This window comes from Hemiscyllium ocellatum, chromosome 18 (genome assembly GCF_020745735.1).
Source record: "Hemiscyllium ocellatum isolate sHemOce1 chromosome 18, sHemOce1.pat.X.cur, whole genome shotgun sequence".
Taxonomy (NCBI): domain Eukaryota; kingdom Metazoa; phylum Chordata; class Chondrichthyes; order Orectolobiformes; family Hemiscylliidae; genus Hemiscyllium; species Hemiscyllium ocellatum.
Window position 1 is genome coordinate 67,520,484 of NC_083418.1, and position 66,700 is coordinate 67,587,183.

Consider the following 66,700-nt stretch of genomic DNA (forward strand, 5'->3'; position numbering starts at 1 on the left):
CTTTTGTCTTATTATTAACACAAATCTGCAATATTCCATGCTTCTGTTTCAGCGAGAGACCACTCATTAAAACCAAACAAAAAAATGAGTTGTCACACCAAGTTTCAATCTTGGATCTAACCTGTCTAGTAATAGGTTGAAATCATAACTCAAGTTGTTATGGAGGTGTCTTTTTCTCGGGAAGAAAATTTAGAGTCAATCTACCTCAGCCACCTCCACAAGCCAAGCTGCGTTCTGTTAACTGAGCATTGAGAAGCAGTGACATTATCATCATTTTCACATCATCCAACAGTCATAAATCATGGTATACACTAAGAAATCAAAGGCAATAATGAGAGAGCAGATATGCACAGAAATAAAGAGGGAAATAATAAAGTGTGATCGAACGGGTAGAAAATATACACGGATCAGTGTAGCAGAAATTAAAACGAGAATAAGTATAATGGTAAAAATTAAAGCTTCTAGCTCTTTATCAATGGGCATGCAATATTTGCAACAAGGTGATGAGTTGGTAACACAAATTGAGATAAATGAATATGACTTGGTAACTATTACAGTGAATTGATGTTTCGGGCATAAACTCTTCATCAGGAATGTTTGCAAGGTGACCAGGTCTTGGAAATCAATATTAGGTGATGTTTGACATTTTGGAAAAATAGATTAAGAGTACAAAATCAGAAATCGCAGGGAAAACTAGGCAGGTCTAGAACCCTTCTTCGGAACTCTGATTTCTCTCTACAGATGCTGCCAGAACTGGTGAGCTTTTCCAGAAATTGTTTGTGATTTTGTTTTTGATGTTGTGCATCTTCAGTTCTTTGATTTTTTTTGTTTAGAATTAGAATTAGCTTTATTGTCACATACACTCAAATGAGTGCCATGAAAAGTTTGCAGTGTTGCCACTTATGGTGCCATCTTAGGTCCAAGACACCTAGGGACAGACAATTAAATATTTGGTACAAAATTGAAAGAATAATAAATAAAAGACTAGCAACAGAATAAAAAGGAAATAAAGTACTCAAAATAAAGTCCTTTTAGAAGGAAAAGGGAGGGAGAATAACTTTAATAAAGGAAGGTTTCAGTGCAGTGGTAAGTAGTGATATAGATGCAATAGATGTGATATGGAACCAGTTTGGCTGGAAATAAAGAATAGCAAAGTACAGAAGTCATGGGTGTGAGTTGTCTAAGGATCTTGAAGAGTTGTCTTACTGTGGGACAAAGTAAAAATCAGGAAATAATAGATATGTGAAGATAGTCATTACAAATTTTCATGAATGATTTTAACCTGCAAATTGGCCATAGAAATTAGATGGGCCAGGGTAACATGAAAGGTGAATTTGTAGTGTGCATTCAGGGATTGTTTCTTAGAGCAGTACATTGCAAACTTATCCAGGACAGGCTTTTTTGGAGCTAGTAATGCGTAATGAGGTGGGATTAATAAGAGATCTCACAGTTAAAGATCCTCTCGGGGATAGCGATCATAACATGGTTTCAGAACTTCCTTATCTCTCTGATTGTGCTTCTGCTTTGTAGTACCATGTATGTCATATATTTGATACATTCCTTCTTTCTTTCTTCCTAGGATTGAGATATTGTTAAATTGAAATACTTCTACAGCTGATGATATTTTAAAAAGTTGGCAATTGAAGCAAATCAACTCAATGATGTGGTAAAGGTAGTTGGCAATGAATGAAACCCTAGCCACTATCCCCTACATCAAAGACATCTCGGAAATGACTGCCAGACTAGTCAGACCCCTTAGCATCATGGTAGCCCACAAACCCACCAACACACTAAAACAGCAGCTAATGAACTTGAAAGACCCTGTACAGACAACAAGCAAAACAAATGTCATTTACAAAACATCGTGCAAGAACTGTAACAAACACTACATTGGACAAACAGGCAGAAAACTAGCCACCAGGCTCCATGAACATCCACTAGCCACAAAATGACATGACCCTCTCTCACTAGTATCCTTACATACAGATAACGAAGGACAACACTTCGATTGGGACAACACATCCATCCTAGGACAAGCCAAACAGACACACATGAGAATTTCTAGAAGCATGGCATTCCAACTGGAACTCTATCAACAAACACATCAAGTTAGACCCCATCTACCAACCCCTGAGAAAAAGAACAGGAAATGACATCACCACAGGAAATGACATCACAGGAAATAACATAACGAGCCCAAAGAAACCCAAACATATAAATAGAAAGCAGGAATCATCAACAGTGCTTCGCCTGGAGGCCCACCGAAGATGTTACCTAGTAGGATGATGTAACATCTGGAAATGAACCTTCCAGCTCAGCGAGCAAACCTACATCCAGAACCTCAACCTGAGTTACAAATCTTCTCAAAACTCAGTGGTTGGCAATATTGACTTGAAGTCTAAGGATAATGTCTAACTTCATAAACAGCATACTATTTGCTACATTTGTCAGATTTTCATCCAATGAAAAATTTGGTTGATTTCTCTTTGGACTGCTCTATTTAATTGTGTGGGGTGTAGACACAACTTGAGCTCACCGCTTGGCTTAGAAACTGTTACAAGCACTGAAGAGCACCTTGATGACTTTGTGTCAGGTGATATAACTCAACTAGTAACGCATTGTCAAACTATGATTGAACTTTCTTCATCAAAGACTGGTAGCCTCCTGGGTGTTTATAAACATATTGGCTTGGCATATTAACATAGGAACACAGAAAGTAGAAGGATTAGGCCATTCAGCTTGTTTCCATTTTTCACCCACATCCTTTGATCCCTTTAGCCCCAAGTTTTTTACTCAACACCTTCTTGAAATCATCTGATGTTCTGGACTTGGTTGCTTTCTGTGGTAACAAACTTCACAGGCTCACCACTCTCTGTGTGAAAATGTTTCTCCTCATCTCAGTCCTAAATGGATTATCCCATAGCCCTAAACTGTGACCTCTGGTTCTGCACTCCCACGCCACCAGGAACATCATTTCTGAATCAAACCTGTCTAGTCTTGTTAAAATTTTGCAGGCTTCTATAAGATCCTCCCCTTATTCTTCTGAACCCCAGCAAATATAACCCTAACCACTTCAACTTCTACTCATATGTCAGTCCCGTCCAACCAGGAATCAGTCTGGTAAACCTTTGTGCGCTCCCTCAATAGTGAAAACATCCTTCCTTCAATAAGATCTACAGGGATGGTGCAGGAAGGAGGGTTTTGGATTCTTGAATAATTGGGGCTGTTTCTGGGGGAGGTGGGACCTCTACAAGCAGGATGGTCTTCATCTGAACCAGAGGGGTACCAATATCCGGGGGGGGGGGGGGGGGGATTTCACTAAGGCAATTGGGGTGGGTATAAACTAATCCAGCAGGGGGATGGGAACTAAAATTGTAGTTCAAGTATAGAAAAGGTTGAGAGTAGGGAGGTCCAAAACCAAGTTTCAGGGACACAAGATTGCACTGGAAAGCAAGATGTTGGTTTGAAGTGTGTCTACTTCAACTCCAGGAGCATCCGGAATAAGGTGGGTGAACTTGCAGCACGGGTTGGTTCCTGGGACTTCGATGTTGTGGCCATTTCGGAGACATGGATAGAGCAGGAACAAGAATGGTTGTTGCAGGTTCTCACAATTTAGATGTTTCAGTAAGAACAGAGAAGATGGTAAAAGAGAGGGTGGTGTGGTCAAGGACAGTATTACAGTTGCAAAAAAGATGTTTGGGAACTCGTCAACTGAGGTAGTATGGGCTAAAGTTAGAAACCGGAAAGGAGAGGTCACCCTATTGGGAGTTTTCTATCGGCCTCCGAATAGTTCCAGAGATGTAGAGGAAATGATAGCAAAGATGATTCTCGATAGGAGTGAGAGAGGCAGGGTAGTTATCATGGGGGACTTCAATTTTCCAAATATTGACTGGGAACACTATAGTACGAGTACTATAGATGGGTCAGTTATTGTCCAGTGTGTGCAGGACGGCTTCCTGACACAGTATGTAGACAGGCCAACAAGGGGCGAAGCTACATTAGGTTTGGCACTGGGTAATGAGCCCGGCCAAGTGTTAGACTTAGAAGTAGGTGAGCACTTTTGTGATAGCGATCACAATTCTGTTATGTTTACTTTAGTGATAGAAAGGGATAGGTGTATACCATTGGGCAAGAGTTACAGCTGGGGGAAAGGCAATTATGATGCGATTAGGCAAGATTTAGGAAGCAACAGATGGGGAAGGAAACTGCAGGGGATAGGCACATTAGAAATGTGGGGCTTATTCAAGGAAAAGCTCCTGTGTGTCCTAGATAAATATGTACCTGTCAGGCAGGGAGGAAACTGTAGAGCGCAGGAGCCGTGGTTTACGAAGGAAGTAGAGTCTCTGGTCAAGAGGAAGAAGAAGGCTTATGTTAGGATGAGATGTGAAGGCTCAGTTAGGGCACTTAAGCGTTTCAAGGTAGCCAGGAAGGACCTAAAGAGAGAGCTTAGAAGAGCCAGGAGGAGACATGAGAAGTTGTTGGCGTATATGATCAGGTAAACCCTAAGGCTTTCTATAAGTATTTAAGGAATAAAAGAATGATGAGAGTAAGATTAGGGCCAATCAAGGATAGTAGTGGGAAGTTGTGTGTGGAGTCAGTGGAGATAGGGGAAGCACTAAATGAATATTTTTCAACAGTATTCACTCTAAAAAACGACAATGTTGTCGAGGAGATTACTGAGATACCGGCTATTAGACTAGGTGGGATTGAGGTTCACAAGGAAGAGGTATTAGAAATCCTGCAGAGTGTGAAAATAGATAAGTCCCCTGGGCCGGTTGGGATTTATCCTAGGATCCTCTGGGAAGCCAGGGAGGAGATTGCCGAGCCTTTGGCATTGATCTTTAAATCGTCATTGTCTACAGGAATAGTGCCAGAAGACTGGAGGATAGCAAATATGGTTCCCCTGTTCAAGAAGGGGAGTAGAGATAATCCTGGTAATTATAGACCAGTGAGCCTTACTTCAGTTGTTGGTAAAGTGTTGGAAAAGACTATAAGAGATAGGATTTATAATCATCTAGAAAAGAATAATTTGATTAGGGATAGTCAGCACGGTTTTGTGAAGGGTAGGTAGTGCCTCACAAACCCTATTGAGTTCTTTGAGAAGGTGACCAAACAGGTAGATGAGAGTAAACCGGTTGATGTGGTGTATATGGATTTCAGCAAGGCGTTCGATAAGGTTCCCCACAGTAGGCTATTGTACAAAATGCAGATGAATGGGATTGTGGGAGATATAGCAGTTTGGATCAGGAATTGGCTTACTGAAAGAAGACAGAGGGTGGTGGTTGATGGGCAATATTCATCCTGGAGTCCAGTTACCAATGGTGTACCGCAAGGGTCAGTGTTGGGTCCACTGCTGTTCGTCATTTTTATAAACGACCTGGATGAGAGCATAGAAGGGTGGGTTAGTAAATTTACAGACGACACTAAAGTTGGTGGAGTTGTGGATAGTGATGAAGGATATTGTAGGTTTCAGAGAGACATAGATAAGCTGTAGAGCTGGGCTGAGAGGTGGCAAATGGAGTTTAATGCAGATAAGTATGACTCTAAGTGTGTGGTGATTTACTTTGGTCGGAGTAACTGGAATGCAAAGTACTGGGCTAATAGTAAGATTCTTGGTAGTGTAGATGAGCAAGGAGATCTCAGTGTCCAGGTACACAGATTCTTGAAACCCAGGTTGACAGGGTTGTTAAGAAGGCATACAGTGTTTTAGCTTTTATTAATTGAGGGATCGAGTTCCAGAACCATGAGGTTATGCTACAACTGTACAAAACTCTAGTGCGGCCGCACTTGGAGTATTGTGTAGAGTTCTGGTCACCGCATTCTAAGAAAGATGTAGAAGCTTTGGAAAGGGTCCAGAGGAAATTTACTAGGATGTTGCCTGGTATGGAGGTAAGATCTTACGAGGAAAGGCTGAGGGACTTGAGGCTGTTTTCGTTGGAGAGAAGATTGAGAGGTGACTTAATAGAGACATATAAGATAATCAGAGGGTTAGATAGGGTGGACAGGGAGAGCCTTTTTCCAAGTATGGTGACGGCGAGCACGAGGGGGTATAGCTTTAAATTGAGGGGTGATAGATATAGGACAGATGTCAGAGGTAGTTTCTTTACCCGGAGAGTAGTAAGGGTAAGGGTATGGAATGCTTTGCGTGCAACAGTAGTAGATTCACCAACTTTAAGTAGATTTAAGTCGTCATTGGACAGGCAAATGAATGTACATGGAATAGTGTAGGTTAGATCGGCTTCAGATTGGAATGACAGGTTGGTGCAACATTGAGGGCCGAAGGGCCTGTACTGCGTTGTACTGTTCTATGTTCTATGTTAAGATCAAATCCGCACACAAAGCTCCAACTGTGGTCTCACCAAAGCCCTATATAATTGCAGCAAAACATCTCTGTTCCTGATTAATCCTCTTACTATGAAAGCTAGCATAGCAATTGCCTTCTTTACATGCCTACCTTCAGCAACTGGCATACGAAAACACCTAAATCTTATTACACATTCCCCTCTCTCAGTTTATAGCTATGCACATAATAATCTGACTTCCTATTTTTTCTACCAAAGTGGATCATCTCATATTTACCCACATTGTACTGCATCTGGTATGTATTTACCCATTTTGTACAAATCACGCTGATTTATCTCTTCATCCTCCTCCCAGCTCACTTTCCCAACCAGCTTTATCTCATTAGAAAATTTGGTGATACTAAGCTTTAATTTTACATACTAATCGCTTATGTGGGACTTTGCTAAATGCCTTCTAAAAGTTCAAATAAACCATTTATGCTGGCTCCCCTGCAGCAACTCCACTTAGAGTCATAGAGTCATAGAGATGTACAGCACAAAAACAGACCCTTCGATCCAACTCATCCACACCAACTAGATATCCCAATCCAATCTAATACCACCTGCCAGCACCCGGCCCATATTCCTTCTTATTCATATACCCATTCAGATGTCTTTTAAATGTTGCAATTGTACTAGCCTCCACCACTTCCTCTGGCAGCTCATTCCATACATGCACCACCATCTGAGTGAAAAAGTTGTCCCTTAGGTCCCTATTATATCTTTCCCTTCTCACCCTAAACCTATGCTCTCTATTTCTGGATTCCCCACCCCAGGGAAAAGAATTTGTCTATTTATCCTATTCTTGCCCCTCATGATTTTATAAACCTCTACAAGGTCACGCCTCAGCCTCCGACACTCCAGGGAAAATGGCCCTAGCCTATTCAACATCTCCCTATAGCTCAAATCCTCCAACCCTGGCAACGTCCTTGTAAATCTTTTCTGAACCCTTTCAAGTTTCACAACATCTTTCCAATAGGAAGGAGTCCAGAATTGCACTCTACGTTCCAACAATGGCCTAACCAATGTCCTGAACAGCCACAACATGACCTCCTAACTCCTGTACTCAATACTGTGACCAATAAAGTAAAGCATACCAACCACCTTCTTCGCTATTCTATTTACCTACAACTCCACTTTCGAGGAGCTATGAACCTGCACTCGAAGGTCTCTTTGTTCAGCAACACTCCCTAGGATCTTACCATTAAGTGTATAAGTCCTGCTAAAATTTGCTTTCCCAAAATGCATCACCTCACATTCACCTGAATTAAACTCCATCTGCCAATTCTCAGCCCATTGGCCCATCTGATCAAGATCCCATTGTAATCTGAGGTAACCTTCTTCGCTGTCCACTACACCTCCAATTTTGGTGTATTCTGCAAGCTTACTAGCTATTCCTCTTAAGATCACATCCAAATCATTTATATAGATGAAGAAAAGTAGTGGACCCAGCACTGATCTTGTGGCACTCCATTGGTCACAGGCCTCCAGTCTGAAAAACAACCCTCCACCACCAACCTCTGTCTTCTACCATTGACCCAGCTGAGACTAAGACCCGTGCACACAGTCTTAGAATTAGAGGGGGTCAATTCAGAACAGAAATGTGGAGACATTTCTTCAGCCAGAGAGTGGTGGGCCTGTGGAATTCATTGCCGCAGAGTGCAGTAGAGGCCGGGACGCTAAATGTCTTCAAGGCAGAGATTGATAGATTCTTGATGTCACGAGGAATTAAGGGCTATGGGGAGAATGCTGGTAAGTGGAGTTGAAATGCCCATCAGCCATGATTGAATGGCGGAGTGGACTCGATGGGCCGAATGGCCTTACTTCCACTCCGATGTCTTATAGTCTTATGGTATCCAAATGGCTAGCTCTCCCTGTATTCCATGAGATCTAACCTTGCTCACCAGTCTCCTATGGGGAACCTTCTCAAATGCCTTACTGAAGTCCATACAGATCGCATCTATCAATCCTCTTTGTTGCTTCTTCGAAAAACTCAGTCTAATTTGTGAGACGTGGTTTCCCATGCATAAAGCCACAATGACTACCCCAATCAATCCTTGCCTTTCCAAATATATGTACATCCTGTCTCTCAGGATTCCCTCCAAAAACTTGCCCACCACCGACGTCAGGCTCACTGGTCTATAGTTCCCCAGCTTGACATTACCACCTTACTTAAACAGTGGCATCACGTTAGCCATCCTCCAGTCTTCCGGCACCTCACCTGTGACTATCGATGATACAAATATCACAGTAAGAGGCCCAGCAATCACTTCCTTAGCTTCCCACAGAGTTCTAGGATACACCTGATCAGGTCCTGGGAACTTATCACTTTTATGCATTTCAAGACATCCATCACTTCCTCCTCTGTAATATGGGCATTTTGCAAGATGTCACCACCTGTTTCCCTTCAGTCTATATCTTCCATGTCCTTCTCCACATTAAATGCTGACACAAAATGCTTGTTTAGCATCTCCCCCATCTACTGCAGCTCTACACAAAGGCCACCTTGCTGATCTTTGAGGGGCCCTATTCTCTCCCAAGTTACCCTTTTGTCCTTAATATATTTGTAAAAAACCTTTTGGATTCTCTTTAACTCTATTTTCTAATGCTATCTCATGTCCTCTTTTTGCCCTCCTGATTTCCCTCTTAAGTATACTCCTACTTCCTTTATACTCTTCTACGGATTCACTCGATCTATCCTGTCTGTACCTTACTTCTTTTTCTTAATCAAAACCTCAATTTCTTTCATCATCCGGCATTCCCTACACCTACCAGCCTTTCCTTTCACCCTGACAGGAATATACTTTCTCTGGATTCTTATCATCTCATTTCTGAAGGCTTTCCATTTTCCAGCTGTCCCTTTACCTGCGAACATCTGCGCCCAATCAGCTTTTGAAAGTTCTTGCCTAGTACCATCAAAATTGGCCTCCCTCCAATTTAGAACTTCAACATTTTGTCACCTGCCTTGCCTAATTTCCCAAGAGTAGGCCAAGGTTTGTACCTTCTCTAGTAGGTACATCCATATACTGAATCAGAAAATTTTCTTGTACACACTTAACAAGTTCCTCTCCATCTAAACCCTTAACACTATGGCAGTCCCAGTCTATGTTTGGAAAGTTAAAATCCCCTACCATAACCACCCTGTTATTCTTACTGACAACTGAGATCTCATTACAAATTTGTTTCTCAATTTCCCTCTGACTATTAGGGGTTCTATAATACGATCCGAGTAGGGTGATCATCCCTTTCTTATTTCTCAGTTCCACCCAAATGACTTCCCTGGATGTATTTCTGGGAATATCCTCCCTCTGTACAGCTGTAATGCTATCCCTTATCAAAAACGCCACTCCCCCTCCTCTCTTGCCTCCCTTTCTGTCCTTTCTGTAGCATTTGTATTCTGGAACATTAACCTATCCATCCCTGAGCACATTTCTGTAATTGCTATGATATCCCAGTCCCATGTTCCTCACCATGCCCTGAGTTCATCTGCCTTCCGTTAGGCCTCTTGCATTGAAATAAATGCAGTTTAATTTATCAGACCTACCTTGTTCTCTGCTTTTTCCCTGCCTGCCCTGACTGTTTGACTTGTCTTTGTTCTCAACTGTAACAGTCTCAGACTGAAATCTTTCCTCACTATCTTCCTGGGTCCCACACCCCCACCTTACTAGTTTAAATCCTCCCAAGCAGCTCTAGCAAATTTCCCTGCCAGTATATTAGTCCCCTTCCAATTTAGGTGCAATCCGTCCTTCTTGTACAGGTCACTTCTACCCCAAAGGAGCTTCCAATGATCCAAAAATGTGAATCCTTCTCCCATAGACCAGCTCCTCAGCCATGCATTCATCTGTTCTATCCTCCTATTCCTGCCATCACTAGCTCGTAGCATCTGGAGTAATCCAGATATTACTAGTCTTGAGGACCACCTTTATAAATTCCTGCCTGACTCTCTGTAATCCCCCTTCAGAATCTCAATCTTTTTCCTTCCTATGTCATTAGTTCCAATGTGTACAATGACCTCCTGCTGGCCCCTTTCCCCTTTGAGAACATTCTGCACTCTCTCTAAGACATCCTTGATCCTGGTACCAGGGAAGCAATGCACCATTCTTATTTTTCGCTGCAGGCCACAGAAACGTCTTTGTTACATCCTGAAGAATTCCAGTAGATTTGTCAAACATTATTTCCATTTTGTAAATCCATGCTGACTCTGTTCAATCATGTTACCGTTTTCCAAGTACTCTGCTGCTAATGTTTGCAATGGACTCCAGCATTTTCCCCACTACTGACGTCAGGCTGACTGGTCTATAATTCCCAGTTTTCTTTCTACCTCTCTTTTTTTAAAGGTATTATGATTGAAAAAGGGATTTTTAAAATTACATTAAACCAAAAGCAATACAAATCAAAACAATACAAAATGAACAGAATTACACTCATATATATATATATATATATATATATATATATATACGTATAAATAAATAAATAAAACAGCTCAGCGTGACAAAACAATAACTCTCAATCATTCAGAGCGTTAACTTGCACGCATTCACATGTTCATTATCCTCCCTCTTAGGGTGTTAGATTAATTAAATATGATCATCGTGGCTATATAAAAGCCCTTACTAGCGTGGTAGATGAGTCTGTGTCCAGGTAATCCAAAAAGGGCTACCATGTCTTACATAAGTTTTCAGTTTTTTGGTGTAGCATACTTTTAAGAAAATCCAGAGGAATATGCTCCATGACTAACTTATGCCAACCCAACAGACCCAGGAGTGGAGTTTTCAAACACCCAACATCGTAAACGTTTCCTTGCGCAGAATGTAAAGGTATTGAAAGTTTTTTTTCCTATGAGCATCTAAAGGAAATACACTGGGCAGGCCCAGGAGAAGGGAGACCGGGTTCATCTCCAATTCTGTGTCCAAGATCCTCTCTATTTCATTTACCACAGTGCTCCAGTATGTCTGAAGCCTGTGGCAGGACCGAAGACAATGAATGAGAGTACTCAGATTCGTTTTGCATTTGGGACACGTTGAAGATACTCCCACTTTGAATTCTGAGAGGCAATCTGGGGCCAGTTGGACCCTGTGGAGAATCTTCAGCTGTAGGGCATGGGTCCTGTTACAAATTGAAATCTTTCTTGCATTTTCCCAAATATCCTCCATGTCTCAGAAGAGATCTCGACTCCCAGCTCTCTCTCCCAGACCCTGCAAAGTTGCTCGGTCTTGTCCGAGGAGCCAACCCTCAACAGGTGATAAAGAGTGCTGACAGAGAGTGTGTTCTTCGCACAAAGCACCCTCATCTCTGTGTCAGATCTATAAGGGTCGGTTAGAAGTGTAGTTCTTTTCTCGATGAAATCCTTGATTTGGAAAAAAGAAGAGGTGTCTGTTAGGTAGTTCGACCTTCTGAGTTAATTGATCAAATGACATCATTGTTTTCCCCTCAAATAAGATACCCAGGCAAGACACAGCCCTAACTGCACAGAGTTTGAACCCGGAATCCATTGTCCTTGGTTGGAAGCCCAGTATGTCAATGATGCTTTGGTTATGTTGCCCTCGGTCTGCCACATTGCCTCCGCCCCCCCATGCTTTAATGATATTAATAATTATTGGATTATGGCAATATTCCTTAACTGCCCACATTTTGTCCAAGAACAGCAGACTAATGAGGGGGTGCTTTGCCTGAGAAGTTTTGATGTCCAAATATATTGAAGCAGAGTCTCCACAAGCCCAATCACTCACATAATTAGTTGTTTTTAATATCCAGGAGGTCAACTCCCACCAGTCTGTGGGGCAATTGCAATTTGGTTAATTTGATAAGGGGCCGTTTAAAGTGCCAAATGAAAGACTCCTGAATGTTTGTCAAGTGAAGATTAAAGGAAGCATTCGCATTGGATATAATAGGTGAGGGAGAATATTCATCTTAATAAGGGCTATCCAGCCTAGCCAGGATATTGGAAGCACCTTCCATTTTTGGAGGTCTCGATTGATTTTGTCATATAAGTGAGTAACGTTAGCTTAGTTGACCCTGTAGCCCAAACAGATGCCAAATGAATTGATATATCGCATTAGGTGAGGTACCGAACCTGCTGGGTTTGACAGTAAGATAAGGACATCATCCACATACAATGTAATCTTGTGTGACTTTAGTCCCACTTCTGGGGCAGATAAGTTAGGGTCCCTACAAATGGCCACTGACACCAGCTCAATCACCAATGTAAAAAGCAATGGCGAGAGGGGACAGCCGTGTCGACTGCCCCTGAGAATATTGAATTTACTTGATCAAACACCATTGGTGAGAACCACACCAGAGGTTCACTAAAAAGGACCTTTACCCACTTGATAATGGCTTCACCTAAGCCAAACCGTTCTAGAGTATAGAAGAGGTACAGCCACTCACCCTGATCGAATGCCTCCTCTACATCTAGAGCAATCATCACAACCTGTACAGCTTGTTGATGGCACACTTGGATCATATTGAACAATCTCTGAACATTGTTGGAAGTTCTGCAGCCCGTGATAAAGCCTGTCTGGTCCTCTTTGATAATGGAAGGCAGCACAGTTTCCAACCTTAGTGCAAGGGTCTTAGATAGGATTTTGAAATCGACATTTAAAAGTGAGATGGGCCCATAGGAGGCACAGTCCTCTGGGGTCTTCCCTTTCTTAAGAATAAGAGAGATGTTAGCCTCTTTCTTAAGGATGATGGGATGCAGTCGTGAGTGAATGAGTAATTGTGCATGTTAGGCATCAGTCCTGACAGTATGTTTATAAATTCTTGATAAAATTCACTAGCAAGTCCGTTAGAACTGAGCACCTTTCCACTCTAAAGCTGTTTCGCAACCTCCTGCAGTTCCCACACTGATCACGGGGCATTAAAGAAAGACTCGTGCTCCGGAGTTACACCTGGAAGATCCAGGTTCATAAAAAAAGACTCCATCCTAACCTGCCCATCCTCACAGTATTCAGATTGGTATAATTCAGAGTAAAATCTCCAAAATGCTGCATTAAGCTTTTTGGAGTCACAGGTAATGGTTTCCATCCCTTCCCTGCTTGTGGTAATAGCTTGGGGAGCACTTTTTTTCCTGGCAGGATATGCTAAGTATCTGACTGCTTTATTGCCATTCTCAAACAGCCTTTGTTTTGCAAAAATAAGTTCCTTCTTGGTTATCTGTGTGAGCATGGAGTTCAGTGTAGACCGAAGCGTTGTGACCCTCTGCTTAGCCACCAAGGGTATATTAAAGTATGCCTTCTCGGCTGCCTTCAACCACATTTCTTACTGGCAGAGTAGGAAATAATTATCCCCCTGGCATAAGCTTTAGTGGTTACCCAGAGAATGGATGGGTTACTGGCTGAGTCTGAATTAATGGCTAGTAAAGCTCTGAATTCATTGGAAAAATACATAGTGAACTTACTATTCTTAAGAATGAAGCGATACATTTGCCAGTCTCCCGGACCTATTAAACTGCCCTTAGTCTTAACCAATAAATATACTGCTGCATTATCAGAGATAGTAACATTTCCAATTGTACAGGATGCCACAGAATCCAGGGGTGCTGTGGGGATTAGAAAGAAATCAATCCTGGTGTGGCACCTGTGCGGGTTAGAGAAGAATGTAAAATCTCTGCCCGTGGGATGCCTCCAGACATCCACCAGCCCTAGTTCTACACACAGATCCACAAACTGTTTAGATTGCAAAGAGGGTATTTGGGCATTCTGTCTACTGTGGGGTCCATAAGACAGTTAAAATCCCCTCCCCCACGATAATGTGTTACGATGTAAGGTTAATGAGTTTGGAATTTAAGAGGATAGGCCAGGGGACAGTAAACATTTAAAATACGGTATTCTTCTCCATATATCAAGGATTTGGGAATCATGAATCTCTCATACATGTCTTTACTACAATCCAGTAACTTAAATGGACATTCTTCCTCACAAGTACGGCCACTCCCCTACTCTTAGTGTTGAAAGATGACAAATAAACCCGATCAAACCCATTCTGTTGTAATTTGAAATGCTCCGTATCATCCAGGTGCATCTCCTGCCGTAGGGCAATATGCACCCTCTCCCATTTAAGACTTGAAAGTACCTCTTTCCTCTTGACTGGCGTGTGGCTCCCCTTGATGTTCCAGGTACACCATTTAAGCATGTCATTAACCATAACATTCGGTAATAACATTTGGACTCCAGAGAGAAAGACCTCGAATCATAAATCACTGAGACTCAATGAAAGTAAATCCACAGAACATAAAAATTATAAAGACCAAAATAACTACAATTACCAAACCTTCAAAATGTACAAAAACTATATATAACAGAAACCCAATACAAAACAAAATACAAAGTGCTAATGGCGCTGAAAATGGGATGTTACCGCCCCCCCCCCCACACACCCAATGGGGGTACCTAAACATCCAAAAACTGTGTCTTTTGCCCGATTGCCAATATGGCAACCAGGGCAGTGGAATACAAAAATCGGGCTTGAACTGCTATAAATAGGCATCTAGCCATCGTAAACACCTTCTAGCTACAGCTGCACCACAGACACAAGCAAAAAGAAAAAAAATGGCAGAGTTAACAAAGGAGTTAAAAGTGAGTACTCTGCCCATTCCCAGGTATAATTTAAGCTGGTTAGTACCAAAGAATAGAGAAAAAATGAAAAGAAAGAGAAGTTGAGTGACATGACTGTATCCATTAAATCGTCCAGTCTAATTTAACGTATCCACAAAATGTTTTGCTTTCTCTGGAGAGTTGAATGAATGTGTGGATCCATAGAAAGGAAACCGAAGCACAGCTAGGTACCTTAAGGAGTACTGGATTCAGAGCTCCCTTAAACTTTTCTTAATGTCATTATAAGATTTTTTTTCGGACCACCACTGCTGAGAAGTCTTAATAAAACATGATCCTGGAGCCCCTGTGAACTAAAGCCTTGGATATTTTGCCTGGGTTCTACAGGCTTCCATGATTCTTTATATATCCCCATAGCTGTGAAACTACATGAGGTCAGGGCGAGAGTGCTGGTCCACACCTGACTTTTGCGACATAACCTGGTGAGCTCTTTTAATTCCAAATTTTCACCCGCCCTGTTTCGACTTCTAATTTGAGGAATCACAGCAGCCAGTCCTCAAAAACTTTCGCTGGCTGACCATCCCTCCGGTAGACCAATGATACAAACATCTTTCCTCTTCCCCTATTCTTGAGATCATCAGCTTGATCAGAGAAGTTATGGATCTGCTTTTCAAGGGCTTGGATCCGATCTTTGGATGAATCAATCATGGTCTCTGCCCTTGTCGTTCGGCGTTCAACATCATCCACTCTCTTCTCAAGGTCTTCAAGCTGTTGATTATGTTTTTGAGTTATGGCAGACAGTGGGTCCAACTTACTGTTCAACTTTTCTTTGATCTTGCCTTTGAGCTTTTTGTGCATCTTTGCTAGCTCTGTGATAAGCGCCTGGTGAGTAATTGGGTCCATTGGACTGGTAAGGGTGTCCGCAGCTACGGCCATGGGCAAACTCAATGCCTCCAGCGAGTGCCGCACCTGTTGGGACTTAGTCAACTTTCTTCCTTTTTCTTGTCATCTCCACTTGACAAAAAAAGTGATTGATAAAGATTCCATGGCTATTTCAGTGGTTAGATTTAGCGAAATGGTTTGAGTAGGGTTGGTTCAAACACTGCTTTGCTTTTGCTGTGGTGCAGAGTCCAGCAAAGCAGTCTGTTCAGGTCGCCGCCATCTTGGATGCCCTTATTGTCCTACCTCTCTTTTTTTAAATAGATGGATTATGTAGCTATCCTTCAATCTTTTGAAACCGTTCAAGAGTCCACAGAATCTTGAAGATGGCTGCCAATGCATCCGATATTTCTCAGGCTACTTCCTTAGGTACTCTGGGATGTAGATTTAGGCTTTGGGGATTTATCAGCCATCAATCCCAACATTTCCCTACTAATTCTGATTTCTTCCAGTTTCTCCCTCTCATGAAACCCTGTGCTCCCCTATATTTCTGGTACGTTGTGTGTGTCCTCCCTTACGTGCACAGAATCAATGGGCATACTTAGATGGTCAGCCACTTATTTAGCCCCCATGAATTATTCTCAATCTAATTGTCAAGCATTTAGATTTGTCTTCACCAATCTATTTCTCTTCACATAACTATAGAAACGTTTAAAGTCAGTTTCTCATGTTCCCCGCACATGTGTGAGAGTGTGTTACTCTCACACTCTATTTTCATTTCCTTAATCTCTTTGTCCTCCTCTGCTGAATTGTAAACTGCTCCCAATCCTCAGGTCTGTTGTTATTTTCTGGCTAATTGTGTGCTTTATCCTTGGATTTAAGTATTCTGAAGTAATGAGATATGATGTTCTTCATGGACCTTGAAGAGGTCATAGAGTCATAGAGATGTACAGGGTGGAAACAGTCCATTCGGTCCAACTAGTCCATGCCAATCAGATATCCCAACCCAATCTAGTCCCATTTGCCAGCACTTGGCTTATATCCCTCCAAACCCCTTCTATTCACGTACCCATCCAGATGCCTTTTAAATGCTGTAATTGTACCACTTTCTCTGGCAGTTCATTCCATACACGCGCCACAATTTGCATGACAAAGTTATCCTTTAGGTCCCTTTTATATCTTTCCCCTCTCACCCTAACCATATGCCCTCTCGTTCTGGATTCCCCCAGGGAAAAGACTTTGTCTATTTATCCTATCCCCCACGCCCCTCATGATTTTATAAACCTCTATGCAGTCACCCCCTCAGCCTTTGACACTCCAGGGAAAACAGATAAAATGTTATCGTTTTGACATTATAAACACTCGTTCTTACAAATGCAATCCCATACAGAGGTGTAATTTTAAAGACCCAAAATACCAACATTTCCTGTATTTATGAATGGTCCCTTTTCGTGTCATGCATTGTGTTGCAACTTATGTACAAATCGACAAGCAAACAGACCCAGAACTGAACCCACTCACAACCTGGGGACTGCTTGTACATGCATTCCCACTTCACAGAGATGTTAATTGGTTCTTTAAGACATAAAGTCTCCTTGATCTCTTGGTAATCACAGAGGAACCTTGATTATCCAAACAACACAGGCCGGAGTATTTTGTTCTGTTAACACAAATAACACAGTTTAGCCCAGCATCGTGCAATCCTGTTCGGATAATCTGAAGTTCGGATCATCAAATGCCGAATAATCGAAGTTCCTCTGTATAGCAATTAACTGACCTCAGCTTTTAAGTTCTTAGCCCCTTAAACCTTGTAGTTTAATTCTTACTTTATAGGCATCTACGGGTTGAAATTAAGATTAAAAGTTAAACTGCTGCACCACTACTGACTTAAAATCTATCATGAAGCCTTTCCCTTCTGGTGCTAATATCCAGAATCTCTGTTTGCACCTAAGAAAATGCCTTTTCCCCTTGGTGCTCTTCATTTGCAATTTCTTGAATTTTCTGCTTTTCAAAGTATTTTCTTCTCAGGAATTTTCTCCTTACTGCTTTTGTGCTGATAATGTGCATTTAAATTTGCAAAAGCTCTTGACATGTCCAATCATGGCTACATTGGAAATTCTCAGGACCCCTGCTAAGCATTCATGATGTTTGTGGAATTGCTTTGTTCCACCATGTACAGTAAACATCCTAAAGTGGCTTTTGGTGGCAGTTTTCCAATCTCTGTATTTTTGCAGGCTTTTGGGAGGATAATGCTGCCCTCTTGTGGCCAAATCAGTCAAAGCCTCAGTATTTCCTCAAGATTACGGACCAGTACTGAGATCTGCGCTCACCCCGCATCACAGATTGGATCACTCACTCCAAAGTCAAATCCTGCTTTAACTGTAAAAAAAACCTGACCTTCTCATCACAGACCCTTACAACAATCTAATCATGAATCAGCTCATCTTGTAATGCCCCATATCCGCAATGGCTAGTTAATAAATGTCACAAAGGAAGATGGTTGTGGTTGTTGGAGATCAGTCAGTTCAGCTCCAGGCACCTCTACAGGAGTTTCTCACAGCAGTGTTCTATACTGAATCATCTTTAGCTGCTTCATCAATGACCTTCCCATCATCATAAGGTCAGAAATGGGGCTGACCACTGACGATTAAACAAAATTCAGCACCATTTGTGACTCCTCAGGAGCAGAAGCAGTCCATGTCTAAATGCAGCAAAATCCATGCCTGGACTTAAAACTGGCAAGTAACGTTCATGCCACATAAATACTAGGCAATGACCATCTTCAAGAAGAGACGATCTAACTATCACACATCGACGTTCAATGTAGTTACCATCAATGAATACCCCATTGTCAGCATCCTGTGTGTTACCATTGAAAGGAAACTGAATTAGGTTTGTGATATAAATACAGTGGCGACATGAACAGCTCAGAGAGTAGGAATCTTCACTCACCAAAGCTTATCCACCATCTAAAAGGCACAAGTCAGGAGTGTAATGGAATACTCCCCACTTTCCCAAATGAGTGCAGCTTCAACAACACTCAAGAAATGGTAAGGTCCTGGGGAGTGTTGCTGAATAAAGAGACCTTTTTTAAAAAAATATTATTTAATATTTATTTAATTTTACAATTACATTAAGGACAAAAGGGTAACTAGGGAGAGAATAGGGCCTCTCAAAGATCAGCAAGGCGGCCTTTGTGTGGAGCCACGGAAAATGGGTGAGATACTAAATGAGTATTTTGCATCAGTATCATAAGAGGTACAGTTAGTAAGTTTTCAGATGACACCAAAATTGGAGGTATAGTGGACAGCGAAGAGGGTTACCTCAGATTACAACAGGATTTGGACCAGATGGGCCAATGGGCTGAGAAGTGGCAGATGGAGTTTAATTCAGATAAATGCGAGGTGCTGAATTTTGGGAATGTAAATCTGAGCAGGACTTATTCACTTAATGGTAAGGTCCTAGTGAGTATTGCTGAACAGAGAGACCTTGGAGTGCAGGTTCATAGCTCCTTGAAAGTGGAGTCGCAGATAGATAGGATAATGAAGAAGGTGTTTGGTATGCTTTCCTTTATTGGTCACAGTATTGAGTGCAGAAGTTGGGAGGTCATGTTGCAGCTGTACAGGACATTGGTTAGACCACTGTTGGAATATTGCGTGCAATTTTGGTCTCCTTCTTATCGGAAAGATGTTATGAAGCTTGAAAGGCTTCAGAAAAGATTTTCAAGGATGTTGCCAGGGTTGGAGGATTTGAGCTATGGGGAGAGGCTGAACAGGCTAGGGCTGTTTTCCCTCGAGCGTCAGAGGCTGAGGGATGACTTTATAGAGGTTTACAAAACTATGAGGGGCATGGATAGAGTAAATAGACAAAGTCTTTTCCCTGGGGTCGGGGAGTCTAGAACTAGAATGCAGAATTTTAGGGTGAGGGGGGAAAGATATAAAAGAGACCTAAGGGGCAACTTTTTCACGCAGAGGGTGGTACATGTATGGAATGAGCTGCCAGAGGAAGTGGCGAAGGCTGGTACAATTGCAACATTTAAGAGGCATTTGGATGGGTATATGAACAGGAAGGGTTTGATTAGATTAGATTACTTACAGCGTGGAAACTGGCCCTTGGGCCCAACAAGTCCACACCGACCCTCCATAGCAACCTACCCACACCCATTCCCCTACATTTACCCCTTCACCTAACACTACAGGCAATTTAGCATGCCCAATTCACCTAACCTGCACATCTTTTGGACTGTGGGAGAAAACCGGAGGAAACCCACGCAGACATGGGGAGAATGTGCAAACTCCACAAATTGCCTGATGTGGGAATTGAACCCAGGTCTCTGGCACTGTGAGGCAGCAGTGCTAACCACTGTACCACTGTGCCGCCCATTGGGGGGAATATGGGCCAGGTGCTGGCAAGTGGGACTAGATTGGGTTGGAATATCTGGTCAGCATGGACGAGTTGGACCAAAGGGTCTGTTTCCATGCTGTACACCTCTATGACACTATGGCCTTGGAGTGCACGTTCATAGTTTCTTCAAAGTGGAGTCGCAGGTAGATAGGGTAGTGAAGAAAGCATTTTGTATGCTTTCCTTTATTGAGCAGAACATTGCGAGTAGAAGTTGGGAGATCATGTTGTTGCTGTACAGGTCATTAGTTAGGCCACTTTTGGAATATTGTGTGTAATTCTGGTCTCCTCACTATCGGAAGGGTGTTGTAAAACTTGAAAGAGTTCAGAAATGATTTACAAGGATATTGTCAGGGTTGGAGGACTTAAGTGATAGGGAGAGGCTGAATACTCTTGTGCTGTTTTCCCAGGAGCATCAGAGCCTCAGGGGCGACCTTATAGAGGTTTATAAAATCATGAGGGGCGTGGATAGGGTAAGTAGACAAAGTCTTATCCTGGGGTACAGGGGTCCAGAACTAGAGGTCATAGGTTTAGGGTGAGAGGGGAAAGATTTAAAAGAGACCTAAGGGGCAATGTTTTCAGACAGAGGATGGTACGTTAATGGAATGAGCTGCCAGAGGAAGTGGTGGAGACTGGTAGAATTACAACATTTAAAAGGCATCTGGATGAGTATATGAATAGGAAGGGTTTGGTGGGATATGGGCCAATTGCTGGCAAATAGGAACTAGATTAGGTTAGGATATCTGGTCTACATGGACGAGTTGGACCGAAGGATCTGTGTACATCTCTATGACTCTAATCCTGACATCATCCAGGACAAAGCAGCCAACTTGATTGGTCCAAGATCCATTCCCACCACTACCAGCACAATGTGTACTATCACGCATTGCAGAAATTCACCAGGACTCCTTGTGTATCTTCCAAACTCATGACCACCATCTTCTAGAAGGACAAAGACAGCAGACACATGAGAAAATTACCACCTGCAAATTCCAATCCAAGCCATTCGCTATCCTGTCGTGGAAATATATTGGAGTTGATAAAGCGTGGCGCTGGAAAAGACAGAGCAGGTCAGGTAGCATCCAAGGAGCAAGCAAGTTAATGTTTCAAGCAGGACCCTTCTTCAGGATGGAAACATATTGCCATACTTTCACTATCACTGGGTCAAAATTCTGGAACTCCTTCTCTCATAGTGTTGTGGGTCTACTCAATTCAATTCAGTTCAATTAAGTATATCTCTGACCTAAGAAAATATCCGATTTGTTTTTACCCCTAAAGTCTGCTGCTGATTCTTCTCTTCATAGATTTCAGCCTGTAGCTGTAACATCTCACTGATATGGAGTCCCTATTGCTGCCAACGTGCTTTGATTTGTTTTTACCCATACAACCCTTAGTTGATAGGTTCAAAGTTTGTGAGAAGATTTGTAGCTCGGGTGCTCGTTGTTGTGGTTCTGTGGGAATTTGTGTTGCAGACGTTTCATCCCCTGTCTAGGTGACATCCTCAGTGCTTGGGAGCCTCCTGTGAAGCGCTTCTGTGATCCTTCCTCCGGCATTTATAGTGGTTTGTCTCTGCCACTTCTGGTTGTCAGTTCCAGCTGTCTGTTGCAGTGGTCGGTATATTGGGTCCAGGTCGATGTGCTTATTGATTGAACCTGTGGATGAGTGCCATGCCTCTAGGAATTCCCTGGTTGTTCTCTGTTTGGCTTGTCCTATAATAGTAGCGTTGTCCCAGTCGAACTCATGTTGCTTGTCATCTGCATGTGTGGCTACTAAGGACAGCTGGTCGTGTCGTTTCGTGGCTGGTTGGTGTTCATGGATGCAGATCGTTAGCTGTCTTCCTGTTTGTCCTATGTAGTGTTTTGTGCAGTCCTTGCACGGGATTTTGTACACTACATAATAGATCTTCAAGCTAATGTTCCCATGAGGTTTGCAACCTCAGGTTCCACTTTGCACTGCTAAGAGACTGCTTCCTTAAATGTCTTGTCTCCAGTGCATCTTGGTCTCTGTCTTCTCTAAGATTCGCAATTTCTTATTCTTGGGAATTCCGGCAACTCTTCTGTTAGAATCATAGAATCCCTACATGTGGAAGTAAGTCCATACTGACCCTCCAAAGGGCATCCAACCCAGATCCACTCACTTACTCTCTCCGATCCCATAGCATAACCTACACATCCCTGGACACTACAGACAATTTAGCACAGCCAATCCACCTAACCTGCATACCTCTGTGGTCTGGGAGGAAACTGGAGCACCTAGAGTAAACCACGAAAACACGGGGACAGTGTGAAAACTCCACACAGAAATGGATAGACTCTTTAATTGAAACACTTATGCAACATCATAAAATGCTGGGTTCTGCTCCAGTAACTGTCCCCTAAATGTTCTACTATTTGACCATATTCATCCAACTCATTTCCAAGTGCCAGGTCTAGCAATCCCCTTACTGTTGCACTGGGAACATGTTGCTGCTGAACAGTTTTTGTTCAGAACTATCCTGGAAGTGGGTCACCTACACACCTACTATCACAGTCTACATCGGGATAATTAATGTTCCCACAATTAGATCTATATCGTTTTTGCTTCTCTCTGTAATTTTCTGGTAATTTACTTCCCATATCATTTCTGGGGGTCTTGGGCCTACACCAAGCATTGTAAATGGACCTTATTTGTTCTGTAACTTAAGCAAATCAATTCATGAAGTCAACTTTCACAATGTGTCACAATTTGGACTTTTGAAAACATGGTTCCCTAGATTTCCACCATTTGCAATGTTTTGCTTTCAAAGTTGAGACATTATGACGCATCTCTGGAGCAGGTGGGTCCAGAAACTAGGCCTCCTGGCCCAGTTTTTAATTTTTGACTTTTAATTAATTGTTTCTTCTGCTGAGAACGGGACGGTGCTAGCGCCAGAGGATCTGGAAGCTGGAGGTGACTGTGTCGCTGGAGGAATTGAGCTGAAAAATGTGTTGCTGGAAAAGTGCAGCAGGTCAGGCAGCATCCAAGGAGCAGGAGATTGGACATTTCAAGCATGAGCCCTTCTTCAGGAATGAAATCTATTTTGTCCCATGCCTGAAACATCCAATCTCCTGCTCCTTGGATGCTGCCTGACCTGCTGCACTTTTCCATTGCTCATCTCTGATCTCCAGCATCTGCAGTCCTCACTTTCTCCTCGCTGGAGGACTCCCGAGCGGTAGGTGGCGGTGTCTTGGGCGGAAGGAGGCGATGTCGAATGAGGACTCCCTAGTGGAAGGAGGCGATGAGGCTTGAGGACTCCCGGGCGCAAGGTGGCGATGTCGGTGGAGGAACTCCAGGGCGCAAGGCGGCGATGTCACTGGAGGAACTCCCGGGCGGAAGGTGGCGATGTCACTGGAGGAACTCCTGGGCGGAAGGTGGCGGTGTCGCCGGAGGAACTCCCGGGCGGAAGGTGGCGGTGTCGCCGGAGGAACTCCCGGGCGGAAGGTGGCGATGTTACTGGAGGAACTCCTGGACGGAAGGTGGCGGTGTCGCCGGAGGAACTCCCGGGCGGAAGGTGGCGGTGTCGCCGGAGGACTGTGAGGTTGTCGCGAGGTTTACCGCTTGATTGACAGGCGGCAGCGAAGAGTGTTGAGTGGCGGCCTTACGTTCTGATCAGTAACCGCGGTGTAGTCGGTGCCGGGGGCGGGGGGAGATTCAACAATGACCACGGTGGAGGAGTTGTACCGTAACTACGGCATCCTGGCGGACGCCACGGAGAATGTGGGCCAGGTGAGTGCGCGGGCGGCGGAAAACAGGCGGTGAATGCGCTTTGTTTAGGCCGGAGGCAGGGGCCAGGCCTGGGGAGAGGGGCCGGGGGAGAGGGGCCGGGGCCGGGGGAGAGGGGCCTGGGGAGAGGGGTCGGGGGAGAGGGGCCGGGGCCTGGGCCTGGGGAGAGGGGCCAGGCCGGGGAGAGGGGAGGGGGCTGGGGGTTGGGAGGTTCGGGCGGCAGGCTGTTGGCTCAGGCTTTTAGCCAGGTCCCACCCCCCCACCCGGTCAGCCCACTCCACGTCACGCATCCCCCGTCACTCTTCCCCCCCCCCCCCCGTCACACCCCCGCTCCTGGTCACCCCCACCCCGTCACTCATTCTCTTCTTCCTTCTCCCCCCCCCCCCCGTCCCGCTCCCCCCTTCTCCCCCCCGTCCCGCTCCCCCCGTCCCGCTCCCCCCTTCCCCCCTTCTCCCCCCGTCCCGCTCCCCCCTTCTCCCCCCCGTCCCGCTCCCCCCTTCTCCCCCCCGTCCCGCTCCCCCCGTCCCGCTCCCCCCGTCCCGCTCTCCCCCCTTCTCCCCCCCCCGTCCCGCTCTCCCCCTTCTCCCCCCCGTCCCGCTCTCCCCCTTCTCCCCCCCTTCCCCCCCTTCTCCCCCCGTCCCGCTCCCCCCTTCCCCCCCTTCTCCCCCCGTCCCGCTCCCCCCCGTCCCGCTCCCCCCCGTCCCGCTCCCCCTTCTCCCCCTCCCGTCCCGCTCCCCCTTCCCCCCCCCCCACCCGGTCTCCCCCCACCCCACCCCCGTCTCGTCTCCCCCCACCACCCCCCGTCTCGTCTCCCCACACCACCCCCCCGTCTCGTCTCCCCACACCCCCCCCCCGTCTCGTCTCCCCACACCACCCCCCCGTCTCGTCTCCCCCCACCACCCCCCCGTCTCGTCTCCCCCCACCACCCCCCCGTCTCGTCTCCCCCCACCACCACCCCCGTCTCGACTCGCCCCCCCCACCCCCTCGTCTCCTCTCCCACCCACCCCCCGTCTCCTCTCCCACCCACCCCCCGTCTCGTCTCCCCCCCGTCTCGTCTCCCCCCACCACCCCCCGTCTCGTCTCCCCACACCACCCCCCCGTCTCGTCTCCCCACACCACCCCCCCGTCTCGTCTCCCCCCACCACCCCCCCGTCTCGTCTCCCCCCACCACCCCCCCGTCTCGTCTCCCCCCACCACCACCCCCGTCTCGACTCGCCCCCCCCACCCCCTCGTCTCCTCTCCCACCCACCCCCCGTCTCCTCTCCCACCCACCCCCCGTCTCGTCTCCCCCCCGTCTCGTCTCCCCCCCCACCCCCCCGTCTCGTCCCCCCCCCCACCCCCCCGTCTCGTCTCCCCCCCCACCCCCCGTCTCGTCTCCCCCCCCACCCCCCCGTCTCGTCTCCCCCCCCACCCCCCCGTCTCGTCTCCCCCCCAACCCCCCCGTCTCGTCTCCCCCCCACCCCCCCGTCTCGTCTCCCCGTCTCCCCTCCCCCCATCTCCCCTCCCCCCGTCTCGCCCCGCCCCCCGTCTCGCCGCCCCCCTCCGTCTCCTCGCCCCCCCCCCCCTCTCTCCCCCCTCCCCGTCTCACGCACTCCCCCCTTCTGGCCTCCCCGTCTCGCCCCCTCTCCTCCCCTCCCCGTCTCGCCCCCTCTCCTCCCCTCCCCGTCTCCGCCCCCCTCCCCGTCTCCGCCCCCCCGTCTCGCCCCCCCCTCCCCGTCTCGTCTCCCCCCACCACCCCCCCGTCTCGTCTCCCCCCACCACCCCCCCCGTCTCGTCTCCCCCCACCACCCCCCCGCCTCGTCTCCCCCCACCACCACCCCCGTCTCGACTCGCCCCCCCCACCCCCCCGTCTCCTCTCCCCCCCACCCCCCGTCTCGTCTCCCCCCCCACCCCCCCCGTCTCGTCTCCCCCCCCCACCCCCCCGTCTCGTCTCGTCTCGTCTCGTCTCCCCCCCCCCCCCCCCGTCTCGTCTCCCCCCCCCCCCCCCGTCTCGTCTCGTCTCCCTTCACCCCGTCTCGTCTCCCCCCATCTCCCCTCCCCCTGTCTCGCCCCGCCCCCCGTCTCGCCGCCCCCCCCCGTCTCCTCGCCCCCCCCCCCCCGTCTCCTCGCCCCCCCCTTCTCTCCCCCCCCCCCGTCTCCTCGCCCCCCCCCCCCGTCTCCTCGCCCCCCCCTTCTCTCCCCCCTCCCCGTCTCACGCACCCCCCCCTTCTGGCCTCCCCGTCTCGCCCCCTCTCCTCCCCTCCCCGTCTCGCCCCCTCTCCTCCCCGTCTCGCCCCCCCCTCCCCGTCTCGCCCCCCCCCCGTCTCGCCCCCCCTCCCCGTCTCGCCCCCCCCCTCCCCGTCTCGCCCCCCCCCTCCCCGTCTCGCCCCCCCCTTCCCCGTCTCGCCCCCCCCTTCCCCGTCTCGCCCCCCCCTTCCCCGTCTCGCTCGCCCCCCCTTCCCCGTCTCGCCCCCCCTTCCCCGTCTCGCCCCCCCTTCTCCCCTCCCCGTCTCGCCCCCCCCTTCTCCCCTCCCCGTCTCGCCCCCCCCTTCTCCCCTCGCCGTCTCGCTCCTCCCCCCCCTCCCCTCCTCCCCCCCTCCCCTCCTCCCCCCCTCCCCTCCTCCCCCCCTCCCCTCCTCCCCCCCCTCCCCTCCTCCCCTTCCCGTCTCGCTCCCTCTTCTCCCGTCCCTTCCGTGTCACTCACTCACCCGCTCCCGTCTCGGTCATTTCCCCCCCACCCCCGTCTCGCTCCTCCCCCCAACTATCCTGACCCACCCCCACTTCCCTCTTGTCCCCTCCACTCTCCCCATGACCGTTCTGCCAACTGACCCCTAGTGTCCTACTTGAGCCTTTTCTCTGTCCCCTGCACCTGCCCCCACACCCTACCCTGTCAGACCTCCTGCCACCTACCCAATCTCAGTCACACTTCCTGTCCCACATTCCATCTCTCTTCTCGCGACTGCCATCGAGTCACATATTGGTGCAGAATGGAAATCGACCGTTCAATCCAACTTGTCCTTGCTGACCAAATATCCTAAATTAATTTAGTCCCTTTTTAAGCATTTGACCCCTATCCCCTTAAAGCTTTTCTATTCATCGACACATCCAGATGGTTCTTGCACCACCCTGTGTTGGGAAAGGCTTCCCCCTTAAGTCCATTTTAAATCTTTCCCCTCTCACCTTAAACCTGTTCCCTCTTGTTTTGGACTTCCTACCCTGGGGAACCTTGGTTATTCATCCTTTCCATGCCCTTCCTGATTTTTATCTACCTCTACAAGACCACTCTCTGTCCTGATGTTCCAGGGAAAGTAGCCCCAGCTTATTCAGCTTCTCCCTGTAGCTCAAGCTTTCCATTCCCTTTTTGGCCACTTTCATGTTTAACAGCAGCTTTCCTATTGTCAGAATTCATCACAGAATTCCAAAAGTGGCCTAACCATTGTCCTGTGCAGCCGCAACATGACCTCCCAACTCAATGCACTAATCGAGCATACCAAATGCCGCCTTCACTACCCTACCTACTTGCGACGCCACCTTCAAGGTACTATGTACCTGTACCCCAAGGTCTCTTTGTTCGGCAGCACTCCCCAGCACCCTTACATTAAGGTTATAAATCCTGCCTGATTTACCGTATCAAAATGCTATACCTCATATTTATCTTAAGTAAACTCCTGCTTCTCAGGCCATTTGATCAACATTGCACTTTGAGGTGATCATCTTCACTATCCACTACATCACTAATTTTGTTGTCATCTGTAAACTTACTAACAATGCCTCCTTTATTCATGTTCCCATTTTGTCATACAGCATGGAAACAGACCCTTCAGTCCAACAAGTCTGTGCCTAACATAATCCCAAACTAAGCTAGCACCACCTACCTGCTCCTGGCCCATATCTCTCCAAACATTTCCAAACCACGTATCGATCCAAATGTCTTTTAAACCTTGTACCACTTTCTCAGAATGTTCATTCCACACACACTACTCTTTGTCAAAAAACTTTGCCTCTTATGTCTTTGTTAAATCTCGCTGCTAGCGAAAAGTGAACAAACTTTAACTCTACCTATGTCTCTCATTATTTTGTAGACTTCTATCAGGTCACCCTCCCAACCTCCTACATTCCAGTGAAAAATGTCCAGGCCTATCCAGCCTTTCTTTATAACTCAAACCTTCCATACCCGGTAAATTTCTTCTGAACTCTCTCCAACTTGATAATATCCTTCCTATAACTGGACGACCAGAACTGGACACAGTATACCAGAAGAGGCCTCACCAATGCCCTGTACAACTTCAACATGACTTCCCAACTCCAATAGTCAAATGACTGAGCAATTAAGGCCAACATGCCAAATGCGTTTTTAACCACCCTGTCCATTTACATAAGTGACGAAAAGCAGTAGCCTCATTACTGTTCCATGAGACACACTGCTAGTTACAGCCTCCAGTCCAAAAAATAACCATCTCTGGTCCTCATCATCTTCCAACCCCACCTCGCTCTCTTCCCACCTTCCCCTCCACTCATCCTACTGCTCTTCCATAAGCCCGTTAGACATAGCTCTAGAAATTTGGCCATTCGACCCATTGAGTCGGTTCTACCATTCAATCATGGCTGATAAGTTTCTCAACCCCATTCTCCTGTAGCCCTTGATCCCCTTGATAATCAAGAATATCCATCTCAGTCTTAAGTACACTCAGTGACCTGGCCACCTCAGCCTTCTGTGGCAAAGAATTCCATAGATTGACCACTCTCTGGCTGAAGAAGTTTCTCTTCATCTCTGTCCCTTTACTCTAAGGCTGTATCCTTGGGTCCTAGTCTCTGTTGCTAATGGAAGTATCTTCCCAATGTCCGCTCTGTCCAGGCCGTTCAGTATTCTAAGTTTCAATTCGATTCCCCCCTCATTCTTCCAAACTCCATCGTGTATAGACGCAGAGTCCTCAAAATATCCTCATACATTAAGACTTTAATTCCTGAAATCATGCTTATGAACCTTCTCTGGGCCTGCTCCAGGGCCAGTACATCATTCCTGAGGTATAGGACCAGAATTGTTCACAATACTCTATGTATGGTCTGACCACATTCAGCCTTCACCCCTTGCTCATCCTTGTCCACTCCCCCTCTCTCCCAACCTCCCCATACTTATGCATGAAGATGTATAAGATACTCAGAGAGCAGTTTCCCTAAGTGGCCACCATCCAAGTTCATGGTTCCTCTTTATACTTGTATGTGTATGAGCTTGAGAATTAGAGGAAGACTAGGCAATTCAGCCCTTCAGCCTGCTCTGTCATTTGATAAAATTGTGGCTGAGCCTTTACCTATGTATTTCAGTACAAAACAACACCCATTTTTAGAGATTTCATAAGGCTTCAGGGAGGTCAACTTACACACTAGCATCCATGACAGGTGATTTCCATTGTGAAGCCAAGTCACAACCTGGATAAGAGCCAATCAGTTTCTATAGACGTTTTTGTCTCCCTTTAAGTAAATCATTCTATTTGCAGCTGCTTACTCTATTGTCATATCCCCTCAAGCTGGTTACTTCATCCATTTTTCAGTCTAATCTGGATGTATTCAGAGTCCCAGAGATTCCTAATTCTAAAGAAACGTTTTTCCCCTTGAATCTTGTTTTATTTTGTATCTATAGATTTTTTTTCTTGGATGTCTGAATGACTAGTTTATTTTCACCCACTAGGATTGGATGTGTATTATTTGCCTTAATATTGTGTGTTTAATATATTACGGTGCATAATCAGTGGTATTTTTATAAAGTGAGGACAGCAATACTTCTAGTTGCTCTCCAGCTGGAGATTAATGCCTATGTTTTGTCTCTACTAAATCTTTTTCCTTAATGTTTGTGCCAATTAATCTTGATTGGACCTATTTGAGGAAAAAAAGCATTATGGTAGGAATCTGAAATGCACTACGCAGGTAGGCAGTCGAGGCTGGAAATAGAACAAATATTTTAAAACATTTTAAAAATATTTTAATGAGCATGTGAAATATCATAACATACAAGGACATGAGAAAAGTTGAAAATTGGGGTTCGCGCACCTGTAGTGGTAATTGTTTTTGGTGCAGAGTCGACGCCTTTTCTATGCTGCGTGAGTCTATGACTAGAAACATGTTGCTTTGATCTGTATTGATCGATATTCTCGTAGCTTTAAATTTTGCTATTGTATGTCTGTATTTGTAATATTCAAACAAAATACAATTCAATATTTAGCATTTTTATTTCCCAATGGCAGGCAACATTGTAACAAAATCAAAAACAGAAATCACTGGAAAACTCCGAGCTGAAGAGTGACTGGATTTCTCTGATTTCTGTTCATAGATGCTGCTGTACCTGCTGAGTTTTACCAGCAATTTGTTTTGTTTCTGATTTCCAGCATTCACAGTTCTTTCCATTTAACATTGTAATTAATCTATGTTTGTCTTTGAAAGCCTCAATACTCTTTCTATATTGAGATATGAACAATAGCAACACAGTGCTTTATTCAATATGGAGGTGCAAATTTGTAAAAAATTTTGACAATTGTGACAAAATATTACAGAAAGATTTTATGTTCAGAAGTCTCATTTGATTTGAGATTTAATGTAATTGCTGTGGGTATTGCAGCAGTAACAATACTGGAGTTATTACACCTCTGAAACTGACAGCAATGTCTGGAATTTGTTCAAGTGTAAATGCAGAAGTTGCTGTCAGTGTTTCTAAGCTGTGTAAGATATATTGCTGGGTGGAAATCTTTGAGAATCATTGAATTTCAGACAATTTTATTCCATAATATTCTCTGCAAAAACCCTTGGCATTACGACAGCTGCTTAAATGGTTTGAACAATATACTCATTACTTGACTACTGCTGCTTCTGAAACCTGATTTTATACTTGTGGCATATCAATTTTGTCCATTAAGATTAAGTCCAATTTTAACTTTTACATTATAGCATTTCACTTTCCACTACAATCTCGTGTATGCCCAGTCAGATTTATTCTCATTAAAATTTAATTTAAGCAAAAGATAATTGGTTCATCTTACTTCCTGGTTTGCTGTCTGAGAGTGTAATTTAGTGTGGTTGCCTGTTTAGTGATGCTTGATTACATCGCGACTACTAGACAGATTAAATTACTTATAGTGTGGAAACAGGCCCTTCGGCCCAGCAAGTCCACACCGACCCTCCGAAGAGCAACCCACCCAGACCCATTCTCCTACGTCTAACACTATGGGTAATTTAGCATGGCCAGTTCACCTGACCTGCACATTTTTGGACTGTGGGAGGAAACCGGAGCACCTGGAGGAAACCCACGCAGACACGGAGAGAATCTGCAAGCTCCACACAGACAGTTTCTCTGGCACTGTGAAGCAGCAGTGTTAACCACTGTGCCACCATGCCGCCTGGTAGAACATTATTCCAACACTTCACTACCAAACACTTGGTAGATCTCTTGTCTTTATGCCATTTTCAAATTAAACCCAGAGAAATCCACAGTATAGGTGGTCGAAGCTATTAAGCTAGTTTTCTTTGAAGTCAGTAGCTGTTGCTTTGCTATTAATTTTGAAGCCTGGCCATTGTGAATGTGTTTTTATAACTGATTAAAAATGGATGCCTTACTTGTGTATACAATATGTATACAGACAAAGCACCAGTGTAAAAATGGTAGGCTTTTCTGACCTTTGCTTTCTGTATTTAGAATAGCCTGACCATATTTGATGCAATTTGTCAAATTAAACTTTTTTAAAAATTCTAATCTATGACCCGTCATTAAATCTCAAAAGCGCTGTGTACATCTTGTACATTCAATCACATATCTATATGATCTAGCAGTAGAATAATGTAATGTGCCCTGCATGTGTAATATTGCTTCCCCTTAGAAAAGAGCACTGTAATGTACTGTGAACAATAAATTAAAGATGCTATATTGATACAGCGAGTTTTGAGACGATTTGTAGCTCAGGTTGAGGTTCTGGATGTAGGTTTGTTCACTGAGCTGGAAGGTTCATTTTCAGACGTTTCATCTCCATAGCAGGTAACATCTTCAATGAGCCTCCGGACGAAGCACTGCTGATTATTCCTGCTTTCTATTTATATGTTTGGGTTTTTTGGGTTGGTGATGCCATTTCCTGTTCTTTTTCTCGGGTTGGGGGGGGGGGGTGTAAATCTGGTCCAAGTCAATGTGTTTGCTGATAGAGTTCTGGTTGGAATGCCATGTTTCTAGGAATTCTCGTGTGTGTCTCTGTTTGGCTTGTCCTAGGATGGATGTGTTGTCCCAGTCGAAGTGGTGTCCTTCCTTATCTGTATGTAAGGATACTAGTGAGAGAGGGTCATGTCATTTTGTGGCTAGTTGATGTTCATGCGTCCTGGTGGCTCGTTCTCTGCCTTTTTGTCCAATGTAATGTTTGTTACAGTCCTTGCACAGTATTTTGTTAATGACATTAGTTTTGCTTGTTGTCTGTATAGGTTCTTTCAAGTTCATTAGGTGCTGTTTTAGTGTGTTGGTCGGTTTGTGGGCTACCATGAGGCCAAAGGGTTTGAGTAGTCTGGTGGTCATTTCCGAGATGTCTTTGATTTAGGGGAAAGTGGCTAGGACACGTTTTGTCTGCTTGTTTGGATTTGTTGCTGAGAAGTCTGCAGACTGTGTTCATTGGGTATAGGTTGATTTTCGTCTGTGCTGCAGTGTGTGGTGGCTTGATGAAATAATGTTCTGATGCAGCTTCGTTTGTGGATGTTGGGATGATTGCTTGTATAGTTCAATATTTAGTCTTTATGTATTGTTTTCCTGTAGACGCTGGTTTGAAGATCCCCGTTGGCTGTTCGCTCTACTGTGACATTTAGGAATGGCAGTTTGTTGTAATTTTCCTCCTCTTTTAATGAATTTTATGCCAAGGGTATTATTAATGGTCGTCATCCCCCTCTTCTCTCTCTCTCTCTCTCTCTCTCTCTCTCTCTCTCTCTCCCCCCCCCCCCCCCCCGGCCTGAGAAAAAGAACAGGAAATGACATTGCCATAGGAAATGACATCAGCAACCCAATGAAACCCAAACATATAATTAGAACGCAGGAATCATCAGCAGTGTTTCGTCTGAAGGCTCACTGACTTTGTTACCTAGTATGATGACGAAACATCTGAAAATGAACCTGCCAGCTCAGCGAGCAAACCTACATCCATGTTGATAAGGATGACTTAGAAAAGTCAAACTTTGTTGAAATAGTGTTACGAGGCAGTGGTTTTAATGTGCTGGATGGTCTGATCAGATGTGTATCTTGTACATCTCCAGAGTTTGCTGTTCTGAGCCTTTAGTGTCTTAAAATGCCACACCTCCATCTTAATACGTGTATTTTGTTTTATGTGACATAAAACAGGGTAGTGTTGGTAATATGTGAAAATGTATCCATCTGCAATACAGAGAAGAGTTGTCTAGCTGCAAAGTGATCTTTAAAATGTGTACAATTTCTGAGTTACACCTTAAAACTGCAAGCTTTATTCACCTGCTAAGCTCTCTGCTCAGTCAGCCAGTTTTGAGTGATCGTAATCTGTATATTTGTAAAAGTTATGTTTTCTGACATCTCGGAGGAAGTTTGCTAAAAGCGAACACCAACCAGGTTGATAAACTGCAGTGTTTCCTATCATGTTCCAGTCATTATCAAAGATAATGTTTTCTGTGGGAAGCGCTCAGGAATCCACTATTGTCTGTCTGTATTGAAATGTGTGTTGTATTGATATGGAAACTGTCGTCCTCATAAAAAGTCCTGTGAATTGTGTAGTTAATCTTGAATCTGTTGTCTTAAAGTTTCGTGAGGGTTATGCAGATATGGGGATGTGGAGTGCAGATGGGGAAAAAAAATGTATTCAGACTTCAATCAAAGCAGCCACAATCTTATTGAATGGCAAACACCTCTGATTCCTAATGTTCTTATCTTTAATTATTTTTGTTGAATTAATATGATTTTTCCCATTACTCATTTTCTGATGCTAAAATTTAGAACTGAAAAGTAATTAAATACAAACTTGAGTCTTTAACCAGCAATAAAAGATGACATCACAGGTCCTTTTTATAATGCTAAATCATCTGGAAAATCTACCAATAAAAGAATATGTGAACCAATGAAGAGCTCATAACATTGCTGGATGGGTGCAGTGGAGTGAATGGAGAGAACCATGCACTGTTTAGAACGCAAGTATTTTATTCATTCAGGGGATGTGGGAATCCCTGGCAGGTTGAGCATTTATTGACTATCAGTAGTTACTCCTGAGAAGGTGATGGTCACAATCTAAATTGTGCTTCTGATAAGATTTCTTTTGAAGTTACCTATTTCAAAAAGTGTTATAAAACCTAGCTTCTGAAAGTTCACAATTCCACATAGGGTGCATCTCAATCTCTGCAACAAGTGATCTCTATTAAACTGAATGATCTGAATATTTTGTGAGGCTTCTATCAAAGTATGGCAAAATGTATTTTTATTTTGCAGTACAAAGATGCATATCAGGGCATTCTTGATGGTGTGAAGAGTGGTGCCAAAGAGAAAAGATTGGCAGCGCAGTTTATTCCCAAGTTCTTCAAACATTTTCCTGAGTTGGCAGATAGTGCTATCAATGCCCAGTTGGATCTCTGTGAGGATGAAGATCTTTCCGTAAGGCTTATGTTCCTTTTCTATTTCAATCTGAATTTGTTAATTTTGATTGGGTGGGCATGACAAGGTGGAAAAAAGAGGATACGACTGTATTCTTTTCTTTCTGATTTTCCGTTTGGCATAAGTTTGGTTTCATTAATTTTGTTCAATTAACTTTCAAAAAGCAATACATTAGAAATTGTGTACTCAGTGCTGAAGAATTAATGCTGAAATTTTGAAGAATTGTCATAAGACAATATTAGATTGTCTAATACATATGATTAAGTAAATTTTGCATCATTGCAAATATGTAAAATCTAAGAGGGTGGAATTTTGTATTTAGATTCGTCGTCAAGCCATTAAAGAACTTCCTCAGTTTGCAACAGGTGAAAACCTACCAAGAGTTGCAGATATATTAACACAGCTTTTACAAACTGGTATGTGTTTTGTTTTTGATGTAGAGCTTTAGTTCACCTTGTACTGTTGTGAAAATTTCATTAAATATGTTACTTCTTACAAGATTGATAACAATGCTTTATATTGTATGAATGATGTTTGTACATTTTGTGATTTGATCTTTCTGCTTGTGAAGTTGAACAAAGCAGATGGAAAATGGTTAACTAGTCACCATTATTTCTTTGGGAAGAATTTTCTTTTTAACTGAATCCATATCAGTCTGAATTTGCATAACTTACATACGAGATATGGCAGTTTTTCCAGATTAAAGTTTATATTGTGGTTCTCCATGGGTCAATGTTGGCATCCTTTCTCTCCCTGAATTATATTAATATTATTGTACAAGGCGCAATTTGAAAATTTGCAGATGACATCAAACATGGAAGTACTATGAGCTGAAAATGTTTAAAATCCTCAGTTGTCAGGTCCAGAGTCCCTGACAAGGCCAGCATTTAAGGCCCATTCCTTTTGCTGTTGAATTTGCGATGTCGTTTTCAGATTGCAATTAACAGTCATCCACATAACTGAGATTCTGGAGTCTAATGTAGTCCAGAACAGGTAAGGATAGCACGTTTCTTTCCCTGAAGGATATTAGTGAATCAGGTGTATTTTTAAAACAATTGATAGTTTCTTGGCACATTATTAAATCTAGTTTCCAACTCCAGATTTATTTAATTGAATTTGCATTTCACCAGCTGCTGTGGTGGGATTTGATCCCATGTTCCAAGACCAGGGACTCTGGATTGCTACTCTAGTGATGTTACCATTACACCACCAACCTTTCCCATCCTCCATATGATGAATCTGTATATTCTCAAAATTGTTGCACCCTAAGAGGAAGCTGTTTAGCCCAGTATGCCTGTGACGTCTCTCTAAGCATTATGATTCCAATGGCATTCTCTTTCCTTTACCCCATATCTGTGCCACCTTGTTCTCTATTCTTTTATGAGAGTGAACAGGTTATTCTTTTATACTGTATCCATATTCCCCTCATAATATTAAAAGCAACCCCCAAACCCTCTGATCCATATTCACAACTGAAGTTCTTATCCTTGGAGCCATTCTCAAAAACCTCTTCTGCACTCTCTCCAGTGTACTCACATCCTTCCTAAAACGTAGTGCCCAAATCTGTAGACAGTAATCTAGCTGAGGTCTAACTAATTTCTTCTACAAGTTTAGCATATGCCTCTCTTCTGTCATCCTATTATTAAAGCTTAAGTGAAAATATTAGGAGAGCTTCAACTTGAGTATTCGAATACCGCACTTTTGAAAGGATGTGAAGGATGCAAAAAAACCTAGAATGTTTTCATGGATGAGGAACTAAGTTAAAAGATCGCTTGGAGTTGCTGGAGTGGTTCTCCTTTGAGAAGCGAGGGTATTCACAAAAGGTATTTTGGATGAAGTAGTTTAGGAATAGCAATTGGACAAAGGGGCGATTGAGAACTGGGGCAGTGATTTAAGATGCTTGGCAGAAGAAACAATAGTGACATGAGGAATGCACTAGCGTGTGGTGAAGGAAGACTCAGTTGTGGGTTTCAGAATAGCAGAGAATCATTTTTTGAAATGAAACATTTGCAACACTGCTATGAGTAAGTTGAAGAATGGGGACTTTGGCAATATTGCTAGGTGAATTGTTCTTGAAGCAACCGGCTGCAGGAGCCATATGACGATCACTGTGTTGTAATCGCTCCATGATTCTATTTTTTATTGCTTAATTTAAAGGATGTGACTACCTCCCAGCTCAAAGTGTGTTGGTAATATCTCTCAATGTTCATGCCTTGAACACAGGCTGAACAATTTAATTGAATTCCTGTGAGATGCAGATACTTACCAGAGTTTTGGTCACCCAGGGTTGCCAAATATTTAATAGTTGCTTGCCCTCACCACCCCTGTTTGTGCTCTACCTTGCTTTTACGTGCTTTTTTATGTCTTGCCACTTGCTGATCGTTCTTTTTCAATCACTCCACTCCAGTCTAATCTATTTTCTAGGCCATGCAGTGTTTATGTATGCTAACCTTCTTACTATTAAGGAAGTTATCACAGAAAATCTTAAAGCAATTATTCAGAGTCGCCATTTCTTTGTGAAAGAAATATCATATTTGACGAATTGATTAGAGATTTTTCAGAAAGAAATAAACAATATAAATAGCAGTGAACTGGTGGATGTCCTGTACTTAGATTTGTAGAAGGTATTTAACAAGGTGCTATAAAACAAGAGCCCATGGTGTAGGGAAAGATTAAGAAAGATAGAGGATTAGCAGGCTACTCGGAAGCAGCAAATGGACATAAATGCATTTTTGGAATGGCAGGATGTGATGAGTGTTGGGACATAGGTGGGGCGGCAATGATTTATGAAAATGACTTGGATAAAGGGTCAAATATATGCTAAATTTGCGTAAGGAGGTAGTAGTCTAAGTTGTGAAGAGGTCATAAGTCTGCAGAAGAATATAGTTGGTTTAACTGAGTGGAAAATAATTGGGAAATGAAGTATGATTTGGGAAAATGGACTTGTCAACTTTAACAGAAAATGATAAAGCAGTGTATTATTCAAATCTAGAAAGATTACAGAACTGAGAAGCACAGAAGGATCCTGGTGTCCTGGTACGTGAATCTTAAAACCTTTTATGGTAAATGCATATTGTTGGCTACTCAAGGTATCAGAGTCGAAAAGTATGGTGCTGGAAAAGCGCAGCAGGTCAGGCAGCATCTGAGGAGCAGGAGAATCGACGTTTCGGGTATGGCCCTTCATCCTTCACAATCCATTCAGCTTTGATTTTATTGAACAAGCTTGAGGAGCCACTCTTGCTCCTAAGTCATATGTTTGTATGTGATTGCATTTCACTTTATTCCTAACTTGGTTGTTTTGTGCTTTGAAAACCATAAGCCCAATTATTTTGCAGCACAAATTCAATTTATCATCTAGGATTTTTTAAAAATCTGGAGCAGTTGAGGGCTGTTGGTTTTTATCAGTTCACATTAAAGAGAAATGATTTCTAAACCTTGCAGTTACTTTAACTAGTTACTTTTTGTTCTGATTTACAAGAACTTCCTCTTTTTTGCAGATGATAGTGCGGAGTTCAATTTGGTTAATAATGCGTTAATATGTATATTCAAGATTGATGCCAAAGGTAACTATCATTTACTTTCTAATTATTGTGACTATTTTACTAACGTACATGTTACTTGAATAAATGTTCTGTGAAATGGTATGAAAATAGAATGGCTGTTTCAAGCCATACTTGGACACGAAACATTTTTTTCTCTATCATTGTTCATTTAGTACACACTGTTGAACATGTAGTTTGTTTGGAGAAGGCGCACAAAATTGAAAAGTTTAATGTGTCAGTTTCTATTATTTAAGATTGTCATAATGGTGGAGGAAGCCATATATCTTTTAACTAGCTTGAATTTGTCAGAGTGAAATATTATCTAGTAGCAATTATTAAGACTGACAAATTATCTACCTGTAATAAGATGTGAAGTGGGAAAAAAATTAAACATTTAGAAATTGCAGGAGCATTAGTATGACTGAGAAGAAAAATTAAAACCAGCAACAGTATTTTTTTAAAAAAGTTAAGTACTGACATTTGTAAAATCTTTAGAGTTGAGGCTAATTAGGGCTGGAGGCATAAATTTACTCTTAGGCATAATATTGACAAGTATTTAAATTTGGGTCATTTGATTCATTATGAAAATGCATTCTGAAATACCAGTACTTTGAGTGGACATCTGTACCACTTGGTTATTATTGGCTAGTCCTGTACCTCTGTTACAAACTTTCATGGTAGTTGGTCCATACTGAGTTTAAAATTAATTGTGTTCTTAATTTTCTCTGTTACCAAAAGGAACCTTAGGTGGTCTTTTCACACAGATAATACAAGGGGAGGATATTGTGCGAGAGCGTGCGATAAAGTTCCTTTCTACAAAACTGAAGGTAGTACCAGAGGAAGTTATGACCAAAGAAGTAGAAGAATACATTTTTGTGGAGTCCAAAAAGGTAACTCATTAATCAAGCAACATCTATGTAATTGCTATTGGGAAATTTCTAACAGTTCTTATATTTAATAGATTGACCAAATACTCCTTGTAATTAGTCTGAGGTGAGCATTAAAAAAAAACAAACCGTGGTACTCTGAAAAGTGAGCAAGACAGGAACAGTATTCCTGGGTGATTTTATGGTTCTGGTTGAAATAAAGCTATTCATGTAGTGCAACTGTTCACTGTGTTCGCAACAGAGCAGACTCCTCACAATTGTGTGCTAGAAAAACTGTACTCTATTCTTGAATTGAAGTAGCAATGAATGGCTCTCTTCAACCAGTCCCCTCATCTGACGTGATTAAACTACCAGCGTCTGTCACTAATGAGAGAGCAGTCCTATGGTTTGATAAGTCTTCGGTGACTTATACCTAAATCCTTTCTGTATTTGAGGGGCTGTTCAGTACAGTAAATGATCTAAATTGTGAGCTAGGTTGTGTGGCTTTGGAAATTGCAAGACTCTCTTTAGACAGTCAGTGCTTTAAAATCAGTTGCTTTGTCAGTCGATTAATTACTTTGAAAGCATTGTAATTAGCGTTTTGTAGATGCAGACATAGGTATTGTTTTTAGAGAGATGAGGTGATGCTGGACATTTCTGAGAACTCAATGTAAAACAATATTGTGGAATGAACGTATTTTTATAACCTGTAACTACATGTTTGAATACTGGTCAGAATTTGTATGAATTAGTGGAGATTGCTTTTTCCCTGTACCTAACAGGACTGATTATGTCTCTGCATTCCAACAGATGGCAATGATTTAAGAACATAACTCACTACCAATACCTTCTCAAGTGTAACTAGAAATAAACTGCTATAGTAATCAATTTCAGAATTAATCTAAGATTTGATCAGAAATTCCTTGGAACCAGTCCCAATTTGCTGCCTAACTAGCCAAAATGTTGTTTATGCATGTCAACAGGATTTCTGCTGCACGTCTGGCAATGTTATATCCGTGATGGGCATCAAATGGTGGCCTGCTAGTGACCCCACATCCCAGGAAATTTTTTTTTAAGTTCACATTTAGGTCGTTAACCTTTTGTCAGAGCACATTCTGGGATGGAGTTCTCCTAATATTGTAAAATGTACTAACAAAGGAATTAAGGATTTTAGAGGGCAGGCAGGAAAGTGGATAAAACTTTGCATCATTTGATATGTTATCAAAGGTTTAATGGATCATAAAATGCATTCTGAAATACCATTTTTTTGAGTGGACATATGTATCTCTTGGTTATTATTAGCTATTCCTGTGCCTCTTTTACAAACTTGCATGTTAGTGGATCCACACCTGAGTTTAAAATTATTTGGGGTGAGAAATAATCTTCTCAAACAGTGGAGCATGCTTGATGGACTGAATGACTGTCATCTGCTCCTATTTCTTAAAATTTTCACTGAACTTAATGTTTTGTATAAGGCAGGGCATGACTGAAAAGGGTATATACTATTGCTTCAATTCACCTTGAGATTCAGTACAATCTCAAATGGGGTGATTTGGAATCCATTGCAGTTGCTAATAATTAGAGGAATCAAACATGGTATCTTATTTTCAAACAATAATAATGCCACTAGCAAATGCCAGTGGAAGTAGATTGGACATATATTTAAGCACCTATTGCAGGTGTTTTCTTTTTGCACAAAAGAGTTGTGAATGATAATTCATTAATTAAGGAAAATCTCAGCAGGTCTGGCAGCATCTGTAAGGAGAGAAAAGAGCTGACATTTCGCGTCTATCTGACCCTTTGACAAAGCTTTGGTAAAAAGGTCTGTTAGACTCTAAACGTCAGCTCTTTTCAATCCTTACAGATGGTGCTAGACCTTCTGAGACTTTCCAGCATTTTCTCTTTTGGTTTCACATTCGAGTATCCACGGTAATTTGCTTTTATTCATTATTTAAGCCCTTTTTCTGATGTGCACCATAATGAATTTGCAGTATCAAAGTAAAAGTCCATATAATTGAGTACTAATAGCTTTTATGTACTTCATATATTTTTTACACATTTCTGCTACTTGGTATTTAAAAGACAAATATTAAAAAGAAAATCAATCCAAAGTATACTTTTCATTCACTTTTTTTATTTTGGACTGAATGGAACTGAAAAACTCTCAGATCTGGGCAGCCTAATTTACATATTTTCAATGATGAACATGCCCCCTACCTTCCACCTCAAGGTTTTTCAGTGCAAGATGGTATTTTGTAGCGAGGGCCATCTTATTCCAGATATATATGAAATTATTTTGTTTTTAGGTACTGGATGATGTGACAGGAGAGGAGTTTGTTTTATTCATGAAGATTCTGTCCAGCCTTAAGAATCTTCAGACAGTAAGTGGTCGACAACAGCTGGTGGAGCTGGTGGCTGAACAGGCAGATTTAGAGCAGGTGTTTAATTCTGCAGATCCAGATTCTGTGGACAGACTACTACAGTGCACAAGACAGGCAGTTCCACTTTTTTCGGTAAGACTAAACTTAATTTGTGTATTTCGGAATTGTTGATCTGTGTTGTTTTCTGGCATGCCATGTGCTGTGTAATTGGGATGACCTTGAGATTTTGCATTTGAATTTCAGTTAACATGTAAAAAGAAATCTTGGAATCAGTTGTCACAAATAGCCGTTTGAAAGTGAGAAAAGCCTAGAATTTTACTTGTCCCTGAGTCCCAATCAGAAACTTGAAGCTCTGGGTGCACTCAATGTAGCATTTAAAAAAAAGATTAACTTTCACAATCTATTCTGTCCTAAAATGGATCAGATATAACTAATGCAGATTTTAATCATCTCTCAGTTAAATGATTAACATTCATCCATGTCATCCAACATTTCAGCGGTCATAGTTTATTCATGTCTTTCAAATGGACTTGAATATGTCAATTTTGAATTTTTCATACTGCTGTTGAAGAGTTCTTAAGAGTAGCAAGGATAATTTGTGAAGTGCTTAGTTAAACTATAGCCAGGTACAAGGAATGGATTTTCAAGTAGAAATTGAGCTCCTCTCAAACAAAATGGAGAGAATTTCATCATGCCAGTAGTTGGAGAATTGTAGCTAATCATCAACTTAATGTTGGCAGAGTTTCCAAATAGTGTCATAAATGGAATTAGAAACTGCAGAGCGGCAAAGTTGAGTATTGTTTATGCACCTGTGAAACCTGATCACACATTTATGGGTGGCAAATGCTTTGCCAAAGTGTATAATGCAAGCATGTGCAGCACTGAAAACAATAGCCTCTGTTATATATTTGCTTAAACTTTCTGTATGTTTTACGACTGATAAAATTGTCAAGCTTTAGAATGGACCTTGCAACTTAATTAAAGTGCATTGTATGGTAGGTGTTCTACATTAAAAACCTTTTCCATAACTCTACAAGTATATGATGCTGCTTAACTATATTGTGAAACGATTTGTAAAGTTAGAATATGTTCCATAAAATGCCTTAGATAAATATTAGCATAAACACGCTTGTTTATTCTTGACTAACTTAAAATCGTTATTTAAAAATGCAGTAAATTTAGAAAGAAGTGGTTACTTTAGCCTTGTCTTGTGCATTGTTTTATTTGTGCTTATTTTTCAGAAAAATGTCCATTCAACCAGATTTGTCACCTATTTTTGTGAACAAGTACTACCAAACCTCAGCTCTCTTACCAGCCCAGTAGAAGGCCTTGACATTCAGTTGGAGGTAAGGTGTAAACCAAATTAATTTACTCTTTCTAACCCATTATAAAGTATTTGTTAGTCATGTGTAAAGTTTCTTTGTAACTGGCTCTCTCCTTTGCATACTCACATCCCCATTCCCCAGCACATGCACTTTGAAAGATGTTTTTCCAATTGAAAAAGCATGTTCCTCTGGATCTGTGCCAATGGTTTTGCACATTCCACTGTAGTGATGGAGGCCTGCAGCCACTTGCACCCCCTGGAAGTTCCAACCCTATCCATTACCACACACCAAATCAGGCATGCGCGCACAACCCCATACTCCCTCTCTCTTCTCTTCTCATTCTCCCATCTCCCCGCCAATGTAGCTCCTCAAAATGTTGACATAATGTTGCAAATTAGATTCAAATCAAGGTCCATTACAAAATTCTCCAGAGGTTAGTATTCAAGGTTTATTGTTTAGCAGTACTTTAGTGTTTTTTTTTCAATTCTTCTGTGACAGTTCAATATTTTAATCTTGCAGGTTTTAAAGTTGCTGGGAGAAATGACACCTTTCTGTGGTGATATGGAAAAGTTAGAAAGTAACTTAAAACAGTTATTTGAAAAATTGCTGGTAAGCAACTTTTTCTGGAAGATGTAATCTTTTTTTGAAATTCAGTCACTGCAAATATTTTAGAGCCACATGTTTCTGAATCATTCTTTGCTGATCACATTATTTGTTCATTTCACAATTTTTATTCTGCATTGTATCAACATTTCATTCAGACTAAATTTTACGAGGCAGAAGAAGAAACTTCACATTTGGCTTAAGCTGATTTCTTACAAAGCAGATGGCTTTGTCAAGCACTTGCTGAAATATTTATCTGGTTTGAATTGTTTATGGTTTCAAAGGCATGGAACAAATCAACATTTTACGAACTACAGCTGCATGAAAATTGTACATATGAAGATTGTGCAGCCTCGTGTGAATACTTGTGCTCAAACACATGAGAAAGAATGTTGTGTAACTTTGAATTTTGTAAAAACCTAGGAATATATGCCATTACCCCCAGAAGAAGCAGAAAATGGTGAAAACGCAGGCAATGAGGAGCCAAAGCTACAGTTCAGCTATGTTGAATGTCTGTTATTTGGCTTTCATCAACTTGGAAAGAAGCTTCCTGATTTCCTCACAGCTAAACTCAATGCAGATCGACTGAAGGATTTCAAAATAAGGTGGGCAAATGTTATTTATGTTTATGTTATTCTACTGAAAGTTGTTCTGTGAAAATAAACCGACTTGATTATGATCATTCAATTTTGGTTGTCCAGTCATTTCAAGGTATGAGATTTAACTCAAGTTACTATTTGCAGAATTCATTTCTTTTGCCAAAAGTTGTAATGGTGCATAGTTCACATGCTAGGTAGCTCAGACTTAATTACTGGTGCTTCAGAACTGCATTTGATAATATAAAGAGGCTAGAAATCTGGGATTGTTCTCCTTAAAGTAGACATGAGTAAGAAATTTGATAGTTCCTCAAAACCATGGAGCTTAATTAATTAAATAAGAAACTGTTTCCATTGTCAGATTGACCAGTAGCAATAGGACACAAACTTAAGTTATTTAAAGGAACTTAAAGCAACATTAGGAATTATTTTGACGTATATAAAGTTGTTGGTGATCTGGAATGCTCTGGCCAATTAAGGTGGTAGAAGCAGTTTCAAATGTAGCTTTCAAAAATAAATGAAAGGGGGAGGCTTGCAGGGCAATTGAGAAAGAGTAAGTGGGACCACTTCAATAACTTGATCAAGGAATTGGCATAGGTCCATTAGGCTGAATGATTTCTTCTGCTGTACCATTATATGATTGTATATGCATATCACTGGCATAGAAAAATAGGTAAGATCATTAGTAGGCTATTTGACCCTTTTGAGCCTGCACTGACACTCAGTATGAATATGAATAATCTTTGAGCTCAATACTCCAATCCTGCCCTCCCACATCCTGTGATCCCGTTAGCCTCACAGCACCAGGGTCCCTGATTCGATTTCAGCCTCGGGTGATTGTCTGTGTGGAATTTGCGCATTCTCCCCATGTCTGCGTGGGTTTCCTCTGGGTGCTCTGGTTTCCTCCCACAATCCAAAGATGAGCAGGTCAAGTGAATTGGTCATGTTAAATTGCCCATTAGTGTTAGTGTTAGGAGGGAAATGGTTCTGGGTGGGTTACTCTTCGGAGGGTCGGTGTGGACTGGTTGGGCCGAAGGGCCTGTTTCCACACTGTAAGGAGTCTAACCTGATCTAAAAGTTATATCTGCTACCTCCTTAAAAGTGTACAATGTTTTGGCCTCACCCACTTCACGTCAATTCCACAGAATCTCCGTTCTCTGGGTCAAGAAACCCTCCTCATCTCATTCATAAAAAGTTTACCCCTTATTCTTAAATTGTCCCCAGACTGAACTCCCCCAATATCAAGAACCTTCTTCCTGCAGCTAACCTGCCCAATCCTATTAGAATTTTGTATATTTTTGAGAGATTTCTCCCCTCATTCTTCTAAACACCAATGAATATAACCCTAACAAACTTGTATATTAATCCTGCCATTCCAGGAATCAATTTGGTAAACTTTCACAACACTACCTTTATAACAAGTACATCCTTCTTTCGATAGGAGACCAAAACTGTGTACATGTTCTAGGTGTGACCTCACCAGTGCCCTGTATAATTGCAGCATGACATTCTTGTTACTCTAATCATCTAGCTATGTAGGATCAACCTAAAGTTTGCCTGCTTTAATGCCAGCTGCACCTGCATGCTTACTTTCAGCTACTCCCTATTTCTAATGGAGTGGATAATCTCTCATCATCAACATGATGCAGTATTACCTTACTCACTGAACCTGTCTAAATCACACTGCAACGTTTCTACATCCTCCTTATAGCTCATCCTTCAACCATTTTCCATCTGCAAATTGAGATATTAAAAATGTTTCTTCACCTAATCATTAACATATATTGTGAATTGCTGGGGTCCTAGCACCGATCCTAGTACCCCTCTGGTCACTGTCTGCCATTTAGAAACAGACCCACTTATTCTTACTCTTTGTTTCCTGTCTGCTAACCAATTTTTTATCCATCTCAATACACTACCCGCAGTTACGAGCACTTTAATTTTATACATCAATTTTTTATTTGGGACTTTGTCAGGAGTCTTCTAGAAGTCCAAATAAACCACAAACATTGGCTCCTTCAGTCAACTCTTCACGCTACATCCTCTAATCCTAATAGATTTATCAAGCATCATTTCTATTTTATAAATCCATGTTGACTGTTTGATGCTACCCATGTTTTCTCAATGCACTGCTATAAATTTCTGAATTTTCTGCAGTGGTCACCAATGCATCTGCTATTTCTAGGATCACATCCTTAACTATTCTGGGACGTGGATTGTCAGGTTCTGTAGATTTTCACCTTCAACACAATTAATTTCTCAACACCATTTCTCTACTGATGCAGAATTGCTTCCATTTGTTTCCCTTTACTGAGCATTGTTCGCGTCATTTCTGGTTTCCTTTTTGAAGACAAGTGAAGTATGAGTTTACTTTGGGGAAAGTAAAGACTGCACATGCTGGAGATCAGAGCCAAAAAATGTGGTGCTGGAAAAGCACAGCCAGTCAGGCAGCATCCGAGGAGCAGGAGAGTCAATGTTTCAAGCATAAGTTCACCATCCTGGTGAAGAGCTTATGCTCAAAATGTTGACCCTCCTGCTCCTCAGATATTGCCTGACCGGCTGTGCTTTTACAGCACCACACTCTGAGTTTGGTTTGTCCGTCATTTCTTTGTTCCCTATTATAAATTCCCCCATTTCTGACCAGGGATCTACATTAATTTTCACCAAACGTTTTCTCGTTGCATACCCTTAAGAACCAACTGTAAAAGTTTCTATGTTCCATGCAAGATTACTCTCATACTCCATATTCCCCCTCCTTGATCAATCCTTGGTACTCCTTTGCTGACTCTTAACTGATCCTAATCTTAATGTATGTCTCTTCATATCACTAACCTCGTAAGCCGTGATTTGGCCGCTGTTCTTTTTGCATTCTGGTGTGTTATGGACTAGGCCAGACTACTCAAAACATTCTTAAGCTAAGACTTAAGCCTAGACTAAGTTGACTACGAGATTTTAAAACAGACAAGAAATGTATTCACAAAATTATGCAATGAAACACAAAGAACTGAATAAAGAACCCCTACAGAACTCAAGCTACCCAGCTAGACTTAATTATGCTGTTCTGATTACACTCCACAGTCCCAATAAGCAAACTCCCTTTAAAAATCAATATAAATGGAACACATGCTACAGGTTGAAATTGAAGGGCAGAAAAGAGAGAGTTTCCAACAGCTCCCTGCTGAACTTCCCAGTTCAAGACTGAACTAAAACTGCTCAGCTCAGCTAGCTAAAGAGCTGACCACTCCCCTCTCTTTATAGGTCACTTCTAAAGCGTGACCACTTTGGCCTAAAGTCTCCTCTGATTACATATAAACAAAAGGCCTCTCAAAATCCTTTTCATCTTTGTACCAAATCAGACTGATTGGAGTCCGGCCCGGTTTATTGCCCCTCTGAAAACATTCAAGGATAGTCGTCTTGAGCCAAGGAACAGCTTTTAGAAAAAAAGGGACTAGCTTTGTGACAGGTGCCAGACAGGATTGCACAATTTTTGTAGTTTACCTATTTGCTGTTTGAATATTTGTTATTCCTTTCTCTAACATTTCCCAACCTATTATGGCCATTGTAGTTTCCCCTATTCAGATTCAGGAGGGTTTTCTCCATCTTGATGAAAACTTCTGTCAAGCTATGTTTGCTCATCCCCAAGCTTGCTCTCACAACGACATTGCCAATTATTCCTTTCTCATGGCTTAATACCAAGCCTCAGGTGGCCTGTTCTCTCATTGATTCCTCAACATGCTTCAGTTTAGATTTGTGACAATGATACTCTGTGTTCCTTCAATCAAGTCGCCTCTCTTCTGAACTCCAGTAGAAAGAAGTTCAATTTGCTCAACTTTTCCTCTCAAAAAAAACTACTCATATGCCTCTTCTGCACGTTGTTGTGTTGTTGCAGACCTCAGTGATCATAATGGCCACAATGTTGAATTTGAACTTTAATCTTGGAACTTAAAGAACAGTGTGGAATATATTGCAGTCCCCTCTGATTTTAATTGTATACTTTTATGTTCAGATTACAGTATTTTGCAAGAGGTTTACAAGTTTATATCCGACAACTACGTCTTGCTTTACAAGGAAAAACAGGTGAAGCTTTAAAAACAGAAGAGGTATGTATTCTAGCCAGTTGTTATCTTTCAAATTTAAATAAGGTGACTTAGGAGAAACTTAGATACCTCTGGTAACTACATTGTATTAAGTTGTTTCTTAGAGCAGAATTGTGCAGTTTGTAGCCATGTGTTTTGGAATATATCTCCAACAAAATGTATCTTTCATAAAGTGTTGTTCTTTCCAACAGAACAAAATCAAAGTTGTTGCATTGAAGATAACCAATAACATTAATGTTCTCATCAAGGTAATCATTTTTATAATACTGATTTCAGAAAAGGGCGGCTTTGTGTTATTTTGGGATTTTGTGCAGCTAAACATTGATTTTTGTTCCGGTCAAAGCTTGGCACGCAGTCTAAAATGCTGTCATAACAGCATTTTTGTAAAGGGGGTTGATGTTTTAAAAACAACTTGCAAAGAGAAGCTGAAGTATTGCACTGCCATGTGCACATACTTGCCTTGTTTGGATGGAAATCTTTAAATGCTGTTATTTAATGCCTTGTCAATTTGTGCAGTTAGGCAAATAGATTGAATTATGACTTCCTTTCTGGATGGCATGGATGAATTCTGTAAACTGACCTGATCGGATAGCTCATTTGGCTGAATGGAATGCAGTGCATACTACTGCCAACAGTGCGGGTTCAGTTCCCACACTGACTGAGGTTATCACGAGCATTCTGCCTTCTCATCCTTGCCCCTAGCCTGAGGCATGGTGACCCTGCGGTTAAACTCACCACTAGTCCTGTCTTTCTAATAAGAGCACAGCCTTATGATCCTCTGTGACTATGGTGACTTTATCTTACTGATCTGAAAAGGCATTGAGTAATTTGCACATTTCTTTTGGTTAGGATCTGTTCCACAACCCTCCCTCTTATAAAAGCACAGTCACCCTTTCTTGGAAGCCTGTACAGAAGGCTGAAGTAGGGTAAGATTATCCTTGTATCTCCTGTCATGGTATGCTGTTTTTTAACTGTAAGAAATTGCACTTAAACTATGTTCACTTTGAACTGTGTCACTCTATGGACATGTGTTTTTATACAAAAGCTCTGGAATAAAACTTGTATTTACTTTGAGTGTTTTAAGATTAAGATCGCAGTTGTTGGTTTGTCTACCTTTATTCGTTTTCTTTCAATTGCACAATATGAGTTGACAAAGAGGAACTTCCCAAGGGCTTTAGATAGGCAAGGATAAAAGACCAATGGCCACAATACTAAAATACTTAATTTCTGCATTGTCAGAATGCTGCTTCTCAGAATTGAGTAATTTTACTTAAAAGGAATGTCAAGGATAAATCATGTGTTTCATGTTAATAGGCAAAAACGAATGGCTGAGGAAAACACTTCATCCCCTCCGAAGAAACAATCCCCAGCACAAAAACGGGATACCAGACAGATTTACAATCCACCCAGTGGCAAATACAGCAGTAATCTTGGTAATTTCTCCTATGGTAAGCTGTGTAAATCCAGTTGTAGATCTAGCAATTTAGTTTATCTATAATGATGTAACAACTTGAATAGCATCATTGGTGGAATGACAATTTATCTGTAAGCTACTAAGTGACTAGATTTCTCTTCTCAGTGGTGCTGTTGTGGAGAAAATGACACGTACAAAATTCTTAAAAGTTCTGGCAATGCGCACCCTGTATTTGATAGCTGGGCCAGAGCAGCATTGATTGAATTTGGATCTAGTTGGCTGTCTTCATTTAGCTTATTTTTTCAATAGAGAGAGTAAATAACTAGGAAAGCAATTCATACCTTTGGAGGAAGAAGAGGCCAGAAGTAATACAATATTGTTCTTCTGAAGTTTTTTTTACCTCGGCTAGTTAATTTGGAAAAGGAATACCTTGTTAGGATAAAAGGTCAGCATTTAAATTAAGTGTCAAATTTTGTGTAAACTGTATGCTCATGTGACAAGTAGACGCTTGTGTAATTCAGTATAATTTTCATACCTTAACAATGTTATTCAAGTTGCAATTAGATAAGAAAGCTCATCAAGCACACTTTTTTTCCTTTTTCTCTAATAGAACAGCGAGGAGGTTTCCGTGGAGGTAGAGGACGAGGCTGGGGTGGACGAGGAAATCGTAGCAGGGGACGTCTCTATTAGAACGAAAGGCTCCTTCACCATTGTCCATTGTGCAGTAGTTACTGTGTATTATAATCTTGGGATTGCTACACAGCACCTATAAGAACAGCTAGTAGCCTTCAAAGGAGAATTCTGTATTTAAGAAAACCTAATTCCTAGAAGATACCTTTGTACATTTCGATCTATGTTTATATGTGGGAATGTGAAACTGTTTTTCCAAGCCCACACGATTGTTCTGAAATGTGCTTTTAATTTCTTTTTCTTTGTTTTATACTGCAGTTCTGACATTTATAATAATTGTAGGCTGGAAGGAATTTTCAAAACATAAAGCACAGCAACAATTGACATTCCAAAATCCATCTTGGCAAAAGCAGTAGGATAATTTGAAATATGGTAGGAAATTTATGAGTAACTCTCGTTATGCTACATGTTCTCCAACTGGCAGTTTCCCACTATGTGATATAAAATCTGCATTTGCAGCAATATTTGAAATAGTCCTTTTGTGATCTCTGGCCAGTATGGGAAATTTCAAGCCGTTCTGAATTCCCAGTGCCATTGTTTTATTTCCAAATAAATATTTGCCGCTAGACAAAGTAGCATCATGGTAACAGTTCATGAGAAGACTCTTGCAGCACTAGCATTTCCAAACTTTGGATTTCATGCTCCTCACGTTGAAATACCTAACCTTTTAATTCCCTACAATAGAATCCTACTCTGATAGTAGATTAGCAGTGGTTTTCAAAGGCTGGCTAACAAATGATAGGAACTTCGAAATTTTTTTTTCCCCAGTTTCTCTCTCTCTGGATTATGTTTTGCCTTTTCGCAGTAGTTCACTGCTTCCTGATTGAAATTGGTGAATTTAATTTGTGTTGAAACTATGGTTAGAAGCACACTTGTATAGCGGTATATTCATATCCAGCGTGCTCCTCCATTGGGGCTGGGTCAGGAGTTGTTCTTCTGAATCTAGGCAGATGCAACCCAAACTCAGTTCAGTATGTATCCTTCGGCAAATGAATGGCACTATCCCTGTTGATGAACATAAGACTCCATGCTGTGATAAAACTACTTAGTGCTGTGCAGTATTTACATAACCTGTTGCATTTTTATGATCTGTGTGGATTAATTGTTGAGTGCTATAGTACTGAAGTACTGTATTCAAAAAGTACCTGTAGTTTTAAAAAAAGAATGATTTGCTTGATTCCAAAGCTTTGTCTGCATTTGTGCTTTGATCCCAACTTCATTGCCGAGCTGCGTGGCCGATAATCTTTTGACAGCAATATTACTTTATTGTGCGTTTGCATCGTCATGAGGTAAGTTTGCTAATCTATTCTTGTCCATTCTTCAGTTTTTATCCCTCTGTCCCAGTAAACTGACAACTAACAACTTTCTTACACTAATTTTTTTTTCTGATCATTATATGTATATATTTTAAAATGAGAACGAAAACCATTGCATTATTAAGCTGAACACCATATCTATATAACAGAATCATATATGGTTTGATTGTGGTTTTGAGCAAACCTACGTAATCAGCAGGTTAACCCTTTCTAATCAATTTTCACTAGCTTTCAAATGCTTCAAGAGATGATACACTATCACACATCAGGTCTGGTTGTGGGAATTAATGTCCAGCATGCTTACACAACACATTACATTATGGTTCTAGTTATTGTTATATGGATGCTACAGTCACCAGCATGACTGTGAATAAACTGCAAGTTGTGAGACGTTATTGCATCATGATCTTGCAGAAAATTCACTTGCATTGGTGATCTTAGGAGTCTAGCTTTAAAAGCCCAGTTATCTCAATTGGAAAAAATAAACATTAAATCAAGGCAGTAACTTGTGAATTGGTGAAAGCTATACAAAAACTTGGCAAAGTACTTTCACTGCGCCCATGGTGGTGATGAAAGCCACTGTGGGATTGTTAATGTCAAAATTTGAACTGTGAAAAAAATCTGAATGGTGAAACAAAATGGTCTTGAATTAACATTCACATATGTATTTTGGTTCTTTAATATCAATTGTCAATGTTACAGTCGTTTCAGAATATGAGTGATACACAACTATTTAACTGCTTAACTACCTAGATTTTAAATTTATCATCGTGCAGACTTAAATAGTAGAAGCTGTATTTTGGAAGCTTGTTGGAGGTGAATGAATGCATTATGAGCAAATCTGCATGAATGATATTTTCATATTCATTTTCTAAAATCCAGGTATTGTACAGTTTCTTTGTGTGGAAGCTACCTGATACATTACCGATAAAGAAGGTATTTCAGGGAAAGATGCTTGTGAAAAAGAATACAGTGGAACCTTTTCATTTATTTAGTCTTTGATTTGGAATATAACAGTGCAAGACCTTTTAGCAGCATGTGGAAAGTTTCAATTGTCTTTCTCTTGTGCAGAAAGATTTATTTCAACATTGGGTTTAAATGCAAATTGAGATGTAGAAAGTAATTAATGAATTCTATCTCTACGGCTGTAGATAAAGCAGTTTGTTCAAATTTTATTGAGAAAAGATGTAATTGCATGTGACCTTTTTATAGGGATATCCATATTTAGAGAATGCAATTTGTAGAATTTTGCTAGTTTTTAAAATGTCATTGCAGCTTCTGTTTAGAAATGCAACGAAGTTGACTGTTCACTGCCTCATTTTCCTTTAGTGGAAGGAAATGTAAGCATTGCCCCATCCTTTTGGAATAAAACATTTTGTACAGTAATAGTGCACACTGTGTATTTTTTACTGTGCACCTGTAATCAATTTGTAAACTATCATGGAAGGTAAAAACTAAATTGTCAACTATCAGGTTTTCCAGAATTATGCTTAACCAATAACTATTGAAAAAGTTTAAGTATTTTTATATAGTCTGTTATGTTCGATCGTTAACTGAGGTGGTATGGGCTGAGGTTAAAAACAGGAAAGGAGAAGTCACCATGCTGGGAGTTTTCAATAGGCCTCCGAATAGTCCCAGAGATGTAGAGGAAAGGATAGCAAAGGTGATTCTCGATAGGAGTGAGAGGGGCAGGGTAGTTGTCGTGGGGGACTTCAACTAGCTAAATATTAACTGGGATCACTTCAGTGCGAGTACTATAGATGGGTCAGTTTTTGTCCAGTGTGTGCAGGAGGACTTCCTGACACAGTATGTAGACAGGTCTACAAGGGGCAAAGCCACTTTAGATTTAGTACTGGGTAACGAGCCTGGCCAGGTGTTAGATTAGGAAGTAGGTGAGCACTTTAGAGACAGCGATCACAATTCTGTCAGATTTACTTTTGTGATAGAAAGGGATAGGTGTACAGTTAGAGTTAGAGCTGGGGGAAGGGAAATTGCAATGCAATTAGAAAAGATTTAGGAAGCATAGAATGGGGAAGGAAACTGCAGGAGATGAGCACATTAAAGATGTGGAGCTTATTCAAGGAAAAGCTCCTGTGTGACCTAGATAAGTGTGTACCTGTCGGGCAGGGAGGAAGATATAGAATGCGTGAGCCATGGTTTACTAAGGAAGTGGAATCCCTGGTCAAGAAGAAGAAGAAGTCTTATGTTCGGGCAAAATGTGAAAACTCAGTTAGGGCGCTTGAGGGTTACAAGGAAGTCAGGAAAGACCTAAAAAGAGAGCTCAGAAGAGCCAGGAGGAGACATGAGAAGTGGTTGGTGGATAGGATCAGGGTTAACCCTAAGGCTTTCCATAGGTATGTCAGGAATAAAAGAATGACGAGAGTTAAATTAGGGCCAATCAAGGATAATAGTGGGAAGCTGTGTGTGGAGTCAGAGGAGATAGGGGAAGCACGGAATAAATATTTTTCTACAGTGTTCACTATAGAAAATGAAAATGTTGGCGAGGAAGATACTTGCATCTAGACCAGAAGAGGTTGAGGTTCACAAGGAAGAGGTATTAGGAATACTGCAGAAAATAGACAAGTCCCCTGGGCCGGATGGGATCTATCCTAGAATCTTCTGGGAGCAAGGGAAGAGATTGCCGTGCCTTTGGCATTGATCTTCAAATCATCATTGTTGCAGGAATAGTGCCTGAGGACTGGAGGATAGCAAATGTGGTTCCCCTGTTCAAAAAGGGTAGTAGAGACAACCCTAGTAATTACAAACCAGTGAGTCTCACATCAGTTGTTGGTAAAGTGTTGGAAAAGATTGTAAGAGATAGGATTTTTAACCATCTAGAAAAGAGTAATCTGATCAGGGACAGTCAGCACGGTTTTGTGAAGGGTAGGTCGTGCCTAACGAATCTTATTGACTTTTTGAACAAAGTGACCAAACAGGTAGATGGGAGTAAACTGGTTGATGTGGTGTATGTGGATTTCAGCAAGGTGTTCGATAAGGTTCCCCACAGTAGGCTATTATACAAAATGTGGAGGAATGGGATTGTGGGAGACATAGCAGTTTGGATCAGTGTTTTCTTTCAGCAAGCCAATTAGAGGGTTGTAGTTGATGGAACATGTTCATCTTGGTGTCCAGTTACTCGCGGCATACCGCAAGGGTTGGTGTTGGGTTCCACTGCTGTTCGTCATTTTTATAAATGACCTGGATGAGGGCTTAGAAGGGAGGGTTAAGTAAATTTGCGGACGGCACTAAGGTTGGTGGAGTTGTGGATAGTGACGAAGGATGTAGTAGGTTGCAGAGAGACATAGATAGGATGCAGAACTGGGCTGAGATGTGGCAAATGGAGTTTAATGTGGACAAGAGTGAGGTGATACACTTTGGACGGAGTAATTGGAATGCAAAGTACTGGGCTAATGGTAAGATTCTTGGGAGTGCAGCTGAGCAGAGAGATCTCGGTGTCCATGTACACAGGTCCCTGAAATTTGCCACCCAGATTGACGGGGTTGTGAAGGAGGCATACAGTGTTTTGGCCTTTATTAGTAGAGGGTTTGAGTTCCAAAACCAGGAGGTTATGCTTCAGCTGTACAAAGCTCTGGTACGGCCACACTTGGAGTATTGTGTACAGTTCTGGTCACCGCATTATAAGAAGGATGTGGAAGCTTTGGAAAGGGTGCAGAAGAGATTTACTAGGGTGTTGCCTGGTCTGGAAAGAATATCTTACGAGGAAAGGCTGAGGGCCTCGAGGCTGTTCTCGTTAGAGAGAAGAGGGTTGAGGTGACTTAATAGAGACATACAAGATAATCAGAGGGTGAGATAGGGTGGACAGGGAGAGCCTTTTTCCAAGTGTGGGGACGGCAAACACGAGGGGATACAACTTTAAAGTGAGGGGAGATAGGTATAAGACAGATGTCAGAGGTAGTTTCTTTACTCAGAGAGTAGTAAGGGTATGGAATGCTTTGCCTGCAACGGTAGTAGATCCGCAAAGTTTAAGTACATTTAAGTCATCATTGGACAGGCAAATGGACGTACGTAGAATGATGTAGGTGGGATGGGCTTCTGATTAGTATGACAGGGCGATGCATCATCGAGTGCCGAGGGGCCTGTACTGCGCTGTTCTATATAGATGGGTACTTTCTTTTTAAATGTACAGCAGTGTTGAGAGCAACTTTGACAGTGAGTGACTGGGTTGTGTGACCTAGCAAAATCTAGAAAATAAGTAGATGGTGCAGATCCCCAGTAAATTGCTGAATACTAAAGTATTCAATCAAAATTTAGATGTTGACCTTAAATGAAAGGCAAAATAGGATGCTCATTTGCATTCAAGCAGTAGGAATTCTAATTGTGTACATTATACTTGGGAACATTTCTAATTGTGAGGATGTGTGGAAAGGTGTGTTGTCAAAAGGTGGCCTATTTGGATCTGTATCAGAAAATTGAAAACAGCTTGTTATTTGCTGATTCCTATATGTTTTGTCACCTTGCATTAAATGTCTTCCTTTGCCCCCAAAACACAATTACTTCTCCTAATTTGGAAAGATCTTGGTCTGACAAATCATGCAATAAGTAGTGCTATAAGGAAATTTAGTACTGTAAATCACTTGAAACAAAAGAGAACATTGCAATGTTTGTCCTGTGAGCTAGTATCTGACTGCCTGTAATGTGCACGCTATCTTCAGCTACTTAGTAATTCTAACATTTGAATGAATTAATGATTCATTGTCACATGTATGAATTATCAAAGTACGTGGTAATTGTGGATTCATTAAGTTTTCATCTAAATTCTGCGATTGCAAAGTTCATTCTAATGTTGACCTTTTATCTTTACCTTTACATGTAAGTGCTCACTGGAATTTCATAATACGCAAATTTGACTTAAGAGCAAGACTAGGCCACTTGGCCCTCCATTCCACCATGCAATACGATCATTGCTGACCTGATAACTGCATTTTCCTGCTTACACCCAAATGAGTTTTCACCCCTTGCTTACCAAGTATTTATCTATCGCTGCCTGAAAAATATTCGCAAACTTTGATTCCTCCACCTCTTAAGATAGAGGTACCAAAGTCTCTCAACCCTCTTGTCATCCTCAAGTTAAATGACTAATCCCTTATTTTTGAACAGTGACATCTATGTCTAGATTGTCCAACAAAAGTAAATGTATGAAAAAAATGCAGGAATCATATGAAGGGAATTGAACATTTTTTCAGATGAAATATAAATGGATTAAAGCAGCATGTAAGCTCTAGTGCCTTGCTGTAATACTTCAATGTGGTTTCAACAGCTTCATGAAAATACTAAAATATCAAGTACATTTAGATGTAGTGTATGTGCTGTGTACATTTTTTGCCGTCCACAATTTGATGTCAAACCTGGTCATTTACATAGTTAATTTTTTATTTTAAGTATGAAATTTAGGTCTAACGAAAGTAGAATTTCTTTTGGGAAGGATTTTTAAAAGCTTAATTCCAATCATACCAATTTAACCATATTGCTTTCCTACACTGCCTTGTACTAAACTTGTTCTGTACTCTGTCCTGAGTATCATTGAGTGGATGACAAGAGGGACACAGATTGGTCATTCAATATGGACTGCATTTTTATTGTGAGGCTTTTTCCTTCATCTAGCCTGGGTTAGTAAGTGATCCTCCATGGATTTCTGGAAAGATCAATATATCCCACCCTGATAGTGATAGAATATTAGTGTAGTAACTTGTTCCAAAAAGATTAGGATGTGTGGGTGCATGTCATTTTTCACAAAGTTGAGTTCCTAGTGCCTGAAACGAAGAGCAAGTTGTTTCTGGATTAGAAGAGGCAGTTACCAAGAAGATTTATGGAAAAAATTGAGTGTCATAATCAGCTGTGATAACCAGAGCATCATATTCAAAATATAATTGAATCGGGAAACTATGGTCTTATTTTCTATGATTCGGGTTTGTTGTGCCTGCTTAGTTCACAGTTCTCTTTATTATTTTCTGCTGTACATTGGTTGGATACGTTGACTGTAAATATACCAGTGTCTCTTCTATTGGCTATTTCAACACAATTCACAAACTAATAAGTATTTCCCAGTTCTTCCTTTCCTGTATAGTTTAACGTTTTTAAATCTTCTACATGCTTGCATTAAATGTCAAATAATTTTTCTACCTAGTTAACACTGTATTTAAATCAGTAAATTCTGACTGCCTCCTTTTGATTTCAGTTCCCTTTGTAGCTTTGTTTCTTCTGAAAATGTTTCCAATTTACGTTTGAGTTCCTAAATCCAATTGTGTAAATTAGAAAAGTTAGTCGTAGCCCAGCTTAATCTTTCACCCATTTCTTCCCCATTCCCCCCACCCCTAACACATGTACACGCGCACACAAGTTCAGTGTCACTTGCTAAAACAAGTACCTTACCTGAATCCTGACAATTTATGGCTGGTCAAATAGACTTTCATGTAAAATGTCAGACATCTTTTGGAAATAGAGGTATGGTGCATTTTAGTGAATCCTGGATTTTTCTTAAAGATATCAAGGAAGTTGTTCAGGCAGAAGTTCTGATTCTCCACCCATGTTGATTATTGTTTTACGGAATTGCCCAGCTAATTTTCAGTCTTGAGAAAGTGAGGACTGCAGATGCTGGAAAGTCAGAGTTGAAAAGGGTAATGCTGGAAAAGCACAACAGGTCAGGCAGCATCTGAGGAGCAGGAGAGTAGACGTTTCCGGCATGAGCCCTTCGTTATGATGTGGAGGGGGAGGGGCATGAGAGATAAATGGAGGATGTGGGGATGGGGCTGGAGGAAAGGTAGGTAAGGAGGTGATAGGTAGATGCAGATGGGGGCTAATTGTGATAGTTCGGTGGGGAGGGTGGAGCGGGCTATGGGAAGGAAGATGGACGGATAGGACATGCCAAGACATGCCGAGTTGAAGGGTTGGATCTGGGAGGAGAGATTTGGGAACTAATGAAATCGTTGTTGATGCCGTGTGCTTGAAGGGTCCCAAGGTGAAAGATAAGGTGTTCCTCCAGTCTTGCATAACTGAAGTAGTTACCTGTGTTTGTCACCTTGTTTTGAGTATGACTCTTTTCCAGTCTACTGACACCTCTTCAACATCTAGTGAGTCTAATTTATCAATATCTCCAAAATCTCCACATTTACTCTTAGATGTCATTGATCCTGGATGCTGTCAATGGAGATGTACTGTATTTGAAGGACTTCTGATTCTATACCTGCATTTTCTAAATATCAGAATCTTTGTTTTTGCTGGGATTATTTGTGTGCAATATTGATAACGTATTACCGAGTGGAATTATTGAAGAAAATGATCACTCGCTATGCTTAATACTTGTGTTCATTCTTTTACAGCCTGTCAACATACCCTATGGTTCTTACATATTTCCTGATTATACGTTTGCTAACATTCTGAAAGGGTTGTCTTTAGTTACATTTTGGGTCTGAAGTTATTTCTTTTCTAGGGATCCCTTTGTCTTCCGATCATCCTTTTCATGTGTTTGATACTAATCCCAGTTAGTACCTTCCGTTTGCCTTCTGTGGGATTTTCCCGCTTTTCTCTTGATTTGTCCACTTAGTTTTATACTTGCCTGGTTTATACTTGTGAATTCCAGGCATGTCTGTCTATCCTACATGCCATGCATTGTTTCTGGAAGGTGTTCAACCCATCAACCAACTGCAGAACAGCCATACAAAACCAATTTCCCTTTAATTGGTCCTTCCAAGATGATGCACCTGACTCCTGAATGTCTCTCAAATTTCTGAATTTTAAAACTATTTTTATTACTTTGGATCATTTATGCACATACGGTCAAACTTCACACTGAAGCACTTGAGCGTTGCCTTTGCACATTCTGAACCCGCATGAACGCAGGGCAGCTGAAAAAAGTAAAATAAATGAGAATGCACCAAATAATATTTATAAATGAAAGTAGAAAGGAAACAACTACAAGGAATCCACTGAGCAAATTTTGAGGAGCCAGTCAGAAGGATCAGAATTAAGATGAAGGCCATGAGGTACGTTTACTGTGAACACGGCATAATGAAGGTGAAAATGTGCAAAACCAATCTCATCAAAAAGCCTGAGATTAAACCTAATGATGAAAGTACAAAATGTCTTCTGTAACTTTTTTGTACAGAGGATGGTACGCGTATGGAATGAGCTGCCAGCAAAAGTGGTTGGGGCCAGTACATTAACAACATTTAAAAGGCATTTGGGCAAATACATGGATAGGAAAGGTTTAGAAGGATACAGGGTTCTCATGAATGGACATTTTGGTCAGCATGGGCCAGTTTGGGCCAAAGGGACTGGGTCAGTGCTATAGGACTCTATGACTATCTGTGAATAGATAGTAAAAGTGAGATGTTTTGACTGTGTGGGTTATACTCAACCTAATGGGGTGAATCATTACTTTGCAAGTATAAAATGGTTGACTGCAAGTCTGTAATGGAAATAACTACAGGAAAGACACAACAGGCAACTAAACTCTCATCTGTTTTGCACCAATGCAAAGTATCGGCCCCTTTTGATAAACCAACCCAAGTTAACCAGTTACTCAAAGGACTAGCAATTGTTGCAAATTAATTGCATGAAGTATATTCAGGAAATCAATAAAGATGTATTTATTTTTAACAATTAATTTGTACAAAACTTTTAGCTTTAATATTGCAGAAGTTCATTCGACTGAGCCATATGGGAATATGACATCAAAAGATGTAATTATCTAGAATTTGCTGTGTCTTGGATAAAAAGTTTTTTTTTGGTTTTTGCAGTTTAAAACCTATAGTAAGTAAACTGTTCTATTCTGTAGGAATTACAAACAGAACATAAAAAGCTATTACCATGTTGCATAGTTTCATATTGTGTGGAGTTTAATCTATGCAATGTGTGATGAATTATCGATGTACAAAAATAAACTATCAATTATATCTTTAATATATTAACCATTTGTCTGCACACACTTCCTGTCTGCAAAATGTTATTTGTCAACTTCTGGCATTATAATTTTCCCAAGTCCACATTTCGTGTAGAAACTGCCATGCAAATTAGTTTCACTGTACTTGTCATTCTGACAATAGTGCTAACGTATTACCAGAGTTTTGCATCACCACTTTTAATGCAGAAAAGTTTAAAAGTTCAAATTGCAATTAATTTTTAAACTAATCAGTACAGAATCAAATTTTATGCAGTAATAAAATGACTGACAAAATGGGAACTGAATTATATACAAATGTGTCATCCGCTTAACACTTCACCAGAAAACAATTTGTTTTTTGATGCCTGTACAAAGCACATCTGAGGCTAATGATTGCTGAAATGTAATTGTTCTGATCAAGTTGGTATATAGGTTGGAAGTTATTCATAAGACTTTGAGTAATTAACGTGTCTTTTCAATTCATGGTATCATGTTATTTTTTGATCAACTTGAACTTTAATTTCCTGGCCACATTACTTGTGCTGTTAAAAGGTTCTACAGATGCATTTATACTTCACCTTCTCACCGTACTCTGGAACTGCAAGTGAAACAGCAGAGGATTTCATGTCAGAAGCAAAAGTCCTTTTACACTCTTAAATGCTGTCAGACTTGGGATGCCTCTGAAACGTTGCTTAATATGCAGCATTAATGTAATGACAATGTCAAGAATTTAGCTTTTTTTGTGAAGTACTTCCTATATAATGGTTAAAATTAAGTCTTGTCTCACGTGCAAGCCCAGTATAATGAACACTTTTCAGGGCTACAAAAAGTATTGGTCTCAACTGCTCTCTACTCTTTCCAGTGATAGCTCAGTCCAATTTACTCTGAGTAATGTTGACATTTTTATAACAGTGCGAAAAAGTTCCATGGCCCCAAGAATTATTTGAAATCTGCTCTGAAAGCTTGTGATTTCAAATAAACCTGTTGAGCAATAACCTGGTGTCGTGTGGCTTCTGACTTTGTCCACCCAAACCAACACCAGCACTTCCACATCAAGGATAGAGACGAAGCAGTGGATGTAATGTTCACAGTATTCTAGCTGTGATCTAACTAATACCTTGTGCAGTTTTTTGAAAAATTTCCCTACATGCATTCTCCACTTCATTTGCAAAAAAGACCATTTGTGTTCTCTGTTATCTGCCAAACTTGATGATTGATGATTTGTGATTCATAGACAAGGATTCCCAGAGCTTTTTGCAGTCTTTCTCCATTCAAATAATATTTGACTGCTCTATTCTTCCTGCCAAAGTGCATAAACACACATTTTCCTATGTAATAGTCCATCTGCCAAGTTTTTGACCTCTCCCTTTACCTGTCAATATCTTGCTGGAAACTCTGTCATCCTCACCACTTGCCTGCCCACTATCTTTGTGCCCTCTGCAAATTTAACTGTAATGCATTCACCTTCCTTGCGTAAGTAATCTAGACCATAGTTTCCCTAAGTGTGGAAACAGGCCATTTGATCCAACAAGCCCACACCGACCTCCAAAGAGTAACCCACCCAGACCTATCCCCTACCCTATTGCTCTACATTTCCCCTGACTAATATACCTAACCTAGTCATGATTTGGAGACACCGTTGTTGGACTGGGGTGTACAAAGTTAAAAATCATGCAATTCCAGCTTATAGTCCAATAGGTTAATTTGAAAGCACTAACTTTCAGAGCACAGTGCTCGAAAGCTCGTGCTTCCAAATAAACCTGTTGGATTATAACCTGGTGTTGTGTGATTTTTAACTTTGTACCTAGCCTGCACATCCCTGAACACGAGCATAGCCAATTCATCTAACCTGCACGTCCTTGGACAGTGGGAGGAAACCAGAGCACCTACAGGAAACCCACGCAGACACTGGGAGAAGGTGCAAACTCAATGGAGACTATCACCCAGGAATTGAACCCAGAATCTCTGGTGCTGTGAGGCAGCAGTGCTAACCAGTGAGTCACTGTGCCACACACAAATAATGAGTATATATTACAAATAATAGCACTGATCCTTGTTGGACTTCATTAGTTACAGTTTGCCATCTTGAAAATGTGTCCTCCCCCACCAGATTCTAAATGTCCATCTTCTATTAGGTAGCCAATCCTCTATCCATGCTCACATTCTTCCTTCAAGACCGTGCATTCTCATTAAGAAACCTAATATGTGATACTTCATGAAACACCTGAAAACCCAAATGTATTATGCCCACTGTCGCCTCTTTATTCTTGTTGTGGTTCTATTCGCCGAGGTGGGAATTTGTGTTGCAGACATTTCGTCCCCTGTCCAGGTGATATCCTCAGTACTTGGGAACCTCCTATGAAGCACTTCTGTGATCTTTCCTCCAGCATTTGTAGTGGTTTGAATCTGCCGCTTCCGGTTGTCAGTTCCAGCTGTCCGCTGCAGTGGTCGGTATATTGGGTGTAGGTCGATGTGCTTATTGATTGAATCTGTGGATGAGTGCCATGCCTCTAGGAATTCCTTGGCTGTTCTCTGTTTGGCTTGTCCTATAACAGTAGTGGAAGAGGGACTCCCTGAGGTTCTTGTAGAAAGAGGAGGAAAATGTCTTCAAGGCAGGCATCCTTGCAAGAGGATTCGCAGTAGGGTTAAAATCAACAAGGTAAAAACAATGACTGCAGATGCTGGAAACCAGAATCTGGATTAGTGGTGCTGGAAGAGCACAGCAGTTCAGGCAGCATCCAACGAGCAGCGAAATTGACGTAGCGGGCAAAAGCTCTTCATCAGGAATTCGCTGCTCGTTGGATGCTGCCTGAACTGCTGTGCTCTTCCAGCACCACTGATCCAGAATCTGGTTTCCAGCTTCTGCAGTCATTGTTTTTACCTCTATAATAGTAGTGTTGTCCCAGTTGAATTCATGTTGCTTGTCATCTGCGTGTGCGGCTACTAAGGATAGCTGGTTGTGTCATTTCGTGGCTAGTTGGTGTTCATGGATGCGGATCGTTAGCGGTCTTCCTGTTTGTCCTATGTGATTGCTACAGCTAGAGACAGCCTGAACTGGGAGAACTGGCCACTCCCATTGGACAACTTCTTAAAAAAAACTTAAAAGCCTCTTACGTTATTCACTTAAGCTGGCTGTCTAGCCATTTCAGCACCTCTATCTTTAATCCTCTCTTCAGGAAAGGCCAGGATAAAATAACCATGTGAAGTGACAGCTCTGTGACACCTCTTTCTCTCCTCCCCACCCCGAACAAAAGCAGCAAACTATCAATATACAAAGATGGTTTCATTTTAAAACCCCTTAGTCTTACTCTGTTAGTAGGCTAAATTATACGTACACCACATTGACTGTAAACATTCACTGTTACATTCTATTTCAGTCAGTTTGCTCCTGCCATCCAAACTTTCATCTTTCTTCTTCCAATCATGACAATGTGTTGGCAATCACATTTTCTTGTCTGCAACATATAATTTTCAAAGCGAATAGCTGCAATAAAAAATTCCATCTAAACAGTCTGGAATTGTCATTAAAATTGTCCAAAAATATTAGTGGGTTATAATCAGTACTTATAATTGTCTCAGACACACTACTGGCAATTTAAATGTTGTAATACCAAAACCAAGCTCATGGTCTCTTCAAGTATGGAATATTTCTATTGATGAATGTGCAATTTCCTAAAGAAATACCCAATAGGTGTTTCTATCTTTTTGTCGTCATCTTGTAAGAGTGCAGCATTACCCACATCACTTGCATCAATATCCACCATGAATGGCTTTGCATAACTCGGTGTGGCTAATGCAGTGCAGTGGTTAACACAGCTTTCAGGCTGTCAAATGTCTTCTGATAGTTTGCCATCCGCTGAACTTTTCTGCATTTCTTCAATAAGTTAGTCAGTAGAGCAATCTCACTGCTAAAATTTGGTATGAACTTCCAATAAAACCCACTCAATCCCAGGAATAATAGTACTGCTCTCTTCACTGATGGTATGGGGCAACTCCCCAATAACCTTTGTTTTCACATTCCGTGGGGCCATTTATCCATGTCCGATAACATGGCCCAGGAACATGACTTGGGCTTTGGTGAATTCACATTTAGCGAGGTTTATTGCCAAGCCTGCCTCCCAAAATCGATCAAATAATTCTAATAAAGTTGCAAATGTTCCTTCCAAAAATCACCAGGTTGTCAATGTACACACAATTGGGTAATCTAGAAACCATTTTATTGGTTAGTCTTTAAAATGGGGCTGGCACAGTTTTCACACCAAAGGGCATGGCTTTGAATTGATATTGCCAATTGGTGTTATGAAAGCCAAAATGTTTTCGTTCTTTTGGATAAAGCTACCTGCCACTATCCTCTGAGTAAGTCGCTCCTTCTCAATACAGTCTTTCAAATGAGGAATAGGGTATGAATCAGATATTGCAACTACATTAGCGTTGCAGTGGTCCAAACATAATCCTTGGGTACCATCTGGTTTTGGCACCATTACTATCGGTAAGCTCCAGTTGCTGCAACTCACTTGGATTATATTGTCTTTGAACATGCATCCAATCTCTTTCTGAACCTGTGCCAATTTTAGAGGGTTAAGTCATAAAGATGTACAGCATGGAAATAGACACTTCAGTCCAATCGTCCATGCCGACCAGATATCCCAACCCAATCTAGTCCCACCTGCCAGCACCCGGCCCATATCCTTCCAAACCCCCCTTAACCGTATACCCATCCAAATGCCTTTTAAATGTTGCAATTGTACCGGTCTCCTCCACATCCTGTGGCAGCTCTTTCCATACACGTACCACCCTCTGTGAAAGTGTTGCCCCTTGGGTCTCTTTTATGTCTTTCCCCCCCTCACCCTAAACCTATGCCCTCTAGTTCTGGACTCCCCAACCCCAGGGAAAAGACTTTGCCTATTCATCCTATCCAGGCCCCTCATGATTTTGTAAACCTCTATAAGGTCATCCCTCAACCTCCGATGCTCCAGGGAAAACAGGCCTAGCCTGTTCAGCCTCTCCCTATAGCGCAAATCCTCCAACCCTGGCATCACCCTTGTAAATCTTTTCTGAACCTTTCAAGTTTCACAACATCTTTCCGATAGCAAGGAGACCATACAATATTCCGACAGTGGCCTAACCAATGTCCTGTACAGTCACAACACGACCTCCCAACCCCTGTACTCAATACTCTGACAAATAAATGAAAGCAGACCAAACGGCGCCTTCACTATCCTGTCTACATGCGACTCCACTTTCAAGGAGCTATGAATCTGCATTCCAAGGTCTCTTTGTTCAGCAACACTCCCTAGGACCTTACCATTAAGTGCATAAGTCCTGCTAAGATTTGCTTTCCCAAAATGCAGCACCTCGCATTTACCTGAATTAAACTCCATCTGCCACTTCTCAGCCCATTGGTCCATCTGGTCAAGATGCTGTTGTAATCTGAGGTAACCTTCTTCACTGTCCACTACACCTCCAATTTTGGTGTCATCTGCAAACTTACTAACTGTGTACCTCTTATGCTTACATCCAAATCATTTATGTAAACGACAAAAAGTAGAGGACCCAGCATCCACTGGTCACAGGCCTCCAGTCTGAAAAGCAACCCTCCTCCACCACCCTCTGTCTTCTATCTTTGAGCCAGTTCTGTAGCACAAATGGCTAGTTCTCCCTGTATTCCATGATATCTAACTTTGCTAACCAGTCTCCCATGGGGAACCTTGTTGAACGCCTTACTGAAGTCCATATAGATCACATCTACTGCTCTGCCCTCATCAATCCTCTTTGTTACTTCAAAAAACTCAGTCAAGTTTGTGAGGGATGATTTCTCACACCCAAAGCCATGTTGACTATCCCTGATCAGTCCTTATCTTTCCAAATACATGTACATCCTGTCCCTCAGGATTCCCTCTAATAACTTGCCAACAACCGTCATCAGGCTCACTGGTCTATAGTTCCCTGACTTGTCCTTACCACCCTTCGTAAACAGTGGCACCCCGTTTGCCAACCTCTCCAGTCTTCTGGCACCTCACCTGTGACCATCAATGATACAAATATCTCAGCAAGAGGCCCAGCAATCATTTCTCTAGCTTCCCACAGGGTTCTAGGGTACACCTGATCAGGTCCTGGGGATTTATCCACCTTTATGCATTTCAATACATCCAGGACTTCCTCCTCAGTAATATGGACATTTTGCAAGGTGTCATCATCTATTTCCCTACATTCTATATCTACCATATTCTTTTCCACAGTAAATACTGATGCAAAATACTCATTTAGTATCTCCCCCACCCCCCATTTTCTTCTGCTCCACACAAAGGCCACCCTGCTGATCTTTCAGAGGCCCTATTCTCTCCCTAGTTACCCTTTTGTCCTTAATATATTTGTAAAAACCCTCTGGATTCTCCTTAATTCTATTTGCCAAAGCTATCTCATGTCCCCTTTTTGCCCTCCTGATTTCCCCCTTAAG

General features: G+C 41.9%; 1 protein-coding gene across 1 annotated transcript; it reads left to right on the top strand.

Moving 5' to 3' along the window:
• The first annotated feature begins 23,736 nt into the window (after positions 1 to 23,736).
• api5 (apoptosis inhibitor 5) lies at positions 23,737 to 60,223 on the top strand. The gene is made up of 14 exons (XM_060839077.1): positions 23,737 to 23,920; positions 34,353 to 34,514; positions 34,837 to 34,930; positions 38,012 to 38,077; positions 38,795 to 38,946; positions 41,229 to 41,435; positions 42,545 to 42,649; positions 43,148 to 43,237; positions 43,655 to 43,836; positions 47,834 to 47,927; positions 48,116 to 48,172; positions 48,774 to 48,850; positions 49,239 to 49,372; positions 49,949 to 60,223. Exons 1-14 carry the CDS (start codon positions 23,852 to 23,854, stop codon positions 50,026 to 50,028), a joined length of 1,569 nt encoding a protein of 522 aa, XP_060695060.1. The 5' UTR covers positions 23,737 to 23,851; the 3' UTR covers positions 50,029 to 60,223.
• Positions 60,224 to 66,700: the final 6,477 nt, after the last annotated feature.

What these genes read in the sequence shown, in the direction of transcription:
- api5 (XM_060839077.1), top strand. Translation starts at nt 23,852, where the DNA reads ATGACCACGGTGGAGGAGTTGTACCGTAACTACGGCATCCTGGCGGAC. An exon ending in ATTCAAGATTGATGCCAAAG is followed by an intron (nt 38,078 to 38,794) that starts GTAACTATCATT and finishes TGTTACCAAAAG; the next exon opens with GAACCTTAGGTGGTCTTTTC. An exon ending in GCCTTGACATTCAGTTGGAG is followed by an intron (nt 42,650 to 43,147) that starts GTAAGGTGTAAA and finishes TTAATCTTGCAG; the next exon opens with GTTTTAAAGTTGCTGGGAGA.